The sequence below is a fragment of the Diceros bicornis genome, chromosome 1 (genome assembly GCF_020826845.1).
Source record: "Diceros bicornis minor isolate mBicDic1 chromosome 1, mDicBic1.mat.cur, whole genome shotgun sequence".
Classification (NCBI taxonomy): Eukaryota; Metazoa; Chordata; class Mammalia; order Perissodactyla; family Rhinocerotidae; genus Diceros; species Diceros bicornis.
The window spans coordinates 6,528,956-6,601,044 of record NC_080740.1 but is presented as its reverse complement, the minus strand read 5'-3'; the positions used below and the strand labels follow the sequence as shown (position 1 = coordinate 6,601,044).

Below are 72,089 nucleotides of genomic sequence, written 5' to 3'. Positions count from 1 at the left end.
CTAAGCATTGTTATTTTTATATATTTTTCTCATATATGTGTATATTAGTAAACAAATTTATATCATTAAAAAATCCATAAGGAACATTTTCCCCCTGAGTATCCTGTAACACTTTAAACACATTTAAACCAAACTTATCCTGGATTATCAGATCTGGAAGAGTCACATAGAGCATCTGTTTAATCTCATTTTTAAGAAGAGGACATGGGGCCCAGGCGGTTGTGTTTGCTCCAGGTTATGTGGCTGAGTGGTGGTACAGCTGGCAGAATGCGTATCCAGTCTGATGTCCTTATCACTGCACCATAGCTGCTCCTAGTATTCCTCTTGAAAACTGGTTCTCCCTCTTGGTTTCCTTGTGTCTGTCAGTATCATCATCACTGCTCTAGCTACCAGACTGGGGGTAGTCATCAGGGGAGTAATCATTCATTCCTATTCTCCTCTCTCCTTCTATCTTGTATCTCTAATAAGTCCTGTGGAATTTTTCTTTGTAACATTTATCACACCTCCCATTCTCTCACTTTTACTGATGCTGTAATTGATCAGTGGGTTCAAGTGGTAGCCTTACCTTCGTTGTTTAGTTCCCTATTAACTTTTTATCTAATGGTTTCATCCATGGATGAATATTGCTCTTATCCTACTTCAGAGCCTTATTCCTTCTTGCTTGTCCGGCTGAGCATTTTGGTTTTCTTTCCAAACAAAATGTGCACTACTGCTTGGTTTTCTTCTTAATATATCTTTCTGATCCTGCATCTGTCTTACTCAAAAACTTCTCTGTGGCCTAGCAGAAGTCTGTGCCTTGCAAACTTATTTTATGTGACTAGCAAACTGGTTTTGTAAAACTTTGAGAGCGTTTAGGCGAGGCCTGGCCTCCCTGCAGCTTGCAGAGCTTTCTGCTGCTTTTATCCAGCTCACTTCACTCGTTTGCACGTCCTCCTTCTTCCTGTAGCCATTTTGAGTTTGCCACCCTTCCCGATGTTTAGCATGATCTTCAATACTCTGAATAGTGTTGGCACTGTATCTTCCCAACTTTATTTCCTACTACTCCCTTATAGGAAACCTTTATCCATTTTCTTTTCCCATTGCTCCTTTTCTTCCTCTTACCCTTATCCAAACACCTTGAAAATCGGCTCATCTCACACATGACCAGTTTCTGGCACTGTGTGTAGAATTAATGGATGAATGAGTTTTTCTGGCACTGGTTGGGCTCATAAAATCTCTGTCTTTGAGGAACTCATAGACTGTGAGAAACTATGGAAGAGACTAGTATTTAAACAGCTAATTTTAATAATAAATTAAAAAGGGCAGTTGTCAAGAGTGATGAATTCTGCTTGGGAGGGCAGAAATGGTAAATTCTGCCTTGGGAAAGCCACATCTTCTAGCTTTCCCTGACCATTCCAAATTGTTGACTTCTTTCTTTGTCCTCTGACCATACCATTTCTTAATACATAATTTTTAGTTCTTTATGTCTCTAAAACTAGATTATAATCTCCTTGAGAACAGTGATCATATTGTGTTTTATACTTCTGTATCCTCTCCTGCTCATAATAGGTACTCAGATTTTTGTTGATAGTATATCAGCCAAGGTTTTTGATGACAAGAAACTGAAAATGATCTTGCCACTTTAAGCAAAAAAGGGTTTATTGGAAGGATAATGGAGACTCACAGAAATGACAGGAGGGCGGAGGAGCAGGCTTAGAAAATCAGCAGGAACCAAAAGGGCTCCAGAGGGTAGGCAGGCATAACAATGTTGCCAGCTAGCTGCTGTCATCTCTGGATACTGCCTTCCTCACTGCATTCCCCCATAAATCAGTCCTAACTGAACTTTTGACTTTGGGTCATTCTCCCAAACGTCAGAGTTCTAAGCAGCTCTGCCTTTCGGAGTAGAGAAAGGAAGGATCTGTCCCCTCAGAGCAAAGCATCTCACAAGACTATACACAAAACAGATTCCCCCAAATAGGGAAAGGAATTGATGCTGGACAACTCCCACCCACCCATGTCCCCACTCCCAGGGGGGAAAACAACAACAACAAATATCTATTACTGATGGATGAAGCATGTATGTAACCTTTGCCTTGGGAGATTTGGAGAGAGAGTGTGGCAGAGAAGTGAGTTATGGGAGAATCTTTGGGCATGTGAGGTAGGGAGAAGAGGGTCACTGGTGAAGGCTTTGAGAACGTAGGGTAGACGATGGTGAGGAGCAGAGGGAGTGTGTGCTAACACGGGGGAAGCAGAACGTTAGGTAGGATGAGGATCCCAAGGACAAGCTCCATCTTTTTATTTAGGACTGGTTCTAGTCAGTAGCATGTCTTTGGTGGCCCATTCAGGAAGTGAAAGTTGGCTCATCCAGTTGGAGAGGCTAGATTTTTTTTTTTTTTAGTTTAATTTTTTTTTAGCACTTGATACATCCAAATGGTTAAAGATTAAAACATAAAAGAGCCTATAGTAAAAAGCCTTCCTCCCACTGCTGCCCCCATACATCAAAATTCTCCTTAACAGGTAGTCATTAGTTTCCTATATATGCTAGAGATTTTTAAAATGCATTATAAACAAATGTGATTACGTATTATTTTCCTCTTTTTTATATGCAAATGGTAACTTCTGTTCCACCGTTCTGTACGTTGCTTTTTTCATATAATATATATTGGAAAGCTTTCTATATCAGTACAGTAAGAGCTTTCTCATTCTTTTTTACATAGTGTTTCATTGTATGGATGTAATATAAGTTATTTAGATCCCCTGTTGATGGACATTTAGGTTGTTTTTGTTCTTTCCCCATTACAATTAATGCTGTAGTGAATAATCTTGAACATTTATAATTTCATGTGTCTGAGTATGTCCTTTGGATAATTCCTGGAAGTAGAATTGCTAGGTCAAAGAGTTTTGCATTTTTTAATTTTATAGATAATGTCAAATTGTTCTCTACAAGAGTTTAACAACTTTCAGTTCCAATAACAATTTATGAGAATTCTGGTCTCCCCACAACTTAGGATGAATTGTAAAGATACAGCCTTGAGGTTTAAGGCTGAGGAGAAATTATTTTTACTTTATTTCCACACTAAGTCTCTGAGGGAGACATCAGAGGTTAGGAGAGATGAGCCGTTGGGCAGTGAACTTGAGATGTGGTCACGTTTAGAGAAATAGCTTCTTGTGGAGCAGCAAAGACTTTTCCTCCTGAATCCTTAAATACCAAACCCTTAGTCACATTGTATTAAAGCCTTTATACAGTGTGTCTTCAGTCTACTTTTTTCCACTTTCCTAAACTCTTTGCAACCTAAATGTTACATTTATGAAAAATTTAACATTAATTTAATATTACACACAGTTTCTCTTCTTTGTTGACATTCTTGCAACTCTTTCTGATGAAGATTTCAAGAAAATACTATAGCATTATACCATTTTTCCTCCTGGAAATCAGCAATCAACTGATTCTCAGCAGTTGGAAAATAAAATGATTTCCAACTTTCAGACCCACTTTAGTTTGGGGTTCATCTTAGGTGGTATGTCTTGGAAAAATTAAAATTCAATGAAGGGTCAAGTTTTTGCCCTAGAATTTTCCTTCTGATAATTTAAAAAAGTCTGTTGGCATGAATACCATTCGTACCCTGTTATCAGCTCCATGCCTCCGTTTGTCTTTCAGTTATATTCCTTTGGTTTTGAAGGGAACTTTTCCCCCACCACCCTTATGTACTTCCAGAACTCCATTGTTTGCGTTTTGCTTGAACTCCTCTTCTGACTATGTCCTTTTTGAATTTACCCTTGCCGTGGATGGTGACCAGATACACACTGTTTAAGGCCCCCTCTTTTGTTTTCATATGTAGTTAGATAATATACGGATAGAGAAAAATTTACATAGTAGAATTCACCCTTTTTAGATGTACAGTCCTGAGTTTTGACACACATATACTGTCATGTAACTACCACCACAATCAAAATATAGAATATTTACATTACCTCCAAAAGTCCCCTCATGCCCCTTTGTAGTAGTCAGTCCCCTCCCCCTCCTTTCAATCCCTGATCTATTTATTGTCCGTATAGGTTTTGTCTTTTACAGAACACCAAATAAATGAAATGGTGTAGTATGTAGCCTTGCATTTGGCTTCTTTCAGTTAGCATAGAGATTTTTAGATTCATCCATGTTGTGGCATGTATCAGTATTTTTGCTTTTTATTGCTTGGTAGTATTCAGTTGTATGGATGTACCAAGGGCCTTTATTTTTAGTGTGTTATTCTGAAGAGTGACTTGAGCAGATTGGTCAAGTTCGAGCCCATAGATCAGTGATTTCAGTTCATCCATGATCAAGCCCAGGTTACCCTATGAAAGTTCAGTAGTACATTCTGTCATAGGAATCTTAAATTTTCTTTAGGATTAGGCTCTGTAGAAGACATCACTTCAGTTATACCTGGAGGCATGAGGAAGAAGAATGCCATGAAAAAATCCTGAGATAATGTTATAAAGCACTAAGTGAGCATAACCACTGGACCCTGAGTTCCTTGAGGAATTGTCTTGCTCTTATTATATTACCTTTGAGGTGCCATTGTAGGCCCTCAACAGTTATTTGTTGGGTAAGTTGAATTCATTCCCAAATGCTGTCAGATTGTGATTTTAATATATTTTGTCCCTGAAGCATAGTGCCCTTAAAACCACTGTACACTTTATTGGATTTTGCCTCCTCCATCCCCCCTCCCAAGTGGCTGTAAAGAAAGAGGGCCAGCCTCTTCCATTTGCGTTTTCCATTCTTTTCATCACCAAGTGCCAAAGTCCTTTTTTATCCTTCACCGCTCCTCCCACTGTGGGATCCTGTGTTTTGGAAGATTTTATCTATCATATCATTTATTAAATAAATAATTTCCGCATTTGGAAAATCATCCAAGCGTATCTATCTAGATAGCTATGTATCTGACAGTAAAAGAGCTTCTAATTAGTAAGGGATAACCACTGTTAACTGCACAGAGTAGACATAATTCCTGCCAAGAACAAATAAATTTATGTTTCAGTTAACCTCATTAAGGGAACATATACAACTTGCTTTAGTCTTTTTAGAAATAGTAGTAATAGCTCGAGGTCGCTTATTACTACATTTATGTATCCCTAAAGGTCTAGAGACTCCAGGTTTGGAATTAGTATGATTTCCTTTTCAGGAATGCCTCATCTAAATATTAGCAAAATGCTTCAAGAACCTGGATTTGCGGCTTACTTAAGGCCATAGGAATTCCAAAGACCTAAGGACAGACTTTGGCATTATGCTTCAGCCCTTATCAGTGGCATTAGCAAGTCTAGGTTGGGCCTTATGGAAAAAAAAAATACTGTGCCAGACTGGACTCTTCCTATTAAGTCAGGAAACTTAACTCAAACTAACTTAGGAAAGAAGGAGATTTATTGACTCACGTAATTCCAAAGGCCAGGTTGGCAAAACCTACTGCTTCTTTCTGAACATCTCAGCTCTGACACTACTGTTTGGGTTACGTTCTCAGGCAGGTTCTTCCCAGTGGTTCTAGGCTGGCTGTAGCGGCTCCTGTCTGCATCTTTCCAGGTTCAGGTCCAGTGGAAAAGAGAGAGGTTCTTCCTCCGGGATTCCCAGCAGGAATTTAATTGAGTCCCATTGGCTCTGAAATGTGGTCATCACGTACAAGTGACCATGCTCAGGGAAACGATGCACTGATTATTTAGGCTCAGGCCAGTAAATCTAGGTCTGAAGCTCCATCTAAAAATATGGACTGAGAACTGGGGCTGGGAATTCTGCAGCTGCCGCTTGGGATATAGTTATCAAAGGAAGGAGGGATAAATGTATGGTAGCCCCATACCAAATGTATATATGCTAGCATGTAACGTGCTTGTCATTTCCTCTTTGCTAGGCGCTGAGCTAGATCCTTTCACAAATGTAGTTTCATTTAATTCCCTTCTTACAATGTCTCTGTAAGACAGTTATTTCTCTCTCTGCTTTACACTTAAGGACATAATCTCAGAGAGGTTAAGTCATTGCCCAGTTTCATATCAGTGGTAATTGCTGGAACCAGGGTTCTAGCCAAAGTCTTTCTGAATCCAACTGCAGTGCATTTCCCACCACTTCCTCTCTGGTGTTCAGAAAATACGCTGGGCAATAGCTGCAGCATCACTAGAAAATGATTGTAGTCTTTCTAAGTAATTATTTTGAAGATTGAAACACTCATCTGGATGTGTTTGTAGAATAATGAATGATATTATTTTTAGCTTATTCCTTGTGTAGGCTCATATGGGCTGCATTCATTCATCTAATAAATATTTGTTGAGTGTCTGTTATGAATTAGGTACTGTTCTAGGAACTGAGGATAAAGCAGTGAACAAAACAAGTACCCCATCTCAAGGAGCTTACATTCTGGTGTAGATAAAACACTTAAAGAGGTATATAATACCAGGTGATCACAGGGCTTCCCTTTTAATTTAGATTATTGAAGGGGCTTCAGCCCTCACAGGAATTTGCTGGGCAACCAGAGCCATTAAATTTCATTCATAGTTTGCCTAGTATTGATTCTGATAAAACTACTCATTGAGGCCAACCTCTGATCAGGGCCAGAAGCAAGGTAGAGAACTAAAGGAGGTAACTCTCAGATCAGGCAAGCTGTAAGGAAAGCCAAATGAATTAAACATTCAGTTATATTCAAAATGGCTTTTCCTCAATTTTCTGGATTGTTTTTAGAGTTTGTCCCTCTCCCCCCAGCCACTACCTTCCATCCATACACACAGACTTGTGGACTCTTTAGAGCAGTTATTCTTTCTTTTTTTGTGAGGCAGATTAGCCCTGAGCTAACATCTGTTGCCAACCCTCCTCTTTTTGCTGAGGAAGATTGTCCCTGGGCTAACACCTGTGCCCATCTTCCTCCACTTTATATGGGATGCCACCACAGCATGGCTTGACAAGCTGTGCGTCAGTGCGCGCCTGGGATCCGAACCTGCGAACCCCGGGCCGCCTCAGCAGAGCGCGTGCGCTTAACTGTTACGCCACCGGGCGGGCCCCTGGAGCAGTTATTCTTAAGAGGTAGTCTGCAGATATCTGGGGGTCCCCTTTTAAGAGGTCTGGGAGGGTAAAACCATTTTCATCATAAGACTAAGATGTGATTTACCTTTTTTACTGTGTTGACATTTGGTCTGATGCTGCAAAAGCAATGGTGGATGAAACCGTTTATGTTTTTAGAGTGAGTCAATACATTGACAGCAAACTGTACTAGTAGTCATTGTGTGGTTATAGTAAAAAAAAAAAAGAAGAAAGAAAAAGTTTCACTTAACATTTTTGATGAACATTTAAGAACATTTTGATCAATAAAAAATTAACTTTATTAAATCTCAACTCTTGAGTAAATATCGTCTGAATATTCTGGGTAATGAAATGGGCATCATGCATAAAGCTCTTTTGCCTGCGTCCCAAAATACCATGGTGCTGGAGGAAGACCACTTGTGTGATGGTTTGAGTTGTGAGCTGGCCTAGCTGCTTTCTTCATGGAATACTGTTTGTACTGGGGAGAACAGCTGACAAACTACGGCTACTCAGCGTTGGCTATTTGGCAGACATTTTCTCAAAAATGAACAAAGTGATATTTCAAGGAAAGTTCAAGAAAAACAACATATAGTATTTGTTGCCAATGATAAAATTTGACCTCTCAAGTGAAAACTAGAAATTTGGAAAACTTGTGTTAGCCACTGAGTGCTTGACAGTGTCCCAATATTTAAAGACTTTTCTGATGAGATTGGTGGTTAATTGAGGAAAATGACTTTTAAATACTACATAATGAAATGTGCCAACATTTGAAAGACATAAATCAGTGAACTAATATTTTCCAAATGACCAATAGTTGATGGTACAAAATCATGTAAGTTAGAAGATCCATGCAAAGTGCGAGATAAACCAATAAATTTTTAATGTAAGAAAGTATGAAAATTTCATTGATATGGTTTCAGATTCCATACTGCAACTAACTTTTAAGAAACTATGCCTTGACACATTTTGGTTTTTTATCAAAGCATAATATCTACAGTTATCCAAAACGATTGTTAAAATAACCTCTTTTCCAGCTACATATCTGTCTGAGGCCAGATAGTCTTTAAATACTTTGGTCAAAACAACATATCATGACAAATTGAAGGCAGGCTCATTTATGAGAATTGGGCTGTTTTCTATGAAGGTAGTCTTCTCACTGTTTTTTTTTTTTTGAGGGGGAATACATTTATTTTTAATAAACTATATTATTTATGTTAACATGTAATGGGTTTATTTTTGTATTAAAATGAATTAAATATTTAAAATTTTTTTCAGTTTTAATTTTTAATAGCAAAACTATTGATACAACCTATAAACAAAAGCACTTTGAGGTCCTCAATAATTTTTAGGGACCAAGAAAGTTTGAGAGCTCAAACATTGAGAACTGCTGCCTAAAAGGGCTGTTTTTTTCCTTCCAGGGATCAAAAGATGTGTCTCAGTTCCCTACTTTTTCTGCCTAGTGAACCTGACCAAATGGTTCCTCACAGAGGTGAAATTTTATCAGGGAACTCTTCAGTTAGGTGGTAGAATTTACAGTCCCTCTCTGATTACGAGAGTCTAACTTCTAATCATTGAAACCTTGGAATACAAATCCCTGGAGCTTTTTATTAAAGTTAGAGGATTTGGTTTCAGAATTAGTCTGAGGTCTGTCTGGATAGGGAGCAAGTGTTAGGCCAAGAGATATCCTTGGTATATCCTCCGACAAATGACTCCTGCTTCTAGAGCTCCCCCCGCTTTGCCGTGTGAAATCACCTTTTTACCACAGCTTCACCCCTTTAGGCCGCTTCCCCAAGCCATTGGTGCCAGAGTCAGTACCTTAAAGTAGGAGACTCCCCTCCTTTGCTTTACTCCTGGCAGGGGGCAGGAGGGTGGGAAACTACAGCTGAAAGACACGTGTTCTTGGTGTAAGCTGTGAATGCTCTTTCCCGTAGAAATCTGGTACCAGTTGTGTCTAGCTTCTATGACGAAGTTACCTGTGGATGGAATAGGCTTCTGTGGGCTTGCCTGGGACCCTTAGGTGCCCTAAGTTCCAAATAAAATGTTTAGGATTCAACTTTCTTCCTAAGTTGGGAACTGCTTCTATCGTTTAAAAAAATTCTACATTTTAAATCAGGATAAGTATTATATTATTATAAGGACAGGTAAAATTAAGGATGGTCTTAACAGTGGTAAAATGGAGTCGTTTTGCTTTTTGTGAGACTTAATGATGGAATTTGTCCCAGAGGCTATGAAATTAAGCCCACAGGCAGTACTTCAAAACACAGCAGAAGTAAATGATCAAGAAGTGCCTGAATTCCCAAATTTTATAAAACGGCATCATATTCCTCAGGGCCATTGGCATTCAAAGAAAAAAATAAACATTCCACAAAATTGTCTATTTTCTAGTTAAACTGATGTCCTATAACTGTATCTGAAAAGCTAAGTTGTAATTTTGAGGACACCATGGATGAAAGAGAAAAAAATTACTACCACTAGTAACAGATGTGAAATTACATTAGATAAATATAATCATTAGTTTCAGTCTCACCCTGGTTAATTTGTTTGTGGAAATGTGCAACCCATTATTCATTAGATAATTTTTCACACATTGATTAGAAAGCCATGTCGAATTGTGACCCTGCACATTTGGGCTTACCTATCTTGCAATGAAGTATACCACTTACAATAGTGGAAATGGGGGACAAAATGTTTATCTCGAGCTGATTTTGTGCCAATAAATAAAGTAAATCAATAGCCAGTGAAGTGTGAACAACATTTCTCTGCTGTATAATATGGTTTTGGGGGCAATTTGACATGCTACAAGGGGAAACAAGGGTCTTGAACAGAAAGGTAATAAAAGCAAATCATGCTGGTAACTGTTATTGAAGTCCTGTATTTTTCTATACTTGGGCAGCTTTAAGATGTGAAAAATAATGCACATAAAATTATAAAAATATTGAGGCAACTTTCCCCCATATTTATAAACATTCTTTCTTATAGCTGAACTTGATTTTATTGGTCATGCACTCTATACCTGTGACAAATCTTTTCTATTTTCTGTTTGATCTAATTTAGTACACAAATTCAAATAACTTGAATGTATTTATGGGAAGTACAACACAAAGACCTTAAATAGACTTTATTAACACTCAGACTCCATCTGAATTTCACTTTTCAGTATTTAGATAGCTACTTACAGTAATCAAAAATCTCTCAAAAAAATATTTTTTCTGCCCTGCAAAAAGCTTCAAGGAGAAACCCCCATTTTCTCATCTACCTTTCTTACCATTCCAAGCCCTGCAGAACCATAGCAAAATGAATCTCTTTTCTAATTCTTTGAAGGAGAATAATGATATAAATGCATTTGTAAAGTGTATCTTCTTGCCAGTTTGAATCTCAGATGTTGTCTTTTAAATTAAGATGAGAGTAACACGTTTTTTCCACATAATGCAAGCTGCATTCAAGTAATTAACGGTTAATTAAAAGCAGGTTTTTTTCTGTGGGTCGGACAGTGAAGGGCTATGGTATGTTACCATAGAAAGGAAGACATTAGGCTGTTTGGTTTCTAGAAGGAGCCTTCTGGCCCTCTTGGTCTAAAATAAAATCATAGCCAGGGAAACCTGCATATTCAAAGGAGGAATGGTTACTGGTGTCGCAGAAACAGTATTTTGCTGCCCAAGAATGTTATTTCGTTGACAAATTCTGTGTACCATTGTTAGAATTTCAAAAAATCATTGACCAGACATTTTAATAATGTATGCTGACATGTAGTGTATTTATTTATAGTCAATGACTTGATTCATATAAAGAGTCTCATTCCAATGCCAGACTAGCAGAAGCATAAGCACGTGTAAAAGCCAATAGAGCAGAGATGGGTGAGATAGAATAAGTGTTAGATTGAGAATCAGATCTATATTCTAGTCCTTGCTGTCAGTTAAGTCCTGTAACTTTTATAATTTGGGCAGACTAGGCGAGCTTTAAGACTTTGCCAGCTTTAATATTACATGCATATAATATTTTTATAAAATAGCATCATACTATACATAAATGAATAAACTTTATGACTTACATAAGTCTACTTTTATAACCTGCTTTGTTTACATTTAATTTAAATATTTTTCTATGTCTTTATGTATTTTACATCATTTATAATAGACATCATTTATAATGGCTGTATCATATTCCATTATATGGATTTACTGTAATTCATTTAACCATCTCCCTGTTACTGTACACAGTCAAAGCTATCATCATATCTTTCCTATAATGCTGCCATAGCTTATTAATTGGTCTTCGTGTTTCTGCTCTTACATCTTATAGTGTATAATCTCTAACCAGAAAAATCTTTTTCTTTTTTTTTTTGTGAGGAGGACTAGCCTTGGGCTAACATCTGATGCCAATCCTCTCCTTTTTACTTGAGGAAGATTGGCCCTGAGCTAACATCCATGCCCATCTTCCTCAACTTTATATGGGACGCCACCACAGCATGGCTTAACAAGCGGTGCGTCTGTGTGCGCCCGGGATCCGAACCTGCGAACCCCAGGCTGCCAAAGCGCAGCGCGTGAACGTAACCGCTTGCACCACCGAGCCGGCCCCAAATCTTTTTCTTTTTAATGGCAATCAGGTACAACACTGCCCTACTCAAAACTCTCCAATCATCCTTAGAATAAAATCCCAAATCATTATGTGCCATATAGGGCACCTTGTAATTTGGCACCTGCCTACCCCTGGAACTTGATGTCCTCACTTACTGCACTCCATCCACTGTTCTCCCATTCTCTAAGCACGTCCCAGCCTCTGGGCCTTTGCTCTTGGTGTTTCCTCTGCCTGGGATACTCTTCTTTCTGATACTGGTGTGGTTTGTTCTTTTACTTCCTCCAGATCTCTGCTTAAATGACACCTCCTCAGACAGTTCTTCCCTGAGCATCCTAACCAAAATAGCATTCCTCCACCGTTCTCTGTCCTCTTACTGTTTTTCTTCTTCATAGCACTCATTACTATCTGACATTGTCATGTATTTCTTTTTTTTTAATCTCTTTTATCAGTACATAAATTCCCTGAGAGTAGGACTGCATCTGTTTTCTTCATCGTTAAATCCCCTGCACCAAGAGTTCCTTGCTGTCAGCTGTTTTATCTGAAACAACCTACTCTCGGTTCCTCTCTGCACTTCCTCTTTCTCAGTCTTGACCTTGTTTCCTCATCTACTTTCATCCAGACCGTCCATTATCCATGTGAAAGCCCACCCTGATAGGCTTATAAGGTCTCAGCCAATTCCTTTCTCTGCTTTCGTTTTCTCCTTTTTCCTTCACCCCCATGTGCCAACTGTGTGGTCCTTCAAGGTGTGCTGTATTCTTCCTCCAGCGAGTTGTATGTCTTAATAAATCTGACTTGTTTCTTCTACATCCAGTCTGGATGTTATCTGCTCAGTCATCTGAACTGATTGAGAAAGGAGATGCCTGCCAGCCCACTGTGGGCATTGGTAAGGCAATCAAAACAAACATAGACATAAAAATCCAGAATAAAATATTAGCAAATCTAATTCAACTATGTATAAAACTGATAAGATATCACAATCGAGTTTATTCCAGGAATGCAAGATTAGTTCAACATTAAAAAAATCAATAGAATTCACATTAACATAATAAAGGGCAAAAAACTCCCATGTGATCATCTCAATAGATAAAGCAAAAGCATTTGATAAAAATCCAACAGTTGTTTATAAAGCTCTTAGCAAACTAGGAATAAGAGTCTACATCCTTAAACTCACACAGAATATTTATGCAAAATAGTACAGTAAAAATTAAAATATTGAAATATTGACAGCTGTCCTTCCTGAGATGGGGACACAAGGATGCCAGCTCTCACCGTTTCTATTCAGAATTATACTGAGGTCTTAGACACCGCTATACAACAAGATAAATAAAAGTTAGAAGAATTGGAAAGGAACAAATAAAACTGTCATAATTTGTAGATGACATGATTGTGTATATACAAAGTCAAAAAAGTACAAATAAACTGTTAGTAAGTGAATTAGATCAAGATCAAAATGCAAAAATCAATTATATTTCTATGTACTATCAACAATTATAAAATAAAATTTTTAAATGATAGCTTTTGCAATACCATTGAAAACATCAAATACTTAGGAATTAAACTTAAGAAATAATGTAAAAAGTCTCTACAGAGAAAACTACTAAACATTTCTGAGAGAAAGACATAAGTAAATAGATAGATATACATGTGTGGGGTTGGAAGACAATATAATTTCTCCCAAATTGATCTATGGATCTAATGCAAATAAAATGCCTAGCAGAGTTTTTTTTCCAATCTAATGCAATCTCAATCAAACAGCTGAAAGCTTTTTTTTTTTTTCATCTTGATAAGCTGCTTCTAAAATGAATACCTCTGACAGTCTTGAACAAAATTTAAGGATTTATGCTACTAGATATCAAATTATAGAGCTACAATAAATATAATAGAATGGCATTGGCGTGGTGGAATAGTGCTACTATGAATGTTCATATACAAGTATTTATTTGAGTACCTGTTTTCAGTTCTTTTGGATATATACCTAGGAGTGGAATTGCTGGGTCATATGGTAATTCTATGTTTGATTTTTTGAGGAGCTGCCAAATTGTTTTCCATAGTGGCTGAACCATTTTACATTCCCACCAGCAATGTACGAGGGTTCCACTTTCTCCACATCCTTGCCAACAATTGTTAATTTTCTTAAAAAAAAAAAATTCTTATAGCCTTCCTAGTGAGTGTGAAATGGTATCTCGTTTTTGATTTGCGTTTCTCTAATGATTCATTATGTTGAGCATCTTTTCATGTTCTTGTTTGCCATTTACATATTTTCTTTGGAGAAATGTTTTAAATCCTTTGCCCATTTCTTATTTGGGTTATTTGTCTTTTTGTTGCTGAGTTATAAGAGTTCTTTATATAGTCTTCACACTAGACACTTATCAGATATATGGTTTGCAAATATTTTCTCCCATTCTGTGGGTTGCTTTTCACTTTCAAAAATTTCACAAAATTTTTAAATTTTTTGTTACATTGTGGTACGTTCCTTCTATACCCAATATGTTGAGAGTTTTTTATCATGAAAGGATGTTGAATTTTGTCAAATGCTTTTTCTGTGTCTATTGAGATGATTAATGGTTTTTATCCCTCATTTTGTTAATGTGATGATCACACTGATTGATTTTCAGTTGTTCAACCATCCTTGCATCCTTGGAATAAATACTATTTGATCATGATGTATGATCTTTTTAATGTATTGTTGAACTTGGTTTGGTAATATTTTGTTGAGGATTTTTGCATTTAGTTCATCAGTGATATTGGCTTATAATTTTCTTTCCTTGTAGTATCCTTTTCTGGTTTTGGTATCAGTGTAATGCTGTCCTCGTAAAATGAGTTTGGAAGTATTCCCTCTTCTTCTGTTTTTTGGAAGAGTTTGAGAAGGATTGGTATTGGTTCTTCTTTAAATATTGGTAGAATTAACCAGTGAAGCCATCTGGCCCTGGACTTTTGTTTGCTGGGAGGTTTTGGATTACTGATTCAATCTTCTTACTAGTAATTGATCTTTTCCGATTTTCTGTTTCTTCATGATTCAATCTTGGTAGGTTGTATGTTTCTAGGAATTTATTCATCTCAGTCCAATTTTTTGGTGTATAATTGTTACAGTATCTCTTATGATCTTTTGTATCAGTTATAATGTCTCCTCTTTCATTTCTTTTTTTTTTTTAATTATTTATTTATTTATTTTTTCCCCCAAAGCCCCAGTAGATAGTTGCATGTCATAGTTGCACATCCTTCTAGTTGCTGTATGTGGGACGCGGCCTCAGCATGGCCAGAGAAGCGGTGCGTCGGTGCGCGCCCAGGATCCGAACCCGGGCCGCCAGCAGCGGAGCGCGCGCACTTAACCGCTAAGCCACGGAGCCGGCCCCTCCTCTTTCATTTCTAATTTTATTTATTTGAGTCTTCTCTCTTTTTTCCTTGGTGAGTCTAGCTAAAAATTTGTCCATTTCATTTATCTTTTCAAAAAAACAGCTCTCAGTTTCTTTGATCTTTTCTGTTGTCTTTTTAGTCTCTATTTCATTTATTTCTTCTCTGATTTTTGTTATTTCCTTCCTTCTACTAACTTTGGACTTTGTTATTCTTTTTCTAGTTCCTTGAGGTGTAAAGTTAGGTTGTTTGTTTGAGATCTTTCTTGTTTCTTAATGTAGATGTTTATTGCTATGAACTTCCCTCTTAGAACTGCTTTTGCTGCATCTCATAAGTTTTAGTATGTTATATTTCTGTTTTCGTTTGTCTAAAGATGTTTTTTGATTTCTGTTTTGATTTTTTTCTTTGACCCATTGGTTTTTCAGTAGGATGTTTTTTACTATCCACTTATTTGTGAATTTTCCAGTTTTCTTCTTGATTGATTTCTAGTTTCATACCATTGTGGTCAGAAGAGATACTTGATATGATTTCAGTCTTCTTAAATTTATTAAGACTTGTTTTGTGGCCTAAACAGTTTTTAATTTTGATGAAGTCAACTTTATCTATTTTTATGTTGTTCTTCATGCTTTTAGTGTCATAATTAAGACTCCTTTGCCAAATCCAAGGTCATAAAGATTTATCCCATGTTTTCTTCTAAGAGTTTTATAGTTCTGGATCTTATTTTCAGGGCTTTGATGCATTTTGAATTACTTTTTGTGTACGGTCTGAGGTAAGGGTCCAACTTTCATTCTTTTGCATGTGGTTATCCATTGTCCTGGCACTATTTATGAAAATATTATTCTTTCCTCATTGAAGCATCTTGGCATTCTTGTTGAAAATCAGTTGTCCAAAATGTATAGTTTTATTTCTGAACTGTCAGTTCTATTCCATCGATCTATATGTCTGTCCTTGTACCAGTACTGCACTGTCTTGATTACAGATGCTTTGTAGTAAGTTTTGAAATCGGAAAGCATGAATCCTCTTATTTTGTTCTCCTTTCTCAAAATTGTTTTGGCTAATCTGAGTCCCTTGCCATTCCATATGAATTTTAGAATCAGCTTGTCAGTTTCTACAAAGAACTCAGCTTGGATTCTGTTATGGATTACACTGAATCTGTAGATCATTTTGAGGACTATTGCCATCTTAACAATGTTATGTCTTCCAATCCTTGAACATGGGATGTTTTTCCATTTATTTAGATATTCTGTAATTTCTTTCAAAAATGTTTTGTATTTTTCAGTTTTTAAATCTTGTACTTCTTTGTTTAAATTTATTCCTAAATATTTTATTCTTTTAGGTACTAATATAAGTGGAATTGTTTACTAATTTCATTTTCAAGTTGTTTATTCTAAGTATATAGAGGTACAGTTGATTTTTGTATATTGATCTTGCAACCTTGTTCAACTCATTTATTAATTCTAATAGTTTTTTTTTTAGTGGATTCATTAGGATTTTCTCTATATATGATCATGCTATCTGCAAATAGAAATAGTTTTACTTCTTCCTTTCCAATCTGTATGCCTTTTATTTCTTTTACCTTCCTAATTTCTCCAACTGGTACCTCCAGTACAGTGTTGAATAGAAGTGGTGGAGGTATACATCCTCATTTTTTTCCTGATCTTAGGAGGAAAGCATTGTCTTCCTCATCAGGTATGATGTTGGCTATGTTTTTTCACAAATGCCTTTTATCAGATTGAGGAAGTTTCCCTCTATATATCTATCTATCTATCTAGTTTGTTGAGTGTTTTATCATGAAAGGGTTTTGGATTTTGTCAAATGATTTTTTTCTGTGTCCGTTGAGATGATCATGTGATTTTTGTTTTTTATTCTAATGGTATGATGTATTACATTGATTTTTGGATGTCAAACCAACCTTGCATTCCTGGGATAAATCTCACTTGGTCATGGTGTATAATTCTAATTATATGTTGCTGGATTTGGTTTGCTGGTATTTTGTTGAGGATTTTTGCATTCATATTTATGAGAGATATGTGTGGCCTATAGTTTTCTTTTCTTCTGATGCTTTTGTATGGTTTTTGTATCAGGATAATACTCTCCTCATAAAATGAGTTGAGAAGTATTCCTCTATTTTCTGTTTTTTGAAAGAGTTTTTGAAGAAATGGTATTCTTATTTTTTTAATTATTAACTAAAGTCTATACTTTATTCACATTTCCTTAGTTTTTTAAAAAAATTTTGTGAAACGATTCCTCCCATCTAGTTAATTAACACATTCATCACCTCACATAGTTATCTTTTTTTTTTCTTTTTTTGGTGAGAACATTAAAGTTCTACTCTCTTAGCAAATTCTAGTTATACAATACAGTGTTATCAAGTTTTACATTAGATCCTCAGACCTTATTCATCATATAGCTGAAAGTTTGTACCCTTTTACCAGGCTCTCCCTATTTCACTCACCCCCCACCCCCTGGCAACCACTTTTCTACTCTCTGTTTCTAGGAGTTCCACTTTTTTTAAAAAAAAATATTCCACATATAAGTGATGCCATGCAGTATTTGTCTTCTCTGTCTGGCTTATTTCACTTAGCATAATGCTTTCAAGGCCCATCCAAGTTGCAAATGGCAGAATTTCCTTCTTTTTCATAGCTGAATAGTATTCCCTATTGTGTGTTTGTATATATATACACACACACACACATCTTCTTTATCCATTCATCTGTTGATGGACGCTGTTGTTTACATATCTCATTGGTTAGTTAGGAGTGTGTTGTTTAATTTCCACATATTTGTGACTTTCCAAGTTTTTTTCCTGCTATTTATTTCTAATTTCATTCCATTGTGGCCAGAGAACATACTTTATATTATTTCTAACCTGTTAAGTTTATTGAAGTTTGTTTTATGGCCTAGTATATGGTCTATTCTGAAGAATGTTTCATATGCACTTGAGAAGAATGTATATTCTGTGTTGCTGGGTGGAGTATTCTCTAGATGTCTGTTAGGTCTAGTTGGTTTATAATGTTGCTCAAGTCTTCTGTTTCCTTGTTGGTTTTCTGTCTAGTTGTTTTATCCATTATTGAAAGTAGAGGGTTGGAGTCTCCAACTATAATTATTGTCTGTTTTCCTCTTCATTTCTGTCAGTTTTTGCTTCATGTATTTTGGTGCTCTATTATTAGAGGCATATTTTTTATAATTATTATGTTTTCTCAATGGATTGACCCTTTTATCATTATAAAATGTTGCTCTTTATCTAATACTTTTTTGTTTTAAAGTCTTTTTTTTTAGTATAGCCACTTCAGTTTTCAAGTGTTTTCCGTTTTCATAATATATCATTTTTATCCTTTTACTTTCAATCTATTTGTGTTTTTGAATCTAAAGTTTGTCTTCTTAGGTCATATTTTTTATCCACTTTGACAATCTCTGCCTTTTGTTGGATTGTTTAAGCCATTTATGTTTAATGTTATTATTGATATAGTTGGATTTACATCTGCCATTTTACTTTGTTTTCTATATGTCTTATGTATTTCATGTTCCTCTATTTCTTTTTTACTACTATCTTTTGCATTATGTGGATATTTTCTAAGGTAGTATTTTAATTTTTTCAATGCTTTTTTTCATTGTATTTACTTGTTATTTTTTAGTGGTTGCTCTAAGGTTTACCATATACATCTTTACTTATCAGAATCAACTTCAGATTTATAGTAGTTTAATTCCAGTGATATATAGAAATGTTACTCCTATATTGCTGTATCCCTTTCCCCCATTTTTGTCCTAGTATTGTTATACATATTATGTCTATTGATGTTATAAACATAACAATACATTGTTTTATTTATTTATTTTAAAGATTTTATTTTATTTATTTTTTTCCCCCCAAAGCCCCAGTAGATTGTTGTATGTCATAGCTGCACATCCTTCTAGTTGCTGTATGTGGGATGCGGCCTCAGCATGGCCGGAGAAGCGGTGCGTTGGTGCGCACCTGGGATCCGAACCCAGGCTGTCAGCAGCGGAGCGCACACACTTAACCACTAAGCCACAGGGCCGGCCCACAGTACATTGTTTTAATTATTACTTTAGTAATAGTAATTTCCTTAGCCCAATATAGCTTTGCTCCCACCCACCTCCATTTTGATATTATTGGCAAATATTTTACACATATATTACATTTTTATAAGTTATAGCTCAACAATATATTATATATGTATTATTTTATACAATTGCTTTTTAAATCAGTTAAGAGAATAAAGGAGAAAAGTGCTTTTATACTTCTTTTATAATTACATAATTACCTTTACTGTGTGTGTGTGTATTTGAATTCACCATCCAGGGTCACTTGTTTTCAGCCTGAAGAACTTTCTTTAGTATTTCTTGTAAGTTGGATCTGCTAGCAACAAATTCTATCAGTTTTTTTTTAATTTGAGTAAGTCTTTATTACACCTTTGTCTTTGAAATGTAGCTTTGCCGGACATAGGATTCTTGTTGGATAGGTTTTTTGGGAGCACTTTGAATATGTTATGTCACTGCCTTGTGGCCTCCATTGTTTCTACTGTGTAGTTGGCCGTTAATCTTACTGAAGTTCTCTGGTAAGTGATGAGTCATTATTCCTGTGCTGCTTTCAAAGTGTTCTCCTTGTCTTTGACTTTGAGTATTTTTAATATGATGTGTTTATTTGTAGATCTTTGCATTTATCCTGTTTGGTGTTCGTTGTGCTTCTTGGGTGTGTAGGTTCATGTTTTTCAGTAAAGTTTGGACGTTTTAAGCCATTATTTCTTGGAATAATTTTTCTTTTCCCTTCTCTCTCTCCTCTCCTGCTATTCCCATTAAATGCATGTCAGTGAGCTTGATCGTGCCCCATATTTCTCTGAGTCTCTGTTCATTTTTCTTCATTCTTTTTTCTCTCTGTTCTTTGGTTTGCGTGATCTCTATTGATTTATATTCAAGTTCACTAATTCTTTTTTTTTGCCAGTTCAGATCTACTGTTGAGCCCCTGTAGTGAATTTTTAAAGTTTCAGTTATTATACTTTTCAACTTCAGAATTTCCACTTGCTTCTTGTTTTATAGTTTCTCTCTTTATTTTTTTTATTTTTTTGTGAAGAAGATCAGCCCTGAGCTAACATGCGTGCCAATCCTCCTCTTTTTGCTGAGGAAGACTGGCCCTGGGCTAACATCTGTGCCTATCTTCCTCCACTTTATATGGGATGCCGCCACAGCATGGCCTGACGAGTGGTGTATCGGTGCGCGCCCTAGATCCGAACCCGGGCCACCAACACCGGAGTGTGCGCACTTAACCGCTACACCACGGGGCCAGCCCCAGTTTCTCTCTTTATTGGTATTCTCTATTGGATGAGACATTGTGATCATACCTTCCTTTATTTCTTCAATCATGCTTTGCTTTAGTTCTATGAACATATTTATAATGGCTACTTTAAAGTCTTTCTGTTAAATCCAAATCTGGTTGTTCTCACCAGCAGTTTCTGTTGCCTGCTTTCTTTCTGGTGTGTGGGTCATACTTTCCTGTTTCTTTGCAGGCCTTGTAATTTTTTGTTGGAAAGTGGACATTTTAGATAATATAGTGTAGTACTCTGGGTATTGAGCCCTCCATCCCCCTGGACCTTGTTATTGTTATTTGCTTGTTTGTTTGTTTAGTGACTAGCTGTATCATTTTAGTGAATTCTACCCATCCCCTACCTCCCTACAGTTTTAAGCCTCTGATGTTGCTCCTCAGGGAGGTGCATCTTTGGGTGTGCCCACAGTCATCCTGGGATGACAGTGGTATTGGTAGGCTCTCTTCTTCTCTTACCCTGACCACATCCAGCTGTTAAGCTCTACTAATTGCTGGTTGATTTCTTGGTTGTTTTCAACAATGCTCTGGGAGCATAAATTGCTCTAGACATGTATCTAACAAATTGTGGTTCCTTTGAAGAAATAGTTTCTGAGATCAGTGTTTGATATTTGTTCCGATACCAGGAGGGCTACTCCCAGCTCTTTTATTCCCCTATTTTCTCTTGCAAACTAGTCACCTGTAGTCTAGTCCGTATCTTCCTTAAATCCATTAGTCTCCTCCCAGTTGCATTTCACCACAACCCCTACTGTTCTTGAGAATACCCTAAGGTTTGAATTTCTCCATACTCTGTTGCAAACACAGTCAGTTTATTTGGGAAGAGATTAGGCCTGCTTCTTCCTGCAGGCAAAATCTCTGAGCCAGTGCTCTGGAACTGGGGGTAGGGACAATGGAAAACTTCTCTCTGAGTGACAACCTTGCTGTAGCAGCTGAGTACTCAGTGGAGAGGGGCCAGCAGTCTGAGATCTTCTTGGTTTGCCTCTCCTGACAAGGAACCACCACCTCATGAGCTGGGGCAAGGGCAGTCAGGTCCCCAGTATTCTCAGCACACTGCACCAGGATAGAGCCTCTATTCCACGAATGGGGGCTGGATAGGAGAAGGAAGCCCCCACCTCTTGACTACACTCCTCCAGTACTTAGCCTCAGCCATAGGTTGCTGTGGGCAGGATGAAAATGCAAAAGTTATTCTCTCTCGGGGGAATCAAGCCCTCCAGCTGGAAGCTGGGGACAGAGGGAACCCTGTGTTCTTAGCTGCGGCAGTCTTGGGTGGAGTCTCTGCCTCATTGATCTGGGGGTGGAAGGGAGGGAGCAGTCTTGGTTCAAATATCGTAGACTCAAATACCATAGACTCTGGCCTTTCTTAATTAATTTTAATAGATTTTCTTGAATAGATGTTTCTTCATTTGCTGTTTACCCTTAGGACCCTTTCCAGAGGCCCTAAATGGTTACTTTTTAATAATTTTCATTAGTTTCACTGGAGAGTGGGTCAGTGGAGCTCCTTATGCTGTCCTGCTAGAAATTGATCTCTCAAGACTCTTTTTCAACATTATCTTTTAAAGATTTATCCTTGTTGATACATATATTTCTAGTTAATTCATTTTCAGTACTGTATACTATTCTACCACTACTGTATACTACTCTATTCCATGAATAAAGTACAGTTTGTGTAGCTGTTTCCCTATGAGGGATAATTATGTTGCTTTCCCTCTTTCATTAGAAATAGTGCTGCAATGTATGTTCTTGTGTATATCTCCTTGTGCACATGTGCAAAGTTTCTCTAGGATAAACACCTAGAAGTAAAAGTTCTAGGTTATTGGGTAATTTTATGGCCAACTTTACTTGGTATTGTCAAAGTACCCTCTGAAATATTTAGATTAATTTATACTTTCTCTACCCTTAACAACGTTTAGTGTTATCAGACCTAATAATTTTTGCAATTCTGATTAACGTGAAATGATTCTCTTTGTTTTATTAATTTGCATCTCTTGATTACTACAGTGATTGAGCAACTTCTTATATTTTATTGATGATACTTGTTTCCTGCTTTGAAAATTGTCTGTTAATACCCTTTGCCCATTTTTCTTTCTTTCTTTCTTTTTTTTTTGGTGGGAGGTGTCGGGTGGAATGGAGATATTGATTTATAGGGAATATTTTTATATTGTGGTACCAATTCCTTGTTGGTTATGTGGGTTGCAAATTCTTCCAGTTTTGGGGCTATGGATGATTGACGTACAAATGATATGTGACCACTCTGGGCCAATACAGTTCTTTTTCTGGGACCATGAAAGAAACTTAGAACATAGAGAGGGCCTGGGAATTATGTTTATGACTAGGATCCAGAAAAAAATATCATCTCCTGAAGTCCTGGCTCCTTCACTTCCAATGTCAGCTCTTCCTTTGAGTCTGTGAAATATCCCAATATCCTTTACCCATCTTAGTTTAAAAAAATGTTATGCAGTCTAGGGTCAATTTCTTCTTGCTTTTAACCTCAAAAACAAATTTAAAAAATAACTTTAATACAACTCTCAAATTTCTGGCTTGGGTAATTGTTCTTATAGTGATGCCATTAACCAAAATAGGGATTATAGGAGAAGAGGTGGAGTAATGTTTGAGGAAAGGTAATTGGTGCTGCAGTTTTGGACATGTTGAGTTGTGCTACCTGTATAGTATCCAAGTAGAACTGCCCAGGAAGCACGTGAGGTGTGAGAAAGAAAAAGGACTAAGAAAAGAAATCTGGCTAACACTAACTCTTAAAGGATAGGAAGAGGAAGATGAGGCAGTCAAGAGATCTCAGTTGAGGTAGTCAGAGCTCTAGGAAGAGAACTCACAGAATCTAGGGGTGAGAAGAGATTCAAGAAGGAGAGAATAGTTAACAGAGTGAATAAGAGACCTGAGTTTCAAGGAAGGACTAGTTAACAACAGGTCAAGTAAGATTTGGCAGTGAGGGGTTATAAGTGACCTTGGCCTGGTCAGGAGCTGGAAACTAAACTGCAGAAAGTCAAGTAAATGGCATATTAGGATATTAAGAGTGAGAGTAGCGCGTTACTTTGAGGAAATTGATGTGAAAGGAAGCAGAGAGATGAGAAGATATCTAGAAGGGGATATGAGGTCGGGGAGGGGGTGATTAAAGATGTGGGAGATTGTACATGTTCATATGTGAAGGAAAGGGACCAGAAAGAGAAGCAAGAAAGACAGGCAAAAGAGAGCATGATTCCAGGAGACAGGAGGGAATGGGGCAAAACACAGATTAAGGGGTTCTTCTAAGAAGGAATTAAAATAAGGATGTGTTTTGTCACATGGCAAATAATTACACAGTTTAAGACATGCTATGAAGTATGTACAAAGTGATAAGAAGTTATAGAGGAGAGAGCTACTAAATCTCTGTCTGTGGTGTCAGGAAGACTTCATCCACTTGATGAAGTTCATTTTGATCTGATACGACTGACTGACCACCTGTCTGTGTAGCCTGAATACCCAGGGAACCACAGACATGAGCTTTGTCACTTCATGGTCCTTGGGATTAAGGATTTTGTAGACTGGATGCATTTTTTTAGGCTCTTCTTCCTCAACTATATTAAAATATGATGGATGATACAGAAAATAAATCTTGCTAACCTTACAGTTTTTCCATATTTCTATACACAAATTCCATGAGGAAAGTCTGTGTTCTTCAGCAGGGTCGCCCTGTGAATTGAGAAGGTTCTCTTGCAATGCCTCCTAATCTTTTTCTACATCATGACATAGAGGAAAAAAATGATAATATTTATCCTGCACACTGAGGTGAACAGACTTATCACAACTAGTACCAGGGGCTCCTGCTTGACTGCCCTAAGGGCTTCAGTATCTTAAGCACACCCGAACACACCTGTAACGCATTTGGTGTGCCGTGGGATACCGATTGAGATTTCTGCCTAAGGTGCATTCTCCTACATTTTAATTTTTTTTTAGTTTCTGCTATATTATAAAGGACTTTTTCCTCCTACCATTAAAATCCTTACCCAAAGTATTCAACATGTAATTTGGAAGGATGCTAAAATGCTAATAGCAGATGGATTGCTGTTGTCTTACATATCTCCTTCAGAAATGGGTATGTTATCTTCAAGAACCATCTACATTCAATTATATTTTATAGGTCTCTAAATTATCTCATGGTGAAGTTGTTTCCTGTTTATCACTATATCAAATCTGGTGTAGGTGTCATAGCTTAGTCTTTGACTCTTTTTCTTTCAGAAACTATAGATATTTCTTTCACAAGTTAAAGTGGTATAAAGCTGGGAGAAAGTATGTTCATTACATCAGGCATTACATTGCAGTATATACTTAATACATTGATAAATAAGGTTCAGTATAATAAAACCATTCATATATCCCAGTAGGAAATAAGTTATCTTTGTTTTTTAGTTTCCTAAATGCATTTTAGGCCATTCTCCCACGGACAGAGGCTTTTATGAAATGTGATTTTTGTAATTAGAAAATAAATCTTTAGGGGGGCTGGCCTGCTGGCATAGTGGTTAAGTTCATGCACTCTGCTTTGGTGGCCTGGGGTTCGCAGCTTCAGACCCCAGGCACGGACCTATGCACCACTTATCAAGCCGTGCTGTGGCAGCATCCCACATATAAAGGAAAGGAAGATGGGCACAGATGTTAGCGCAGGGCCAATCTTCCTTAGCAAAAAGAGGAGGATTGGCAGTGGATGTTAGCTCAGGGCTAATCTTCCTCACCAAAAAAACAAAAAAAAATTAAATTAAAAAAAATCTTTATTTCCAGTTGTGCATAATTTTATGTTTGGTCTCTGGAGATTAAGAAGTATCATTAACTGTATATGCCCTTTGTGTTTTGAAAAGTTGTAGGAAGGTAAGAACTTGGCCTTTCTCATTTAAATTGTAACAAGAAGAAAAATATAGGAATGTATTATGCAAGGAAGTGTTGAGTTGTATGGGAAATTGTGTTTTAAGACCTACTGTAGATCTATGTCGGTGTCTGTGAAAGAGAGGATAATTAGTGCCTGCACTCTCAGTCATAGCAGACTAAAGGTAATGGGGTGTAAGAAATGGTTCATTAGGCTCTCTCAAGTACTTTTACTGTGTCCATACTATTTGTACCAGCAGAAAAAATTCAGTCTTTAAAATCAAGTCAAAGAATTAGCCCTAGATTCTTCAATATGAGAAATAACATTGAGTAATGATCCCTTAAAGTCAAATAAAAAAATGTACATAAAAAACCTACACAGTGTGTATTGGCTTATACGTCACCCACACTGAGTACTTACGATATCTGACCTCCTCCCTTCTTGACTGCTGGCTTCACACCTGATGTGTCTCCAGGAGTGTGGGGTGGAGGAAGAGGTGAAGTCAGAAACCAGTTTGCTAAACACAGTCATTGTCCACATTGGGATTTTAATTGAAAAGGAACTTTATTGCAAAATGTCTCCTTACCTGGGGTGGGATGGGGAGTAGATGGGGGAATCGAGCAGTAATGAGGCCTTGGTTCTCGCTCCTAGAAAAATTGCCAGTGGTGGTATATATGAAAACTGGGTCAATTAACAGAGGTTATAGTGTCTTCCCCCAACCTTGTTCAAATGTTGCTCAGAGAGGTGAGGCAGAGGTATTTGAAAGAGGAGGGGCAGTGTGTTTGATGTTGCCTGGACCACATCTAGTTCTGATGAAAATTTCTGAAGTCAGTCTCTTTTAATCCTTCCCCCGCTCCCATTCCTCCCTCTTCCTGTAAACCTGCTGAGATGCACTTCTGAGCTTTGGAGTCAAAGCTGGGCAGGTATTAGTAGCTATCACTGGAAATTCCGTGCCTGCATGCAGAACAATAACCCAGCCTGTGGAAAGAAGGAGGAGGAACTGTGCAGGGTTGGTAGGGGGAAGATCTACCACAGTTAGCAACTTGAGATAAGTTGCATATTTGACTCTTCTGTGAGTCCTTCTGCAAGGTTAGAGAATAGGGATAAAGTTGATTAACCTGTAATTTCTGTATTGAGTGGAGTCTATGAGTGTTCTGGTAATGTTCTTTTTTTTTTTTTTTTTTTTGTTGTTATTTATTGCAGTAACATTGGTTTATAACATTGTATAAATTTCAGGTGTACATCATTATACTTCTATTTCTGCATAGATTACATCATGTTCACCACCCAAATACTAATTACAACCCATCACCACACACATGTGCCGAATTATCCCTTTCGCCTTCCTCCCTCCCCGCTTCCCCTCTGGTAACCACCAGTCCAATCTCTGTCTCTATGTGTTTGTTTGTTGTTGTTATTATCTACTACTTAATGAAGGAAATCATACGGTATTTGACCTTCTCCCTCTGACTTATTTCACTTTGCATAATACCCTCAATGTCCATCCATGTTGTCACAAATGGCTGGATTTCATCGTTTCTTATGGCTGAGGAGTATTCCATTGTGTATATATACCACATCTTCTTTATCCATTCGTCCCTTGATGGGCACTTAGGTTGCTTCCAAGTCTTGGCTATTGTGAATAACGCTGCAATGAACACGGGGGTGCATGTATCTTTACGCACTGGTGTTTTCAAGTTCTTTGGATAAATACCCAACAGTGGAATAGCTGGATCATATGGTAGTTCTATCCTTGCTTTTTTGAGGAATCTCCATACTGTTTTCCATAGTGGCTGCACCAGTTTGCACTGCCACCAGCAGTGTATGAGAGTTCCCTTCTCTCCACATCCTCTCCAACACATGTTGTTTCCTGTCTTGTTAATTATAGCCATTCTGACGGGCGTGAGGTGATATCTCATTGTAGTTTTGATTTGCATTTCCCTGATAGTTAGTGATTTTGAACATCTTTTCATGTGTCTGTTGGCCATCTGTATATCTTCTTTGGAGAAATGTCTGTTCAGGTCTTTTGCCCATTTTTTAATTGGGTTGTTAGTTTTTTTGTTGTTGAGATGCATGAGTTCTTTATATATTTTGGAGATTAAGCCCTTATCAGATGTGTGGTTTGCAAATATCTTCTCCCAATTGTTAGGTTGTCTTTTCGTTTTGTTGATGGTTTCCTTTGCTGTGCAGAAGGTTTTTAGTTTGATGTAGTCCCATTTGTTTATTTTTTCTGTTGTTTCTTTTGCCCGGTCAGATGTGGTGTTTGAAAAGATGTTGCTAAGACCGATGTCGAAGAGCGTACTGCCTATGTTTTCTTCTAGAAGTTTCATAGTTTCAGGTCTTACATTCAAGTCTTTAATCCATTCGGAGTTAATTTTTGTGTATGGTGTAAGGTAAGGGTCTACTTTCATTTTTTTGCATATGGCTATCCAGTTTTCCCAACACCATTTGTTGAAGAGACTTTCTTTTCTCCATTGTATGTTCTTGGCTCCTTTGTCAAATATTAGCTGTCCATAGATGTGTGGGTTTATTTCTGGGCTTTCAATTCTATTCCATTGATCTGTGTGTCTGTTTTTGTGCCACTACCATGCTGTTTTGGTTACTATAGCTTTGTAGTATATGTTGAAATCAGGGAGTGTGATACCTCCAGCTTTGTTCTTTTTTTCTCAGGATTCCTTTAGCTATTCGGGGTCTTTTGTTGTTCCAAATAAATTTTAGGATTCTTTGTTCTATTTCTGTGAAAAATGTTGTTGGAACTTTGATAGGAATTGCATTGAATCTATAGATTGCTTTAGGAAGTATGGACATCTTAACTATGTTAATTCTTCCAATCCAAGAGCACGGAATATCTTTCCATTTCTTTGTGTCTTCTTCAATTTCTTTCAGCAATGTTTTATAGTTTTCAGTGTACAGATCTTTCATCTCTTTGGTTAAGTTTATTCCTAGATATTTTATTCTTTTTGTTGCAATTGTAAATGGGATTGTATTCTTAATTTCTCTTTCTGCTACTTCGTTATTAGTGTATAGAAATGCAACAGATTTTTGTATCCTGCAACTTTACCATATTCGTTTATCACTTCTAAAAGTTTTCTGGTGGATTCTTTAGGGTTTTCTATATATAAAATCATGTCATCTGCAAATAGTGACAGTTTCACTTCTTCCTTTCCAATTTGGATCCCTTTTATTTCTTTCTCTTGCCTGATTGCTCTGGCTAGGACTTCCAGTACTATGTTAAATAGGAGTGGTGACAGTGGGCATCCTTGTCTGGTTCCTGTTCTTAGAGGGATAGCTTTCAATTTTTCACCATTGAGGATGATATTAGCTGTGGGTTTGTCATATATGGCCTTTATTATGTTGAGGTACTTTCCTTCTATACCCATTTTATTCAGAGTTTTTATCATAAATGGATGCTGTATCTTGTCAAATGCTTTCTCTGCATCTATTGAGATGATCATGTGATTTTTATTCTTCATTTTATTAATGTGGTGTATTAACATTGATTGATTTGCGAATGTTGAACCATCCCTGCATACCTGGAATAAATCCCACTTGATCATGGTGTATAATCTTTTTAACATATTGTTGTATGCGATTTGCTAGTATTTTGTTGAGGATTTTTGCATCAATGTTCATCAGTGATATTGGCCTGTAATTTTCTTTTTTTGTGTGTTGTCCTTGTCTGGTTTTGGTATCAGGGTAATGTCGGCTTCATAGAATGAGTTAGGGAGCTTCCCCCCCTCCTCAATTTTTTAGAAGAGTTTGAGAAGGATAGGTATTAAGTCTTCTTTGAATGTTTGGTAGAATTCATCTGGTAATGTTCTGACCAACTCATCAGATTAGGAGAATCTTGCCGGAGACAAGGACAGGTCCAGTACTTGACTTGTGCCTGGTTTAGTCTCTTAAGATCCCATTAGTTTCTGGACTTGCGATGCCTTGCAGGTAGCTGGGCAAAAGTAGTGGAAACAGCTCTATCCTGGATAAGAAGGGACCTTTGATTTTACGTTCTTTGAAGTCAGTGACATCCTGAAGAGTGGCTCTGTGGCACCACATGCAGTTGTGAGTAAATGCTGTTTTGGTTTGATTGGTATGATAGGAGAGGAAGGTTAGTAGAGAGGAAGAAAAAGCATAGGAAATACATAGGAACTGCTCACTCCTTTGCGCACACAGAGAGCCTATTTTATACGTCACTTTTGGGGCTGGATTGATCTAATGAAAGAGATAATGCAGTGAATATCAAATACTTATGGTTACTTAAAAACTCAATTGACAGCAGATATTTTGGTCAAATAAATGCCAAGCAACTAGCTTGAGGAGTTTTTAAATGAAATTGGCTACTTTGGGAAACTTTGCCTTGCTTCAGATAAATGCTTCTGAAATGGTAAAAATTTCAGAATAGTGGGGAAGATGTTTCTTGATAGGCAAAATCTTTAGTACTTTTGATGACTGACTACCTTTTACTTTACTTTCCTTAACACTGGCTTTGTCTTCATTTATTGTCAAATTATGTCAGGAAATTAGGAAATGGTTAGGTAAAAATTGTCATTGGGAAAACTCTATAATTAGGAATTCCAAATTGGATTAAAAGTCCACAACATGAAAGAAGAAAATAAAACCCCCTTGAACTAACAGTCTTAATGTTATAGTTCTTGTAGAGCAGCAACAACTACAGAATACTCTTTTTTTATATAAATTTTTCCTCAGCTTTATTGAGATATAATTGACTTATAACATTGTGTAAGTTCAAGGTGTACACTGTATTGATCTGATGCATGTATATACAGAGAAATGATTACCATAAATAGGTTAGTTAACACATCCATCACCTCACATAATTCCCTTTTTTGTGTGTGTGGTAAGAAATTTTAAGATTTACTCTCTTAGCAACTGTTAAGTGTACAACACAGTGTTGTTAACTATAGTCACCGTGCTGCTCATCAGATCCTCGGAACTTATTCATCTTATAACTGGAAGTTGGTACCCTTTGACCACCTTCACCCATATCTCCTATCTCCCTGCCCCTTGTAACTACCAATCTACTTCGTGTTGATGAGTTTGACTTTTTTAGATTCCACATGTAAGTGAGATCATACAGCATTTGTCTTTCTCTGTCTGACTTATTTCACTTAGCATAATGCCCTCGAGTTTCATCTGTGTTGTCACAAATGGCAGGATTTCCTTCTTTTTTATGGCTGAATACTCTCTTATTGTAAATATATGTATACACACACCACGTTTTCTTTGTCCATTCATCTGTTGACAGACACTTAGGTTGTTTCCATGTGTTGGCTGTTATGAATAATGCTGCAATGAACATGGGGGTTTAGATATCTCTTTGAGATACTGATTTCATTTCCTTCGGATATGTTCCCAGAAGTGGAATTGCTGGGACCATATGGTAGTTCCATTTTTTATTTTTTGAGGACCCTCCATACTGTTTTCCATAGTGGCTGCACCAATTTACATTCCCACCAGCAGTGCACCAGGGTTCCCCTTTCTTCACATCCTTGCCAACACTTATTTCTTGTCGTTTTGATAATAGCCATTCTACCAGGTGTGAGGTGATAGCTCATCGTAGTTTTGACTTGCATTTCCCTCATGATTAGTGATGTTGAGCACGTTTTCATATGCCTCTTGGCCATTTAATTACTGAATGCTTTTGAGAGTGTTTTAAGTTGCTGTTAATTCACATAGCTAGAGCAGATACGTGTAAAAAAATTTGAACACAATCAAAAGATCTATTCATGTTTCAGCCTTGCAGCTTCCTAGCTATGTCTCTTAATTTCTGAGTACTTCACTCATCTGTGAAATGGGTAGAATAACATTAAAAAATAGCATGTCTTGTTGTCAGCCCAGTGGTGTAGTGGTTAAAGTTCACACGCTCCACTTCGGCGGCCCGGGGGTTCGCAGGTTCAGATCCAGGGCGTGGACCTATGCACCGCTTATCAAGCCATGCTGTGGCGGCGTCCCATATAAAGTAGAGGAAGATGGGCACGGGGGTTAGCCCAGGGCCAGTCTTCCTCAGGAAAAACAGGAGGATTGGCATCGGATGTTAGCTCAGGGCTAATCCTCCTCACCCCCCAAAAAAAAAAATAGCATGTCTCACAATGGAAGTACATTGTTAGTTCTAAAGTGCTGTACAAATAGTAACAGGCCCAGTGGTTGCTATTATTATTAAGATAGCTTTATAAAGTGAGCCTTCTCATCCCCTTTTTAGCCTGTCTCCCTTGACAGTTTTCTGTATACTTTGCAGTTTCAAGATCCATTTCATTCCAAACACACTAACCCAGTAAGCCTAGAGAAACTTGGTTTTTAGGCCTTCCGTGGTTGCTTGCAGAACTGTGTGGCCCAGAAGCCTAGCATTTTTCTTGCTTATTCAGGCACTAAGAATGCAAATATTAACCCAGTTTTTTCCATTGGAAAAAACACTTTTCCCCCTTTCACTGAGAATTGCGATTTAAACACATTAACAGCAATTAGTACTTGAGCCAAGAATTTAGGTTTTGATAAAAACTACGGTTGACATTTGCTCCTGGAAGAGAGAGTGAAAAATGGTCCATAAAGTTTCTATTGACTTCAAAAGCAGCAACATCTGCTCCAATCCACAAAGCCTCAGGGTCTACTGTGGAGGAAGAGTGCCCTCGGCAAGCTAAGAATCCAGCCAGCAGTCGAGTCCACAGTCTTTCTAGTTTGGCATTAAAACATTGAAGGAGGAGAGCATCATTTCCAGCAAACATTTGAAGTCTTATAAAGGAAGAGGCGAACTCAGTGTTATGCTTTAGACTGACTGAGGAGACTTGGCAGTGTAGCCGCCTGAGCCAAGTGCTGCCAGATGTGTTTATTTCACAAATGTTATTCCTGTTTCTCCTCTTCCTCCTTTTTGTTTTTTTTGGTCTCCCATCACAAATATTTGCATAATTCAATGTAGGAGTTTGTATCCTATAACTCTTTAGGGCTGTTTGCTGATAGAGTGACTATAAAAAAAACAAAACCTTTTCCAAACAATGCTGTGGTTTTCTTAGTTACGTAAGTTTTCCTCCCCAAATTCAGGGGAATTCCAGACCATTTTGCAATTAGTTAAGGATTATATTTCCTTATTTTTATTAATTTTATGTAAAGTGGGATTTATCAGTGGAGCATTCATTGACACTGACTTCAATTTATTCTGATGAAACTGACTGACGTCTGTGTGTGCTGTTCATCAGTCATAATTTAAACCATTCTTAATTGCATTAAATGTAAATTAAGACATTCAATTTCAGCCATTATTTTTCATAAAACACTGTGAACTGAGTTTTAGTGGGTCATGAGATCTTACATTCAAGATAAATAGGGTAAATTCAAAACTTACCATTGATGTTCATATTTCACCCTTTGTCAACTATTTCTTTTGTTGCTTACTAGATTGGAACAATTAATTTGCTCTCTGAAGAGATGGATGGCTAAGGAAGATGTAGCTGAAGTTTGTAACGAATGATTTTATCATTTTTAGAGCTTGCTTATGTTTTAAATATGTCATTTTTAAAAATGCTTAACTATTTATCTAAACCAAATGATAATTTGAATTGAAAGTGCCAAACTAAGTTCTCTGATTTGGAACTTATACCTTTAAATCCTTGGATTTTAAGAATCTGAGGTTACATTTTCTTTAAAAAATGGCTTAGCTATGCTTATATAAAATTTCAGCACTATGGATTAGACATAGTAATGTAAAATTAGCAACATCTGCAATATATTACGTACTGTATAACATAATACAGTAAAGTATAACCTCCCCCCTGCCCCCTTCTTGATAAGTGTTGCTTTTTCCAAGTAATTTATTCTGGTTTCATTTGTAAGCAACTGTCCCCAATGCCTGCAATTCTCCCCATTGGATGAGAACAATCATCTTTTAGTCACATAATGATTAGAGTGACAATGATAATCATTAATAGTAAATAATAATAGGCATTTGTATGATATCTTTTCATGAGAAGATACATAAATCCATGGTTAATATGCACCCCTAAAGAAACATTCAAATAGTATAGGCTGTGATGGAGAGCCTTAGAGAAATTAGGCCTAAGTGAAAATCACGCTGTTAGCAAGTATTAATTTTCAACAGAATAAAGTATCAAATAGTTGTGACTGAGAGATTGGATTTGGCTAGGTTCCTATTACTTATTTTTATCTAGGGAGATACAGGAACACTTTCGTGGGTGGAGTTTTTGTTTCATTTGTTTTGTTTGTTTTTTTATATCTTTGTCTCTACCTGCGTGACTGCACACTGGATTATTCTGAGAGAGAAAAGAAGTTCCCACGATCTTCTGGATCTGCCCATATGCTGAGGCTCTATTGTACTATGCAATCCCTCTAGAATATGTAGATTTATTTAAGAGAACATTCTGCCTCTTACCCTAGTCAATGGTGAAAGGTTTCCTTCATAACAAACTAGCTAGAACTTTGCCATGTCATTATACCCCTTTGATTTCCAAATAAAAGTTGGTCAACAAAGAGAAGGAGACTGTCACACTTGCCTTAGTCACTCATGTAGTAAAATTTTATATGACTATTATATACGACATTTACATTCCCATGTCAGTTCAACTGATGGAGAATGAAGTGTTGCAATAAGTCTGGAGATGGGTAGTGATGCAATCATCCTACCAGTTTCTTGCTATTAATATATGTCTCTTATTCATTTTTAAAGATAGCATAAATGAGAGTACTGAATATAAATGGCTTTTGTAAGTCATTCAGGTCAGTGAAGCATGTCATTGTTTGCAACCTGAGTTCCATGAGAGCCCTGGCTGGTTGATAGGCACACCATATATTTTTCTCATAAATGAAAAACACAAACAATATTCACAGTGTTTAATGAATATTATAAAATAATACAATATGAGTTTCCATAGAAAAAACTAGTTGCATGTACTTAATAGTGTGACCTTAGTGTGTCATCTTTAGAATATATAAAGCCCATACAGAAAGGCATTGTATAATTTATTTCTCCAGATGTAATGTTAACAAACATTTTATTATGATTTATTTTTTGGCTCTTTGAAAGATGAAGTAAGTTCTTTAGTATTAGCATTGCTAATGATTTTAATGAGGCATTAAAATGTTGCAGTATTGTAGGAACATTTTTCTTTTTTTTAGCATTATTTCATTAATATTTCACAGGAATTTTAATGTTAAATTGATGAAAGAACCTGAGAGTGTAATCCACAACATGTCAAAGTGCTGGAATAGTGGGAGAGACCCAGAGAAAGGCAGGGCACAGCAGGACTGTGGGGAGGTCTGATGAGATGCTCCTGCACTGGGAACACTCCATGACATTACAGTCTTGTTGTCGCTGAAATGAAGACAAAACAATTTTATTTACTTGCTCAGGGTTTTTCTGCACAGTCTACAGAAATCTAGCACACATAACACACTGTTTGTATTCTCAGATTAGGCACGGGGAAGCCAAACACACGAAAAGGAGCTTTTCTAGGAGAGGACCCTCTGTTGATTGACATCTGTGTTAGAGTAACCTTCCTTGTTGAATGTTTACAGTTTAAATCTTTTCTGCCTCATACTATTTAATCTTTTCTAGCATTTTCATGGCAACTGAGAGTATGCAGAGTGCTTTCACGGGGATTGTATTGTTTAATCCTCACAAAGACCCTTGTGAACTATGGGAACATCAGGGGAATTCATCTTCTCCCCCAAATCATAGTACCCGTGCAAGGACTTGCTATTTGGATAACTCACACTTACCACAAAGTAACCACTTTGCAAAGTACGTGGACCAGAGGAAACAGGGATAAGAGGTTTTGTTTGCAGCTTGCAGAGTTCTCGTGTAAGTCCATAATTCCGGGAAGAAAGACTAGCTTTATTTCAGGCATTTGAGAAGGTTTAAACAGCGGGTGAACCAAGGACTAAGCAACCTTTGCAGCTGTACAGTGGAAATCCTGGCACAAGGGGAACTGTTCTTGAATAAATTCTCCAATGTCACAGGCAAAAATAGACCTTGTCATGGTTGGGCCTCAGCAGCTACTTGTTCTGCTTGGATCAGAGCACGGCAGAATCTATTCCGGCTGGATGGTGTCACTGTCTTGTACATTTCATTATCTATAAGCCTGATCCTGCCCTTAAGCAGGCCTCAAGGCTACACCTTAAACCCCCATATACCCAGTAAGCCAACACTTCTATCACCTCTGGCATTAGAGGAAGTATGTATTGGATCTTCAACATGGTCTCTAAGTCAGCATAGCTGATCTAGACTCAACTCACCTGGGGGTTGTGGGACCAGAGGGAAAACAAAGCTTGCTTATGGAACCAACTGCAAGGATATCCAACTCTTTTTTCGTGCCCTAGGCAGTGATTTTCAAAGTGTAGTCCACGGGCCCTCCCTACCTGAATCACTGAGGTGGGGGTAGGGGTGAGGAGGGTGGGGTAGGAGGTGAATAAAGGGAGAGGGAGGGGTACTTATTAAAATGCAGATTTTTGAGCCCAAACCTATTGAGTCAAACTCTCCAGAGGGAAATTTTGGAAATCCTTTTTTAAAACAAGATTCTTAGGTGATTCAGAAGAGCAGTAGTTCCTAATCTTGAATTTTCTTTTTTTTGTGAGGAAGATCAGCCCTGAGCTAACATCCGATGCCAATCCTCCTCTTTTTTTTTTTTTGACTTGCTGAGGAAGGTTGGTGCTGAGCTAACATCCATGCCCATCTTCCTCCACTTTATATGGGATGCCGCCACAGCATGGCTTTGACAAGGGGTGCGTTGGTGTACGCCCGGGATCCGAACCTGCGAACCCCAGGTGTTGAAGCGGAGCACGCACACTTAACTGCTTGCGCCACCAGGCCAGCCCCATCTAATCTTGAATTTTTGATAGCTGGTTTAGAGAACCTGTATCACATTTACTTCAGTACGTAATTAGTCTATAAAGATGCCACTTATAAGTGATTAAAAATAGTTCCACTCACGAAACATTTGTACTACTGCTTGGAATGAGGGGTTTGCACTGACTCTATCGTCACCATGTGTATGGGTCAAGGAGCGCTGTGAGAAGGAAAAGTAATGGTCCTGTTTCCACCCCAGCATCAGCCAGCCATCTTGCAAATGCGTGGATGGTAGTTGGTCATAGAGGACAAGAAGGAGGCATGAATCTCTTTCTTTCTGGTTGCTCAATAACACCTACCCAAGAACCCTAGAAGGTGTACAGAAATAACTAAAAGCTGAAATGCAAGCCAGTCAGGTATGCTGTTTGTTAGCTAATACAAAAGCTTCACTGAGGAGGAGGTGGCTTAATATCTTGACTAAAATTAAATTTTGGTGTTATCTGTGGATTTCAATTATTCATGCTATTCTAAAACTTTAAAGCATGAAAAATCTAGAGCTGCTTATTACCTGTTCTAGTAGAGCCACCAATAAGTATGTGGAAGCCAGTATTGGTGCAAATAGAGCAGTGGACTCTGTCTCTCTACCTCATTTGTTTTAAGCATTTTAATAGGGCTCAAATTTTCAAAGTGTCTGGCCCAAGATATGAAATCTGGTTCATGTACTACCATATTGGACTCTCCTCTGAATGTTGGAATTTGTTTTTTTCCCATTGACATGAGCTGAGAGAAGTGTCTTATTCCATCACATCAAGTGCCATTTAACTCTGGTGACTTCTGGTGCCCCTCAGATCATGCTGACTGTCAGGAAAACCAGACCCCCAGGCCTAAACATGTGCACAGACTTTGATTGCAGTCAATTCACGCACCCTGAGGTATAGCAGGTCTGTGTGTCAGAAGAAGTATACAACATATAAACAGGATAGAAAACAAGTCACTTATTACTCTGACATAAACAAATTTTGATGTCTGCTCTACTTTCAAAAACATATTCTTTTAGTCCCTATGTCCTTCCCCCGGCCACTGCCAACTAAACACACACACGCTCACACACACAACCCCAATTCACTGAATTAACAAATCCCTTCCTTAAAAAACATGGCAGCAAAGGCCCAGAAATACTGAAAAGGAAACCCTCTAATGAAATATGTGTCTTGGCCTGCTTTAATGCCCTTCAATATGAACCGTTTGGTTCAGGGGGAATTTGTATTTGCATCTTGTTTGTCATAGTATTTTGTTAGGTACTCATCACTGCAGCTAATTATATACATTTAGAGTCATCTAAAGAGTTATGTAGTATCAACATAGAGATCCAAGGAGACCTAAAGAACATACAGGAAAGTGACTAGAGAACAGGTGCCTTTAAATAAACAAATACATAAAGATTAATAAATAGAAAAATATCTTCTTAATACCAGGTGAATGAGCTAGACAGCCACTAAAGCGCCTTCTGGTGCTAATGTTCTATGATTCTGCGGTGCTTTGGTTAAGAGCATAAGCTTTGGAAAGACTGCCAAGGTTTGAGTGCCAACTCTTCCGCTTGTGAACTGTGTAAACCTGGTAAGTTATTTAACCTCTCTGTGTTTATTTCCTCATGTAAAACTGAGTTTTATGTCAAAACCCTCATGGGGTTGTTGTGAGAATTTAATGAGTTAATACATATGTCTATTAGGTAGTAAGTATTCAATGAAGTTTTATTAATTACAATAATCTATTGAGCATCTATTATGTGCCTTGAGATATTTGAAGAGAAACATGAAAAAAATGTTTGACATAGTTCTTTTCTTCATGACATTTACAATCTATCCTTGGAGAGATTTATAAAAATATAATTCAAGAAAAATTATAAAACAGCGTGGTACTGATATAAATCACAACAGGAGACAGAGGAAGGAGAAAGTATAGAGGAGTGCTATGACCAGAGGATACTTGATGAGGAGGTCAGATGGAGTTCATCTTTGAAGGATGGGTAGGGTTTAGGTTGGTGGGAGAATGGGGAAGGAATGGTTTTAAGTAATGAACCAAGGAATTGAGATGGAGATAAGATTGAGGAGACTGTAGTTGTCAGACTAAGAATTCTGTCAAAAAGTTGGGTGGGGCTAGATTATGGAGCCTTGGAAATTGGCGGTGGAATTTCAGCTTAATGTGTCTGCCAGTAGAAAACCATTAGAAAATTCTTAAACACGCATGTGCCATGATGAAACTGATATTCAAATACACCTTGTCTATTGAAATTGGAGAGACTAGAGGCATGGACTCAATTGTAATAGTGGTTCCAAATCTAGTTGTGCATGAGAATCAACTGGAGAGCTCTAGCCTCCAAAGATTCTGATTCAGTGAGCCTGGGGGTGGCCTGAGAATCTCTCTTTGCAAGGTTCCTTCAGAGTATTGTAACCTGCATCCAAAATTTGAGAAGCACTGAGCTAGGAGGTTATTGCATCACTCTAGGCATGAGGCCCTGGACTGGAGTCATGGCAGTGAGACTGGAAAGGACAATTCAGATTTGAATGATGTCTTAAAAAAAAAAAAGAAATTGGTGATAGATTGAATATAGAGGATTAAAAAAGAGAAAAAAGTTCAAAATGGCCTCCAAGTTTCCACTCTGACGGAAGAAAGGTAGTTTGAAGGAAGGCATGCTGAGATAAGTTGTGATCCAGTTGAGTTTGAGTCGATGGCAGTTCATTGAAGGGGGCATATCCTGGAGGCAGGTGGAACTTGAGGACTGGAGCACAAATCAAAGGTCGGGACTGGAGACACAGATTTTTGTCACTGGCATAGAGTTGGTGGTTGAAGCCATTAGAGTGAACATGCTCATCGGGGGCGTGTGTGTAGAGAGAGGAGAGATGAGTGCTAAGAGGAGAACCTTGGTGTGATACCTATCCACTGGAGGATACAGCAGTAAGAGGATTTCAGCCAGCAAAGGAGACAAGTTAGGTCACTTACAAGTGAGATGACTGAACTAGAGGCTTTCGAAAGTAGTAAAAGTGGTGACAAAACTATGTAGATCATCTGAATGGTGTCCATGAAGTCTTTTTTTTTTTTGTGAGGAACATCAGCCCTGAGCTAACATCCGTGCTAATCCTCCTCTTTTTGCTGAGGAAGACCGGCTCTGAGCTAACATCTATTGCCAATCCTCCTCCTTTTTTTTCCCCAAAGCCCAGTAGATAGTTGTATGTCATAGTTGCACATCCTTCTAGTTGCTGTATGTGGGACATGGCCTCAGCATGGCCGGAGAAGCAGTGCGTCGGTGCGCGCCTGGGATCCGAACACTGGGCCGCCAGTAGCGGAGCGCACGCACTCAACCGCTAAGCCACCGGGCGGCCCCTCCATGAAATCTTAATAGGCTATTCTACATGTGGAATGTGAATTTATTGTGAAAGATTGCAATTTGATGATTAAACTATTATATCAGTTGTCCAGTGGTTCAAATGCAAAGATCTGAAGTGGCAGACTTGTGAAAGGACATTAGGATCTGGTAGGTCTCTTTTAGGAGATGAATAAAGTTCCCAAAGGGAGAAAGTGGGAAGGAGAAAAGATCACTTACTCTGTAGTAGGTGCTGTCTTTGCACTTTACATGTACTAACTTATTTATCTTTACAGTTGCCCTAAAAGATAGGTGTTATTATGCATATTTTATAGATGAGAACAGATAGGCACACACTGCTTAAGTAACTCACCCAATGAAACATAATTAGAAAGAGTAATTGGAATTCTAATCAAGATTTCCTTATTCCAAAATATGTGTTCTTTCATATAGTTTATCAAAAAGTTTCAACTGCATTGTCTTGAATGGCAGAAGAGAATGAATTCACATTCAGGGGGATCAGAAGCAGTCTACCGAAAGTGGGAATTTTTTGAATTCTTATGTTTTAAAAATTCATGTAAATTTTGTGTTCCATTCCTTACTTTATTTGTGTTTATTTTAATGTAAAAATAATGTTTTAAATTACTTAATCTTCCCGTCCTCCAATAGGATGTACCATGTTTTTCTAGTGGCTTCAGGTATTTCTTGGCACACTGCCTGGAACCTCCTGTGGTTGCAGAGCACTATATCCTAATTAGCTTTTAGTACCTGGTGCATAGTAGGCACTCAATAAAGAGCTGGTGAATTAATGTACCAAAGTGTCTTGAAAGGTAGCTGAATGTATTGAGAAAGCAGTTTCTCATGGGATGGTTTCAAAGACTTGTCAGACATTGATGAAGTTTATATCCTGTGAATTACTATGTGGTCAGGTGAGGGAATCTAAGGCTATTATACTTAGAAAGGATCTGAATATTATGTGTAGGGGAGCATTGGTTTGGTGAGCTGGGCTTATAGAGCTGTCTTAGAATAAGGTCTAGCATGTGGTTTTGCTGATGGGAGGCAGAGTCAGAGAGAAATCAAACACTCCAAAGTGAGATTTCTGAATGTTAGAGGGGCCATTCACCTGTATGTGGTGATTGAAAGAAGTGGAGATTTAGGAAATCAGCCAGGCATTAATGTTAATGATAAAATCTGATAGCTTTAAAGTTTCATCAAACTGGAGACCGCTACGGTGTTGTAGTCATATATTTATCATTCATTTGGCAAACATGTATTGAGCACTTACAATGTGTCAAGCACAGGGCCACCTTAGGTAAGGTGATGGTTATAAAGATAAAACAGATGTGGTACTTGCCCTTAAGGAGCTTATAGTCTATTGCAGGAAATGAGTGAATATCTGTCATAAAGGTAAAGAACAATGATAACAGCAAGAAATGCACAGGTCAAATCTCAGGAAGAAGTTCAAGGAAGGAGAGATTACTTCTTGGGAGAATCGGGAATTGCTCCTGGAGGAGATAGCATTTGAGCTGAGTCTTGAAGGATGAATAGGATTTGGTCCCCTATAGATGTACTACTAATATGTTTACTAGCCTCTTGGCATGAATTTCTCTTGCCTAAGCCAGAGCAAGTAACATATCTCTTTAGAAGGCAAAATTCACCTGTGTTGTTTTTTTTTACTGTACATCTGGAACACCCTTCAGTGGTCAGGACGCCTTGGAAATGATACATAGGCCAAGATGTTATATTTTGTTTCTAAATTTACCTCTTTCTATAACATTTATCATACATTTTGTGTTTTCTTAGAAGGAAAAAATTTGGACATATGCAATTTTCTGTTGAAGACATCATTAAGTAGCAGAATTTATTAACAACTGTAGTTGAACCAAAGGACGCATCAACTGACTGTTAGTTCCTTGCCACCAAATGAAGATATATTATCAGTATTTGTGTTAAATATTCCATTTTAACAGTGCAGATACATATTCATTAGCAAGCAGAATAACCTTAGAGTTGGCACTTTGCAAATGCTTGCTATTTTCATGAAGTCTGAGCAGGTTTTAAAACTTTGCATTACCTCCTGCATGTAATCTCAGAGTCTGTCATTCACATGTAGAAAACTCAGCTCTCTATTTAGCCCGTGGTTGGTGAGAGATAGACATTTACAGGGCCCCTCTGCCCTTGAGCTGTTCCATTAGTGCATGGAAAGCACCTTGCAGCCTGTGACAAGCGCAGCAGATCGGCACTAAATCAAAAATCAGTGCCAGCCAGGGATCTAAGCCACCATGAAGGTCACAGCCATCAACAGCATGCCATCTCAATCCAAACAAAACACATTGGATACAGGGGGATTTTCACAACTCACAATAGGTGACAAACACTTCATGTTAGAGTAATCCATAGCAGGGAAGCTGGGAACTGACCTTTTAAGTACTTTTGAGTATTTAATCAAACTTTGAAAAAGCTGGAGGTAATTTTTGGTAATTTACATTTAAAAACAAAACCTAACAAAATAAAACCTCCACAGCATGGTGTTACTGTAATCAGGATTTTGATGAAAAGATTCTTTTTTGTTTTTGGTATTCATGTGTGCTTTTAAGAAACAAAATCGTCAGAAACCTTATATAAAAATAGTTTTTATTTGCTTTTTTGAAGTATGTGCCATTGATCCATTATGAAATGAACAATTTGTGCTTTAAACTACCTAGTTTTGCATATTCTGAGGGTTTATAATTAGCATTTAAGTTAAATAGGAAATATTGGGACTCGTCTGACAGTAGTGCAGCTTTACCTTGAGCAGCCAGTTCAAGTGAATTTGGTGAGTTTGAGTCTATGTATTAATAGAATTTCTGTACTGTCCAGTGAAGGTTTTGAATAATGTAAATGTTATTTAAATGTTATGGGCCAAATTCCTTTTTCTCTTCTAACTCAAAAAAAGAAAAATCCAGGAGGAAAAATTGTATCAAAATTAAATTATAAATTCTCTACCTACTTGATGAGTTTTCTTTTATGGAGAGAATTAATTGCCTAGGTTAATAAGAAGAATTGGATAGCTAAGCAAAGTACGCCAGATTTTGCTAAATTAACTTGGAAAATGCCTGTGCTTTACAAAATGAAAAGCTTATATGCAAAAATTATTTTCGTAATGCAACTAGCATAGTAATATGATCTGATTGAATTATATCCCACTGCTATGGGGGTGGGGTGAGGCAAAAGCTTAGTTCTACCTTTGATGAAATAACTGACAAGGGGCTAACATAAGAGATATATACATTATTCTCATCAAAATTAGCTTTTGTGAACAATTTTCAACAAAGCAATGGATACAAAGAGCAGAGAAAAAATGAAATACTCTTTACAGGCTAATCAGGTTACAGACCAAGACTATTTTGAGAATATGCCATTTCAGAAACAAATGCTTGGACCCAACTTTGTCTGTCATTGAGTGAATTCATGGTTAATTTACACTAGCTGGTGAAGTTTCATGAAACTGAAATCAAAGCAGTCCAGCGGGAGTGTATGTAATGGAAGAATGCCATCTGCTGGTGAACCCCAGCAAAACCGTATTTAATTAGGAAAACCTGAGGACACAAGCTCTGCAGACAAAGAAGATTCAAAGTTCGTGAAAGCATTTTCTTTCTTCAGAAAAATCTGCTCTCATTAAGCTGATGTATACCTTTGATATACATTATTCATTTTAAATTAACTTGATTACTAATTTCATGGAATCACTAGTCAGGAAAGCCTTGAAAGGAAATGGGCGCAGAGGGCTTTTTTTTTTCCTTTTTGCCAATTTACAAAGTTTTGTATGCATCGTTCATCAGTAGTCAGCCAGTGAGTCTGTTCTATTTAAAAGCTCTGGCTTTTCACTTAATGCATCCCATCTGTTTCTGAAATAAATTGCAATAATCCGTGTTTAATTTTAATCAATGTATTACTAAATATGCAAATTACATTAAAAGCCATGGTTTGAAAAAGCTTTCATTTGTAAATATGGTAGCTTAAAACAGGAAGCATATCTAAAAGCCATTTAGCTACAGTAGCCTAACTCTAACACTGTAGCTGATTTATAAAGCAGATCACAAGTTGATCTTTCTCCCACAAGGGGATATGTAAAACTGTTGCATATCAGATTTTGTTAACATCTGATGGGCTAGTGCTAACAGTGTAAGAGACTCATACTTCAGCAACCATGTCTTTTACATTTAAATTAAGGTAATCTTATTCCATTCTACATCTTTCTAATTTTTTTTATACAACCTAACATATGAATTTGCGTGATTGGTTTATGAATCACAGTTAAAGCAATTTGAGCAAGCCTTTCAATCAATCTTAAATTTTTAGTGTCTAATTTACTTGTGATTTGCATAATTAATTGTGGAAGGGGTCCTTTGGGAGTCTCTCTCTTTCTCCCCTTTTCCTTTCCTACTAGTGTCTCATTCACTGACTAGACAGAAGGGGAATGATACTGGAGTTCTTTCAGGCCTGCTGGATGACTGTTAGGAATCCAGAAATTATGTGTTACATTGCTCTGTCCGATCTGGGTGGACTAAGGGCTAAATTCTGAAAATTAAGTCCGTTTTCTTCAAAACAGTCCATTAACATGACTGTCACTGAATTGTGTATGTAATTTACCAAGCAATTACCTTAAAGGAGAATTTTGGAATTCTTTCCTGTATACAGGTCATGAGTGTATGGGAATATATATAATCATGTTCATATACTGAATTCTGTCATTTACTAATTGTACCAGTTTGGTAACATTACCTAGAGTGTAGTCCAATCAGTGGTAGGCTGGAGCAAAGTTTCAGGAATTTTCCCAGCCTATTGTTAAACACAGTCATTATTAAAAAAAAAAAAAATTTACATAAATTTACATTAAAATAAATTATCCTAAAAACAAAAGTAATAAATGCTCAAACATCACTTCCTAATTATTGTGCTACATTTTATTGTTATCTGTGCTTTTGAGGTTATTTGCATCTCTCTATCATAGCTGTATGGTGAAAATACTAGATAATGATGTGCGTTTCTTCCCAACTCCACTTTTATCGACATGGAATTGGTAGCTTGAAATTAGCCATGGTGCGAGTATGCATACCACAGAAATTGGCAAATGCTACAAATCAAGACTTTTCCTTCTGTATAGCTGCTTGTTAACCATTTACCAGCACACCACTATCTTGAATTATAGCACATACACAGCAACTCAATACATGTTCTCTTTTATTTATTCTTGGGCTCTTCTAGGAGAGTAACAATAGTTCTCATAGACCCTTTTACAAAAGGCAAAATATATATTTGACTCCCTATAGAACCGTAGCCCTAATTTCTCGTTAAACTTTAAAAATTAAGTTTTGCTTCTTAGTGTAGTAGATAATTTGGAAAATACAGATAAATATTTTTTCAGTGACTTCATTAGTTTGAAAGGAGGAAAGTCATCACATATTCATAACGTACTAAGCAGTTTGTGTCTTGCATATTAGTTTACCAGGCAATTTATTGCTGAGTTTAAGGGGCTGCCATGCAAACCTGAGATTAGAATGTGTTAGAAAACTAGTTTGTGGAATAAACTCACTGCAATAGTATGAACAGTAGAATCATGCCAAGGACCATCTTCGTTAGAAACAAACTTATTTCTCTATGAGGAAGATTTATTAATCATACCTCAGGATGCTTAAAAATCAGTGTAAACAAATTAAAAACCTCAGCTTGTGATCCAAGGTTATTTTCAAATTGGAAGTGACCTCAGTCCATCCGAAGAGGGCTAGTCATGTAAAAATAAGTAGGGCGCAGTCCTCTGGGGAGCACAGCGCAGTTCAGCGAGGCTCTTGTGGTGAATGGGCCAATCTGTTCTGCTTCCATAGGCCCTTTGTGTAGCCAGACTCCTTGGGAAAGGTGGGCTGTCTGCTGTTGCCTAGCACTTATGTACGAATTTTCTAGTTTCAATTTCCTTATTTCTTTTCTGTTTTTCTTAGTTTGATGCTCACTGATAAGAAATAACTCATAATCCACTAAAAATGTAACCAGGTAAATTTTCCTCTCCTCAACAAAAAGAATTCAAGATCTATGATTTTCTCTTCATAAAAAGTTTAAGTTAAATATTAATTAAAAATATGTTAAAGTTTGAAGAATAATACTCTTCAGAATATAGAATAATATTCCTACTCCTATTTTTTTTTTTTTTTTTGGTGAGGAAGATCAGCCCTGAGCTAACATCTGCCAATCCTCCTCTTTTTGCTGAGGAAGACTGGGTCTGGGCTAACATCCTTGCCCATCTTCCTCCACGTTATATGGGGTGCTGCCACAGCATGGCTTGACAAGCTGTGCGTTGGTGCGTGCCCCGGATCTGAACCTGCGAACCCCAGGCCGCTGCAGCTGAGCGTGCCACTTAACCGCTTGCGCTACCGGGCCGGTGCCCCCTATTTTTTTTTTTTAAAGAATATTTGAAGCGCCCTGTGTGCCCATCCTTTCCTCCTCTCCTTAGAGGTAGCCATTATTCTGACTTGGAATTTTTATTTGCTTGCTTTTACTCTAGGTTTTAATATATTTTTTCTTCTAAACAGTAAGTTGATTAATTCTGCATGCTTTTGGTCTTTATATAGAGAATTATACTGTTTATATTCTTTTGTGACTTGATTGCTTCTACCATAGGTCATTACTTTTCACTGTCATGTAGTACTCCGTTGTACAAATACGCCACAATTTATTCCTTCTACTGTTGGTAAACATTTGGGCTATTTTTTCTATTATGAGTGGTGCCATTATACTATGAATATTCTTATACTTATATATGTGTTTTGGTGCATATGTGGAGGAGTTTCTTTAGGTATATGCCTAGGAGTAGAATTCCATGCCTCCAACTCTACTGGGTAATGCCAAACTGTTGTCCAAAGTGGTTATGCTAATTTATACCACCACCAGCAGTACATGTGTTCTAGTATTAACACTGAATATTGTCTGAATTTTAAATTTGTGCAAACTTGACAAATGTGAAATGTTCTCTTATTGTGAGCATGTTTCATCTTTTTATACTTTTGGTTACTTGTGCTTCTTTGTGAAATGCTTGTTCAAGTTTTCTGTCTTTTTCTATTGGGATGTATGTCTTTTTCTTATTGATTTATATAGTTCTTTATATATTTTGGATACAACTTTTTTGGCCACTTAGAGGATATTACAAATAACTTCTCCCAGTGTGTGGTTTATCTATTTACTCTTTTTATAATACCTTTTGATAAACAGAAGTTCTTAACTCTTCCCTACTGTGCGCAATGTCACTTCTGTCAAAAATCAAGTCTGTTTCTAAGCTATTTTATTCTGATTATTTTTTCTATTTGTGTGCCCATACCACTGTCTTAATTGGTCTAGCTTTATAATATACCATCTGATATCTGGTAAGAAAAATCTCATTTTGTTTTTCTTCCTTAAAAGTATTTAGGCCATTCTTAGTCCTTTTAATATAAATTTTAAATCTCAAGTATTAATAACCTCAACAGCTTTTTCATGGTCTGCATCCTGAATTCATACTACAAAGGTGGTCTGAAAAACCTCAAGCCAAGAATTCAAAGTGGTCCCAGACATACAAAAGAAGCAAATATAAATCCTCTCTGGAGTAACGTACCTTCAAGGCAGGCTTCCAAGAATTCCCACTATTCTAATAAATATCAACTCACGGTCATCAAAATTCACAAAACACACTAGAAAACAAGGCACTATGAGTAAGAACTGGTAGAAATAACAGACAACAGAATTGAATGTATGAAAACTTTAGATATTAGAATATCAATCACGAATATAAAATAAATATTTTAACATCTTTAGTAAAATAGAAATATGAGTAAAAAACAAGAGAAAATAAATTATGACTAAACATTTGAAGAAGAACCAAATATATAATAATTGAAATTTAAAACTGCTTCCACCAAGAAATCTTGTTAGGATTTTGATTGGAATAGCATTGAATCTTTACATGTTTATGAACTTAAAATCTTCCAATCCATAAGTATAAGACATATCTCTATTTAGTAGTTCTTTAATCTCAACAAAATTTTATAATTTCTCCATGAGGATCTTACACATTGTTAGAGTTATTTCTAGGCACGTTATGTTTTTTGATGCTGTTGTAATTAATGTCTTTTTTTTAAATTGATGTTTTAATGGTTTCTAACATTGTGAAATTTTGGGTTGTACATTTTTGTTTGTCCATCACCATATATATGACTCCCTTCACCCCTTGTGCTCCCCCCACCCCCACTGCCCCTGGTAACCACAGTCCAGTTTTCTCTGTCCATGTGTTGGTTTATATTCCACATATGAGTGAGATCATACAGTGTTTGTCTTTCTCTTTCTGGCTTATTTCACTTAACATAATACGCTCCAGGCCCATCCATGTTGTTGCAAATGGGACGATTTTGTCTTTTTTTATGGCTGAGTAGTATTCCATTGTATATATATACCACAATTTCTTAATCCAATCGTCAGTTGAGGGACACTTAGGTTGCTTCCACTTCTTGGCTATGGTGAATAATGCTGCAATGAACATAGGGGTGCATAAGCCTCTTTGGATTGTTGATTTCAGGTGCATTGGATAGATTCCCAGTAGTGGGATGGCTGGATCATAGGGCATCTCTATTTTTAATTCTTTGAGGAATCTCCATACCGTTTTCCATAGAGGCTGCACCAATGTGCATTCCCACCAGCTGTGTATGAGGGTTCCTGTTTCTCCACATCCTCTCCAACATTTGTTGTTTTTTGTCTTGGTGATTATAGCCATTCTAACGGGCGTGAGGTGGTATCTTAGTGTTGTTTTGATTTGCATTTCCCTGATGATTAGTGATGTTGAGCATCTTTTCATGTGCCTATTGGCCATCTGGATATCTTCCTTGGAAAAGTGTCTGTTCATTTCCTCTGCCCATTTTTTGATTGGGTTGTTTGTTTTTTTGTTGTTCAGTTCTGTGAGTTCTTTATATATTATGGAGATCAACCCCTTGTCAGATGTATGTTTTGCAAATATTCTCTCCCAGCTGGTTGGTTGTCTGTTCATCTTGATTCTGGTTTCATTTGTCTTATAAAAGCTCTTTAATCTGATAAAGTCCCAATTGTTTATCTTTTCTTTAGTTTCCCTAGTCTGGGTAGGCATGTCATCCGAAAAGATTCCTTTAAAACCAATGTCAAATAGTGTGTTGCCTATATTTTCTTCTATGAGTTTTATAGTTTCAGGTCTCACCTTCAGGTCTTTGATCCATTTTGAGTTAATTTTTGTGAATGGCGATAGCACACTGGTCCACTTTCATTCTTTTGCATGTGGCTGTCCAGTTTTCCCAACACCATTTATTGAAGAGACTTTCCTTTCTCCATTGCATGTTCTTAGCACCTTTGTCAAAAATTAGCTGTCCGTATATGTGTGGTTTTATTTCTGGGCTTTCAATTCTGTTCCATTGATCTGTGTGTCTGTTTTTGTACCAGTACCATGCTGTTTTGATTACTATTGCTTTGTAGTATGTTTTGAAGTCAGGGATTGTGATGCCTCCTGCTTTGTTCTTTTTTTTTAGGATTTCTTTAGCTAGTCGGGGTCTTTTGTTGCCCCATATAAATTTTAGTATTCTTTTTTCTATTTCTGTGAAGCATGTCATTGGGATTCTGATTGGGATTGCATTGAATCTGTAGATTGCTTTAGGTAATATAGACATTTTAACTATGTTTATTCTTCCAATCCACGTGCATGGGATATCTTTCCATTTCTTTATGTCATCATGGATTTCTTTCAATAATGTCTTATAGTTCTCATTGTACAGGTCCTTCACCTCCTTGGTAAGATTTATTCCTAGGTATTTTATTCTTTTTGATGCAATTGTAAATGGTATTATCTTTTTGAGCTCTCTTTCTGTTAATTATTAGCATATAGAAATGCAACTGATTTTTGTAGATTGATTTTGTACCCTGCAACTTTGCTGTAGTTGTTGATTGTTTCTAATAGTTTTCCAACAGATTCTTTAGGGTTTTCTATATATACAATCATGTCATCTGCAAATAGTGAGAGTTTCACTTCTTCGTTACCTATTTGGATTCCTTTTATTCCTTTTTCTTGCCTAATTGCTCTGGCCAAAACCTCCAGTACTATGTTGAACAGGAGTGGTGAGAGTGGGCAGCCCTGCCTCGTTCCTGTTCTCAGAGGAATGGCTTTCAGTCTTTCCCCGTTGAGTATGATGTTGGCTGTGGGTTTGTCATATATGGCCTTTATTATGTTGAGGTACTTTCCTTCTATTCCCATTTTACAGAGAGTTTTTATCATAAATGGATGTTGTATCCTGTCAAATGCCTTCTCTGCGTCTATTGAGATGATCATGTGGTTTTTATTCTTTGTTTTGTTGATGTGATGTATCACGTTGATTGATTTGCGGATGTTGAACCATCCCTGCATCCCTGGTATAAATCACACTTGATCATGGTGTATGATCTTTTTAATGTATTGTTGTATTCGGCTTGCCAATATTGTGTTGAGGATTTTTGCATCAATGTTCATCAGTGATATTGGCCTGTAATTTTCTTTCTTTGTATTGTCTTTGTCTGGTTTTGGTATCAGGGTGACGTTGGCCTCGTAGAATGATTTAGGAAGTGTTCCATCTTCCTCTATTTTTTGGAATAGTTTGAGAAGGATGGGTATTAAATCTTCTTTGAATCTTTGGTAAAATTCACTGGACAAGCCATCTGGTCCTGGACTTTTATTTTTTGGGAGGTTTTTGATTACTATTTCAATCTCTTTACTTGTTATTGGTCTATTCAGATTCTCCATTTCTTCTTGGTTCAATTTTGGGAGGTTGTATAAGTCTAAGAATTTATCCATTTCTTCTAGATTGTCCAATTTGTTGGCATATAATTTCTCATAGTATTCTCTTATAATCCTCTGTATTTCCGTGGTATCCATTGTAATTTCTCCTCTTTCATTTCTAATTTTATTTACTTGAGCCTTTTCTCTTTTTTTCTTAGTAAGCCTGGCTAAGGGTTTGTCGATTTTGTTTATCTTCTCGAAGAACCAACTCTTTGTTTCATTAATCCTTTCTACTGTTTTTTTGGTCTCAATTTCATTTATTTCTGCTCTGATTTTTATTATTTCTCTCCTTCTGCTGGCTTTGGGCTTTGTTTGTTCTTCTTTTTCTAGTTCTGTTAGGTGTAATTTAAGGTTGCCTATTAGGGCTTTTTCTTGTTTGTTAAGGTGGGCTTGTATCGCTATGAGTTTCCCTCTCAGGACCGCTTTTGCTGCGTCCCATATGGTTTGATATGGCATATTATCATTTTCGTTTGTTTCCAGATAGTTTTTGATTTCTCCTTTAATTTCATCAATGATCCATTGGTTGTTCAGTAGCATGTTGTTTAATCTCCACATTTTTGTCACTTTCCCAGTTTTTTTTTCATGGTTCATTTCCAGTTTCATAGCCTTATGGTCTGAAAAGATGCTTGTTATGATTTCAATCTTCTTAAATTTATTGAGGCTTGCTTTGTTTCCCAACATATGGTCTATCCTAGAGAATGTTCCATGCGCACTTGAGAAGAATGTGTAGTCAGCTGTTTTTGGATGGAGTGCTCTGTATATGTCTACTAGGTCCATCTTGTCCAGTTTTTCATTTAAGTCTACTATTTCTTTATTGACTTTTTGTCTGGATGATCTATCCATTGCTGTAAGTGGGGTGTTAAGATCCCCTACTATTATTGTGTTGTTGTTGATTTCTCCTTTTAGGTTTGTTAATAGTTGCTTTATGTACATTGGTGCCCCTATGTTGGGTGCATATATATTTATAAGTGATATGTCTTCTTGATAGAGTGTCCCTTTTATCATTATATATGTCCCTTCTTTGTCTTTCTTAACCTGTTTTATCTTGAAGTCTACTTTGTCTGATATGAGTATGGCAACACCTGCTTTCTTTTCTTTGCCATTAGCTTGGAGTATTGTCTTCCATCCTTTCACTCTGAGCCTGTGCTTGTCTTTAGTGCTAAGATGTGTTTCCTGAAGGCAGCATATTTTTGGGTCTTGCTTTTTAATCCATCCTGCCACTCTGTATCTTTTGATTGGAGAGTTCAATCCATTTGCCTTTAGGGTAATTATTGATATATGAGGGCTTAATGTTGCTGTTTTGTCACTTATTTTCTGATTCTTTTGCATTTCCTTTGTTTCTTGTCCCATTTGTTTTGGACTGCCAATTCAGATTGGTTGTTCTGTCTTATGACTCTTCTAGTTTTCTCTTTGTTTATCATATGTGGATTTGTTTTGGTTATTTGTCTAGTGGTTACCTTGAGGTTTGGGCAAAAAATCTTGTGTATGAGATAGTCCATTATCTGATGGCCTCCTATTTCCTTATACTAAATCAATTCAGTCGCTTTCCTCTTCCCCTTCTAAGTTTTTCTTGTTATACCTTATTCTATCTTGTGTTGTGGCTGTGTGTTTACAGTGATGAGGTTAAATTTATTTTTGGTGAATTTCTTCCTTTGATCTTTGAATTTAGTATTTAAGTGGTTACTAACCTATTCCGGTAAAGATCTACTATTTTTCTGAGTTTGTCTACCTACTTTTCTCCTTACTCCAAGCTTTGTGTTCCCTTTCTCTTCTTGTTTTCAGGCCTGAGGGCCTTCTTGAGTATTTCTTGTAGTGGGGGTCTCGTGGCCATGAACTCCCTTAGCTTTTGTTTATCTGGGAGAGTTACTATTTCTCCATCATATTTGAAGGATATTTTTGCTGGATAGAGTATTCTTGGCTGAAAGTTTTTGTCTTTCAGTATTTTGAATATATCATTCCAGTCTCTTCTAGCCTGTAAAGTTTCTGTTGAGAAATCCGCTGAAAGCCTGATGGGAGTTCCTTTGTACGTTATTTTTTGTTTTTGTCTAGCCGCCCTTAATATGGTTTCTTTGTCATTGACCCTGGCTAGCCTTACCACTAGGTGTCGTGGTGAAGGCCTTTGTCTGTTAATATATATAGGTGTCCTGTTGGCTTCGCTTACTGGTATTTCCTGCTCCTTCCCCAGATTTGGGAAATTCTCAGCTATTATTTCCTTGAATAGGCTCTCTGTTCCTCTTTCCCTCTCCTCTCCCTCAGGAATACCTATAATTCTTATGTTACATTTTCTAATAGAGTCAGATATTTCTCGGAGTCTTCATTTCTTTTTAGTCTTAGTTCTCTCTCCTCTTCCATCTGGAGTATATCTGTATTCCTATCCTCTAAGGTGCTAATTCTTTCCTCCATATTGTCAGCTCTGTTCTTTAGATATTCCAGATTCTCCTTTATCTCCTCCATTGTGTTCTTCATCTCCATCAGCACTGATTGGTTTTTCTTTATGATTTCAATCTCTTTTGTGAAGAAACTCCTAATCTCATTGAATTGTTTGTGTTGTCTCATATTTCGTTGAGTGTTTTTATGATAGCTATTTTGAAATCTCTGTCATTTAGTTTATGGATTTCTGTGTCTTCAGGGTTGATTTCTGGGTGCTTTTCATTTTGTTTCTGGTCTGGTGATTTCATATATTTTTGCATTGTGGTTGCTGTGTTGGTTTTGTTTTTCCTCATCCTAGAAATCTCTGGTTGCAATTTCCACCTGCCCACTGTCTGGTGGTAAAGGGCTGTATAGTCTAAGCCCCCTGCGCTCTGCCCCGGTTTTTCTGCTGAGATCCGCAGTTTTGTTTTTTTTTCCCCACTGCGATCCACGGGGCCAGTCGTTTGATCGGTCTGCCGCGGATCGCTTGGTCTGGTCTGTCGCGGATCACTTGGTCTGGTCTGCCGCAGATCGCTAGGTCTGGTCTGGTTGGTTGAGCTGCAGAGTCCGGTTTGCGGGGAGGGGGGAGCTCTCTCTTTTGCCCTCTGGGTCCCTGACGTGGGAGGCTTCTCGTTTGCCCCTCTTTATCTGCTCTCTGGGGTGCTCACATGTTGATGGTAGCCCTGTGGCTCCTCTGAGTCCTCTGTGCCGGAGTTTCCCACTGGCTGAGAGAGTCTGAAGAGCCACGGTTTCCCCGCCGAGGGCCGCCCCTCCCCCCTCTCTGGGGGCTGCCAGGACCGCGATCGCTGATCTGATGGGGAGGGAGAGGAGTTCTCCTTACCTCTCCCCACTTCCTCTGGGGGCCCAGCACGGTCCGCTCTCAGATGTGCGGCAGTGTGGATCCCTCCGCTCTAGCTTTTCACTGTCTGGGATTCCGTTGTTGGTCTGTGACTGTTCCTTTTGTTGTATCTTATCGGGGGAAGAGTTCACGGGAAAGCTCACTCCGCCATGATGCTGACGTCACTCCCCTCTTTTTTTTTTTTTTAAAGATAATTATAGGTTCACATGCAGTTGTAAGAAGTAATACAGAAAGATCCCTTGAACACTTCACCCAGTTTCCACCAATGGAAACCTTTTGTAAAACTGTAGTATAATATTACAACCAAGAAATTAATGTGAGCCACTGATTTTATTCAGATTTCCCCAGTTTTAATTGTACTCATATGTGTGTGTGTTAAGTTTGATACAGTTTTATCACCTGTGTAGGATCCCTCCTGTTGCCGTTTGTAACTACACCACCTTCCTTCCTCCCCTCCCCTTCTATCATCTAGTAATCACTAGTCTCTCCTCTATTTCTAAAGTTTTGTCATTTCAAAATTTTTAAGTAAATAGAGTCATACAGTTTGTAATCTTTTGGGGATTGTTTTTTTTCACTCAGCATAATTCCCTAGAGACTCATCCAAGCTGTGTGTATCAACAGTCTGTTCATTTTGATTGCTTAGTAGTATTCCATGGTATGCGTATACCACAATTTCTTTAACTATTCACCTGTTGATTCCAGTTTTTTAGCAATTACAAATAAAGCTGCTATAAACATTCATGTTCAGGTTTTGTGTGAAAATAATGTTCATTTCTCTGGCATAAATGCCCAGGAGTGCAGTTGGTGGGTTGTATGATAGTTGCATGTTTAGTTTTTTAAAAAACTGTCAAACTGTTTTCTAGAATGGTTGTACCATTTCACATTCCACTAGTAATGCATGAGTCAGCCAGTTTCTCTGCATCCTTGCAGCATTTGGTGTTATTTTTTTATGTTAGTATTCTTTTATTTTAGTATTATTTAGTATTATTTTGGTATTTTGATCTTTTAGTATTATTTAGTATTATTTTGGTATTTTGATATTTTAGTATTATTTAGTTTTACTTTGGTATTTTTTATTTTAGTCATTTTACTATGTATGTAGTAATATCTCATTTTGGTTTTAATTTAAATTTCCCTAATGATTAATGATGCTGAACATCTTTCATGTGCTCATTTTTCATCTGTATATCCTCTTCAGTAAAATGTCTTTTTGTCTTTTGCTTATTTTTTAATTGGATTACTTTGTTTTTTGCTATTGAGTTTTGAGATTGCTTTATGTATTCTAGATACTAGTCTTTTGTTAGATATGTGGTTTGCAAATATTTTCTCCTAGTCTGTAGTTTGGCTTTTCATCCTCTTTACATGGGCTTTCACAGAGCTAGAGTTTTTAATTTTGATGAGGTTCAGTTTATCAGTTTTTCCTTTTATGAACTGTGTATTTGGTGTCAAGTCTGAGAACTATTGGCTCAGCCCCAGATCCTGATAAATTTCTCCCTGTGTTTTTCTGAAATTTTTACAGATTTACATTTTATGTGTAAGTCTGTGATCTATTTTGAGCTGATTTTTATATAAAGTGTGAAGTTTAGGTTTAGGTCCCTTTTCTCTCTCCCCCCATTTTTTTTTTTTTTTTTGGCCTATGGATGTGCAATTGTTCTGGCATAATTTATTGAAAAGGCTATCCTTCCTCCACTGAATTGGTTTTGCACCTTTGTCAAAAGTCAGGATAGCATATTTGTGGGTCTATTTCTGGGTCTTCTGTTCTGTTCCATTGCTTTATGTGTCTGTCCCTCTGCCCACACCACACTGTCTTGATTACTATAGCTATATAGTAAGACTTAGTATAGACTAATTTTTCCCACTTCTTCATTGCTCTTCTTTGACAAGATTCTTTTAGCTATTCTAGGGCCTGTGCCTTTCCATATAGATTTTAGAATAATCTTGTCTATGAAAAAAATCTTGCTAGTATTTTGATAGGAATTGCATTCAACTATAGACCAATTTAAGGGGGATTGACATCTTTAGTATAATAAGTCTTCCACTTGATTAACACAATATATCTCTCCATTTATTTAAGTTTTCTTTGACTTTTTAAAATCAGCATTTTGTAAATTTTAGCATATAGATCCTGTACATGTTAAGTGTATACATAAGTATTTCATTTTCCTTGGAGTGATTATAAATTGTATTTTTTTTTTTAATAATTTTATTTATTTATTTTTCCCCCAAAGCCCCAGTAGATAGTTGTATGTCATAGCTGCACATCCTTCTAGTTGCTATATGTGGGACGCGGCCTCAGCATGGCCAGAGAAGTGGTGTGTCAGTGCGCGGCCAGGATCCAAACCCGCGCCGCCAGCAGCGGAGCATGAGCACTTAACGGCTAAGCCACAGAGCCAGCCCCTGTATTGTGTTTTTAATTTCAGTTTTGGCATGTTCATTGTTAGGATAATTGACTCTTGTGTGTCCTTTTATATTTATTTAAATTACTGATATATTTAGATTTACTTTAACAATTTTATTTAGTGATTTCTATTTGTCCTACCTTTTCTGTGTTTCTTGTCCTCCTCTGAATCAATTGCATATTTTTTTCTCTTTCAACTTCTCCCCTATTAGGAAATTTTATGCTCTATTATTTTTATTTTGGTAGCCATTCTAGAATTAGCTTTTGAATTCTAACTTATCAAAATCTAATATGAATTAATATTTTTACCCCCCTTCTTAAACATATAAAATCTTTAGAACATTTTCACTGTTATCACACCACTCCTAGCTTACATGCTTTGACTTATATGCTATTGTTGTCATGTATTATAATTTTATCTTTTTTGTTTAGCTCCACAAAACATTACTGCTATTTTATATGAATCAGTGTTTGTTTAAATTTAATTACATATCTACCATTTTCTTTGCATGCAAGATCTTTCACTTGAGATTACTTTCCTTCTCTCTAAAGTATATACTTTTGAATGTAACTTGATCTTCTGTCATTCTGATTATATGCATGTTAGACTTTTTCACTCTGTGCTCCATGTCTCTTGACTTTTCTTTTTATATTTTCTATTTCCTTGTCTAGATATGTAGATATGTGATTCTGCTGCATTCTAGATGAATTACTGAAATCTAACTTTCAGTTCACTAATTCTCTCTTTAGCTCTTCTTAATCTGTTGTAGAACTTATTCATTGAGTTTTAAATTTCAATTATTATATATTTGGTTCTTCTTCAAATGTTTAGTCATAATTTATTTTCTCTTGCTTTTTACTCATATTTCTATTTTACTAAAGACGTCAAAATATTTATTTTATATTCGTGATTGATATTCTAATATCTAAAGTTTTCATACATTCAATTCTGTTGTCTGTTATTTCTACCAGTTCTTACTCATAGTGCCTTGTTTTCTAGTGTGTTTTGTGAATTTTGATGACCGTGAGTTGATATTTATTAGAATAGTGGGAATTCTTGGAAGCCTGCCTTGAAGGTACGTTACTCCAGAGAGGATTTATATTTGCTTCTTTTGTATGTCTGGGACCACTTTGAATTCTTGGCTTGAGGTTTTTCAGATCACCTTTGTAATATGAATTCAGGATGCAGACCATGAAAAAGCTGTTGAGGTTATTAATACTTGAGTTTTTTTTTTTTTTTTTTTGCACTCTCCATGTATTCTACACTAAGGTCAGACAACTTTCCCTGCGTTTCTCTTTGTGGGCTTGAGGAAAGGGGACTAGGGTTATTTTTAGTATACCTTTACACAGAATGTGTAGCAATTATGGTCTCATCTTTATTGGAGGAATCCCTTATTATGCTTTATAACTAGAGCACGCCTTGGTCTTTTTCTCCTGTCTCTTAACTCCTGGGAGGCTGTGGAAATCTAAGCTCAAGGTCACTTACTTAGGTATATACTCTCAAGAGAAGGGTAGATTTCAGTGCTACATTTACTTCTCTGGATTCCCATGTTCACTTAGTTTTTGACTTCTGAATATTCTTTAATATCTTGCCATGCCATTGATGCCTTTAAAAAAGAAATTTTAATACTTTATCTAGCATTTTAATATTTTCATTAGCAGGTCATGCAGGTAGCCCACTTTACTTCTAGAAATGGAAGTTTAGTTTTCTTTTGAAGGTAGTTAAAGTGAATGTTATAGTCATCCTTAATAGTATTCTCAATGACTTAAAATCATTTCTGTACATAAGATACTGTACATAAGATAGATACTTTGGTTCACAATTAACAAAGGATATATAACTAAATAAATAATCTATCTCATATAGATATTGAGTGCAGGAGGAATCTCCTCTAATGATATATTCACAAAAGTAAATGTTAAACCAAATGGGAACATTTGTACTGTTATAGCTTCTTTTCCATTTTGCACAACTTTTTGTCATGATCTATGAGATATTCCTTGCAACAATCCTGTGGAGTTGCTATTTTTATTATATTATCAGGGTACTGTAAGTTAAAGCTGGTCATGACTGAGGGTAGTGATAGCTGCATTCTATTCCATTGACTTGATATATTATTTTTCTTCACTTTTCGCTTGTTAGCATTAAGGTTGTTTCCTTGTTTTGTTTTTTTTTTGTATAAATACTATGGTCATAAACTTTGTTGATAAGAGTTTTTGCTCACTTTTTTTCTTATAAGAACATTGTTATAAATAAGATTTTTGGGTAATAGAGTATTACCTTTATACTCTATATACTCTATATACCTTTATACTCTTAATAACTTTAGTTATTAAAAGTCTCATTTAGGTGTGTAGGCCTGAGATACTGCATTCTGAAGTTTACTGTCATTAGAGTTAGAGAGTCCCCAGAAGCTTTGTGAAGACTGTGGTCGTGTGGTGACCTCAGGGTCTTTGCTCAGGGAGGTGGGGGAAGGTTCCAGGGCTTTGGGTCCTCTTGCACCTGCCAATTTGCAACAAGAGTTTTTCCTTTTCCTTGTCAAACTGTTTCCTTCATTAGTTGAAGCTCATAGGTCTTAAATGTGAAACAGGTTTATACAACTTGATTGTAGTGTAGTAGTTTGAATTTAGATACAAAACCGTGTTTGAAATGTGAGAATGTCGTGAGCTCTTAGCCGTATGCTTATGAAGGACCGTTGGATTGCTTGGGCTGGGCAGCATGGCCTCTAAATGTCTGGCCACTCTTGAAAAGTTGCAAGAGTTGAGATTTAAAAATTGAAATTCTTTGACTGTCTCCCAGAGGCAGCTTGAGGCAATAAGACCAGTTGGGGATCTTGCTGCTGCTGCTACTGCCCCTGCTGAGATATGTCCACGGAATTATCAAAGCAAGACTCATTCCCTGGGGTCCCGCCAGCTGCTAGAGCGACACCCACCCCATGCCACCCCTTTTACAGTGTATGGAGGAGTCTGTCAGGAGTGATGAGACACCATGACCATCTCCCTCTGAGCAGGGTATCTTCCTTTTCCTCCTCACTGGGTTGAGGGAGGCTAGGAGAGAGTCTTAAAGATTGCTTCTGTTTTACCTCTGTTTTATCTTGTGAATCTGAGTTCTCTGTGTGAAGGCCTAGTTATGTAGAGGTAAAAGAACCTACTCTTGTTTGCCCTCCTGGGAGGAGAAAATTAATCTTAATCAGACTATCATAAATTTTCTTTTGGGGGATGGGGGAGGATTAGGTACCATTTTAAAGTCCTGACGGCCAAGCTATCAGGAAATCTCATTGGATTCAAACTGCGTTTATGAGGACATCCTTCTATCCTGAACATTATCATTGTTATTACTGCTGCTATTATTACATTGGTGGGGTTTTTTTTGTTTTTGTTTTTTGGCTGTTACTATGTACAAAGAACTATGCTAATTTTAGACCAACTCTTTGAAGTAAGTACTTCATTTTACAGGAAACTGAGGTTTAGAGAGATTAAGTGATTTACCTGATGCAGCAGAGCCAGGGTTCAAACCCATGTTTACTCTTCACCAGTTCTGTGTACTATATTGCCTCTCTACCAATATTAGAAAATAATCCATCTAAAACCTTGCTATTCAAAGTGCAGCCCACAAACCAGCAGCAGAGGCATCACCTGGTTGCTTACTAGAAAGGCAAAACCAGCTGCCCCCACCCCCCGACCTATTGAGTCATAATCTGCATTTTAACAAGATGCTCAGTAGATTCTTAGGCACATTACAGTTTGGGAAGCACTACTCTAAAACAGATCATTAACGAGGCAGATTAGCTTGATCAGGTAAGACATTCCAGAGGTCCGACATGAACTGATGTTTGTTAAAGGGTAATTCCAACTGTTGTCTGCAGATGGTGTGTGGTAATACTGAAAAACACTTCTGAGAAAAAGTAAGCAAACAGAAACCTCCCCAGTTTTCCAGTCATTACCTGATTGGCCAATGTAATTATCCTGATCTCATTACGGGACACATAGTAGATGTTCAATATAAATACTTTAAAATTTTTTTAAAACTCAATTTCTTAGCATGGCATACAAGCCTTCCCATCTGACTTCAATATACATTTTTAGTCCTAATCCCACTACATATTTCCATCTTTCTATTCTCCAGTCACATTTAAATAATCCCTCATTCACTTATTCATCCATATAACAAATATTTGTTGAGCCTCTACACTTACCAGGCATTGTGGGAGAAGTGTGTATTGACTATATTTTCTCGTTCTCTATATTCTTGATGGTCTGGCATTTGGGACCTTGAAGAGTCCTGAAACTCTTGAAAACTTTTGAGGAGTTTATGCCTCCCAGTGCTAGCTAAATCTTAGAGATAGCAAGCAGCATCCCTGTGAGCATGCTTTTGATATACAAAACCACCAATCCAGAGCCCACTATCAGCATCTGCTTTGTCAAACTCACGCACACCAAGTGTATATATCCCCTTGCTCTAAATCATCCCAGGACCAGGTACTAGACAACTAAGGATCATCCTTCTAGCCAGAGCCCACTGAAATTATTCAGACTCTCCAATCCTAAACTTAGCGTCTGTACCCTGTCTCACCCTTTCCTTCTCAGGAAAACTCCAATTAAGGCTCTGGGCCATGCTCTTCCCCCTTCCCCTCTGCCTCCTGACCCCAGCTTTGGTGCTTTCCTATGTGGCCCTGTGCCATGCTGTGCCTCCTGTTTCTAGGGATCTGTGAGTATAAATTTCTTCCTCAATGACAATCATGTCTTTGTCTTCGTGTCTTACCATACCTGATTCAAGCAAGTCCCTGGTACATTTTCAGAACACAGTGGTTAACTGTGGTTGCTCTCATGGAACCTACATTCTAGAGGGGGAAGACAGAAAAAAACAGATGTAGGTAAGGCTAGTTGCTATTCACTTCGTCTGCACCAAAATATCTGTACTGATTATTACAATCAGCATTCGTTTTGATTGGTCAATGTCCATATCATACCAGGTGTTAAAGATTTTGAATAGTACCTCTATTAGGCAAACCCTAATCCCATTTTTCTTAAGAACATCTAAGTTTCTGTAGAGAGTAAGAGATGAAGCAGGAACTAAAACCTTAGTCTTGAGGCTTAAAGTCCAATGTTTTTTCTCTTTTAAAATATAATTCTGAACTACTTAACTCTTAAGCCCTTTGGACTTTGTTCATTATGCACTTTTTCTTCCCTTCTCTGACTTAAGAAGTCTTATTTCTAGCTTAAGTGCCACGTCTTCCACTGAGACTTCGCTGGTATCCCTAGGTAAATTTCATTACTTTTTCTTTTACACTGTATATGCATCTCTTAGAGTCTTTATTTCATTTTGCTTCATTTATATATGTGTCTCTTTTATTTCGAGGTCAAGGAAGATATTTATATTGTTATCCTCAGTACCTAGCACAGTACTGCACACACACAGTAAGATCTCAGTTAATGCTGAAATGAAATGACTGATTAATCATCAGGAGACACGTGGAAGGGTTTGCTCCTTGGAACCTAAGTCCTAAATATAATTTTCCTTATAGACCAGCATAAATTTGTACGCATACATAGTAAATGAGGATATTTGCATTGGGCCAACAAAATAGAGCAGCATTCTTTAGTATATTCCAAGGAATGGGAAACTGATTAGACCAATCACCTTCAGCTTTCTCTGGCTCAGACTTTGATGTTCCAGCTTCACTGTGATAGTCAAATCCTTGGATAAAATTTTAGATTGTGGAGTTATTCATCCTTATAAGGGTAGATAAAAGAAAAGAAATTTACTGGCCCATTTCTCAGTAGACCTAAGCTGGTCTTATGTGAGGTGGGCAGGCAAATCCTAGCAAGTGGGCTTCATTTATTCTCATTTTCATGATTTAAACTTCTGCTGTTGAGCCCATAACATAATACCCTAATCCATGAGCAGAGACAATGTGGTCTTGTCATCTGGCGGCTACTCATTGATATTGGTGACTGGTAAAGAATAGACAAATGAGTAAAGACAGTTCTTGTGAGTCCAGGATAAACGCTTGGCCAGCTGTTCCTTTTCCTTATGGAGTTGAACACTCTAGTATTTTTGTGGTTCAGGTAACCACTGGGGGAACTACTTAACTGGTGGGATGAAGCAGAAAATAAAGTCTTTGTTATTAGCCTTCCCAGCTAGTCATCCCTACCTCTCTCTGCCTACATGGAGGTGTTTGTGCACAATACAGACATAACTGAGATCAAAGCAAGCATGATGCAATAGCTTTCCAGGAGAGAGCTTTGTTGTTACCTTGGGGTCTGACATTAGTTTTGACATTCTAAATCTCAGTGTTTATGGGAAACATCAATAATAATAACCACCCTTTGCATGGGTACAGCACCCTTATCCCCAGGCGCTGAGTGTTTCACAAGCACGAACAGTGCTGGGCAGAAGGGTAAGATGGAGTGGGAGAATCTGGCCCCAGACAATTAAGAGCTAAAATTCTTCTCTACAGCGAGCATGGAACATAAGGGGGACAATTTAGGATAGGAAGTGAAGGACATTGGGTCCAGCTGAGACTGTAAGGGGAATTTAGCAAGACAGTAATGACCTGACTCAGAGTTTGTCCAGCTAAAATTAACCATGACTCTTAAAAACCCACAAAACTCAGAAATCACTGGATTCATGAATATCTCTGGTATTTGCCCATAACAGTTAAAGTGCTAGATAAAGTTTAATCATAACTACTGGCTTCACAAACTCATCTACTATAATTTCAAAACTATTTTGTCTTAATTTGTGCATATTTTATAAACACAGTTAAACATTCCTTTTTGTCTGGGGAGTAAAGACATTAAAAACACCACCATCACCATCACCACCAACACACATCATTTACTGTTTTTAGACTTTGGACCCTGAGGGTAGGACCTATGCCTTACTTCATGTCGGTGGTATCCCTGACTCCTAGACTATGCCTTTCTTAAATGCTTAATAAATGTTTGCTTTAATTGAAATTTTGTAAGTGCTTTATTAAAAGCTTTTTCATAGTCTCTGCTCAGTTACCTTTGGTTTTCAATTTTTTTTTGCCCATGTAAAACCTTTTTCTACATATAATGGTATAGATACAAATTTGTTCTAGAATGTTTCTGGAATTTTATGTTTTAAACATAATTTTTATACAAGACCTATGTAAATTTAAAGATTCTGATCCACAAAGAATATTCTACTAGTTTATGAGATGATTTTTAAAAAGCAAGGAATACTATATTTAATTTTAAAAGAGATAATGAGTTTTTAAAGATTTTATTTCAATTTGTATTCTGGGAATAGAATCTTTAGATTCGTCTGGAATGGTTGAAATTTTCTCCAGAAATGTAACACTGTATTTTGCATGTTAATATTCATATAATAGCTGTAACAGTAGTATGCTTTTCAAAATCACACATGGATGATCTTTGTAGAGCTTATTTCTTTGATGCAGTTTAACAGCTCCACAAAATGCTTCTGTAGGTTTTGCAAAGGAAGATGTGGTGCTGGTGAGAACAGCTCTTTAATATTTTGGAAAGCACAAGCAGAATATAAGGAAGTAGCTACTGCAAAGGAAACCATAAGAAATAAACCTGGTAGGATTTAAAGACGTGGAAGGGGCCCCCACACTGACCTGAAGGTTCTGTAGACTAGTAACAATAACAATATTCATACATTGCCCAATTCTTGTTTCTTCTTTGGACCTTAGGAATAGAGGGTTGAGTTAATTATATTCTTCTGTTCATAGCATGCTACTGTTATCATCCATTCAAGGCTCCTCTTATTTTATTTTATCCTTTTTATCTCTCCATCCTCTCACTCCATTCCCATTTCCTTAATGTATTTGATATATGTATGTATGTAGGTACATAGGTATATATGAATGTACTTGAATAAGTATGAATCTTTAAAAAAGTTATGTTGTATATATGTGTTTTACATTTACATAAAGGGCATAGATATAATTTTGTTACTTTTTTCCACTCAACACTATTTAAAAAAAATCAATCCAAGTGACTCCGTGCTCCTTTTAGTTCATTGCTTCTGACTGCTGCCTAACTTTCCTTCATATGAATCCATCAGATTTGACTTACTAATTCCTCTTCTGAACTCCTAGGCTGCCTCCAGCTGCACACTACCAAAAAAATGTTGCAAAGAACAACCTTGTGCCTGTGAGTGAATTTCTCTGGGGTAGATAGCCAGAAGTGAGATTGCTGGGTGATAGGGAGTAACCTACTGAAGTTCATTGGCAATACTTAGCTCTTCAGAATGATTACAGTGGTTTATACTCTTACCAGCAGTGCATGAGGGATCCCATTTCCTGATATCCTTGCCATCATGTATGCACTTTATTTTTTTAACTTTTTAGAATTGTGAAATATGTAGTACATACAGAAAAGTGCATAACATAAGTGTACACCTTAATCAATTATTAAAACTTAAAAATTTAGACATCCAGGTAAAGAAATAGAACATTGCTAGCATCCCCCAATCCCCTGAATGCCCCTTTCCAATCATAATCTCCTCCTTTCTCCCAAGCATCATCACTGTCCTCATTTTTATGGAATCACTTCCTTTATTTTTTTTTACCTTTACCACCCAAGTATTCATTCTTTTTTTTTTTTTTTTTGTGAAGAAGATCAGCCCTGAGCTAACATCCATGCCAATGCCAATCCTCCTCTTTTTGCTGAGGAAGACTGGCCCTGGGCTAACATCTGTGCCCATCTTCCTCCACTTTATATGGGACGCCGCCACAGCATGGCTTGACAAGCAGCGCCTCTGTGCGTGCCCGGGATCTGAACCCCAGGCCACCAGCAGCGGAGCGCATGCACTTAACTGCTACGCCACAGGGCCGGCCCCCCAAGTATTCATTCTTATTCTCTATACAGTCATGCATCATGTAATGACAGGGATAAGTTCTGAGAAATGCGTTGCTAGGTGATTTCGTCATTGTGCGAACGTTGTAGCATGTACTTACGCAAACCTAGACGGTCGAGCCTACTACACACCTAGGCTGTATGGTACTAATCTTATGGGACCACCATCGTATATGCGGTCTATCATTGACTGAAACATTGTTATGCGGCACATGACTGTAATTTAGTTTTGCCTGTTTTTTGAATTACGTATGTATGCTTTTGAGTCTGGCTTCTTTCACTTGATATTATGTTTAGGAGATTCAGCCATGTTGTTGTGTATTGCTGTAGTTAATTCATTTTTACTGTTGTATAATACTCCACTATATGATGATATACCACAATTTATACATTCTACTGCTGATGGACATTTGGGTTTCCAAAATTTTTTGGATATTATAAATAAAGCTGTTATGGACCCTCTTATATGTGACTCTTGGTGCTCATGTGTACTGATTTCTGCTGGATAGATACCTATGAGGAAAATTGCTGAAATGTAAGATATCAGTATATTCAACTTCAAAATGCCTAACAATTTTCCAAAGTGGTTGTGTTGATTTACATTTCCATCAGCAGCATTTGAGAGTTCCTCTTGTTTAAACAGTTCCTGTTGCGTTATACTTGTTATTGTTAGTCTGTTCTTTCCTTCTGATCTTTTATGAAAAATTTAAAACATACAGCAAATCTGAAAGAATTTTCAGTGAACACCTGTTTGTTCACCTAATTCTCCTGTTAATCTTTTCTTTTCTTTCTTTTTCTTTTTCTTTTAGCATTCAGAACCTTCTAAGCGTTCTCTCCCTTAATCCTGTACCTCCCTCTCCCCACCCCCTGGCAACTACCAATCTGCGTTATGTTTCTATGGATTGACCTATTCTGGATATTTCATGAGAATGGAAGCGTACAGTACATGACCTTCTGTGTCTGACTTCTTTCACTTAGCATAATGTTTTCGAGATTCATCCACATTATAGCATGTATCAGTACTTGATTCATTTTTGTGAGTGAACAATATTCCTTTGTATATGTATACCACAATTTGTTTATCCATTCATCTGTTGATAGGCATTTGAGTTGTTTCCACATTTTGACTCTTGTGAATAATGCTGCTATGAACATTTCTGTACCAGTGTTTGTATGAGTACCTGTCTTCAATTCTTTTGGGTATATACCAAGGAGTGCCGTTGCTGGGACTTATGGTAATTCTATGTTCAACTTTTTAAGGAACCACCAAACTGTTTTCACAGCAGCTGAGCCATTTTTCATTCTCACCAGCAATGTACAAGGGTTCCTGTTTCTCCACATTCTCACCAACACTTGTTATTGTCCATCTTTCTTGATTCTAGGCATTATAGTGAGTGTAAAATAACATCTCATTCTTGTTTTGATTTACATTTCCCTAATGACTAATGATGTTGAATATCTTTTCGTGTGCTTATTGGCCATTTATATACCTTATTTGGAGAAATATTTATTCAAGTCCTTTCCCATTTCTAAATTGGACTGTTTGTTGAGTTGTGAGAATTCTTTATATATTCTAGATATTATACCCTTATCAGATATTTAATTTGCAATCTGTGGTGTATCTAAGAATCCATTGCCTAATCTAAGGTCATGAACACTTAGGTTTCCACGTCTTGGCTGTTGTAAACAATACTGCAGATATCTCTTCGAGATGGTGATTTCATTTCCTTCAGAAATATACCCAGAAATGGAGTTGCTGAATTATGGTAATTCTGTTTTTAACTTTTTAAGGAATCTCCATACCCTTTTCCATAGTGGCTGCACCAATTTACATTCCCATCAACAGTGCACAGGAGTTCCTGTTTTCTTCTAAGAGTTTCATATTTTTAGCTCTTATATTTAGGTCACTGATACATTTTGATTTAATTTTTGCATAAGGTGTGAGGTAGGGGGTCCAACTTCATTTTTTTGCATGTGAATATCCAGTTGTCTCAGCACCATTTGTATCATTAACATTTGACTGTATTTATTTGATCACATTTCCATCCATCCATCAATCCATCTTACTTTTTTGATGCATTAAAAAATAGACTTCAGGCATCAGTCACTTTCCTCTAAATATTTCAGTATACACATCATTAACTCTTTCAATCATATACATATTCAATACCTATCATTGAATTCTTTCAATATTTGTGTACAGTTTGTTCTTTTGATGTAAAATTTATATACAGTGAAATGCACAAATCTTAATTATATATTTTCTAGGTTTTGACAGCTGATTACAACCATGTGTCCCAAACTCCTACAAAGATATAGACCATTATCTCACCCAAGGAAGTTGGGTGCCTTTTGCCAGTCAATCCTCACCCTCAAACTCCCAAAAGCAGAGGGATTTTTCCCACTATTCATTGGTTTTGCCTGTTCTAGAACTTCATACAAATAAAATTGTTCAGTATATTCCTTTTTGTACAAGGCTTCTTTTACTCAGCATGCTTTTGAGATTGTCCATCTTGTTGATTGTATCAGTAATTTGATTTTTCTTAGTGGTGATTGTTATTTCATTTTGTGTATATGTTTGTTTATATACAGTCATAGACAACACATATTCAACAGTGGTCCCATAAGATTAGTACCATATAGCCTAGGTGTGTAGTAGGCAATACCATCTAGGTTTGTGTAAGTGCACTCTGTGATGTTCGCACAACGACAAAATCATGTAACAGTGCGTTTCTCAGAACATATTCCTGTTAAGCGACACATGACAGTATTCTTAGATTGATAGGAGCCTGGGTTCTTTTCAGTTTGGGGCTTGTACGAATAAAGCTGCAATCAATATTGTTGTCCAAGTCTTTTTGTGGACGTATGTTTTCATTTCTTTTAGATGAACACCTAGTAGAAGAATTGCTGGGTGGTAGCGTAGTTTTACTATTTTTCTTTCCCACCAACAATGAATAAGTGCTTTGATTGCTCCACGTAATTGCCAATTTTGATGTTGGCTGTCTTTTTAACATCATTCTGGTGGATGTGTAGTGGTTTCTCATTGTGGTTTTAACTGCATTGCTGGCTAATGATGTCGAGCACCTTTTCATATCTCTTTCTCATTTTATATGTGGCTCTTTGTCTTTTTCGTATTGATTTATTTCTTTCTATATTTTTGTGTGAGCCCTTATGATACATATATCAGATGTATCAATCTTTTATGGTTAGTTCTTGCCAAAGTCATGTAATACTTATCCCATGTTGTCATCTAAAAGATGTGTTTTGCTTTTTACACTTAGATCTACAACCTACTTGAAGCTGATTTTGGTACATGGTATGAGGAAGCAGCAAAGATTCCTTTTTCCATGTGGATACCCAGTTGTCCCAGCACCATTTATTAAAAAGACTACCCCTTTCCCACCATTCTACATGCCACTTTTGTCATAAACCAAGTATCCATTTATGCATAGATTTGTTTCTTTGCTCTCTATTATCTCTCATTGGTCTGTTGGTTTATCTTCATACCAATACCATATTGTCTTACTTCATGTAGCTTTATAATAAATCTTGATATCTGATAAAACAAGTCTTCTTACTTTATTTTTCTTTTCCAAGATTATTTTGGTTAATATTGGCTCTTTGCATTTTCATAAAAATTTTAGAATCGACCTGTAAAGTTCTAAGAAAATTTTGGGTTTTGATTGTGATTTAATGCATCTCTAAATCAATCTGGGGGAGAATTGATAGCTTTATAATATTGACTCTTTTAATCCATGAACATGGGATATCTCTCTATTTATTTAGATCTTTTAAATTTTCTTTTCCTTATAATTTTAAATTTTCTTTTCTTTATAATTTTTATGTCTAGAAGTTTTGCAAATCTTTTGTTAGAAATTCCTATTTGATTTTTTTTGTGTGGTGCTCTTTATAAATGGCATTAAAAATGTCTATCTGTCTATTTGTTGTCGGTATATAGAAATAAATTAATTTTAGTTTATTGACTTTATACTCAGCAACTTTACTAAAATTGTTTATTGTTTCTAAGAGTTTATCTGTAGTTTTTTAAAAAATTTTTTATGTATACAAATATATATACCAGCTGTGAATATGACAGTTCTATTTTTTTCCTTCCAATCCTTATACCCTTTAAGTTTTTTTCTTACCTTATTGTCCTGGTATGCTGTCCAGTACAAAATTGAATACATAGGAGTAGTGACAATGAGCATTCTTATCTCATTCTATGTTTCAAGGGAAAACTATTAATATTTCATTAAGATGTTGCTTTTGGTTTTTTATGCATAATCCTTATCAGATTAAGGAAATTCACTTCTATTCCTAATTTGCTGAAAGTTCTTTTTTAAAAAAATAACGATGGGGCATCAAATTTTATCAAGTAATTTTTCCGTATTTATTGAGATTATCATGTGATTTTTCCTTTATTCTCTAAATATTCTGAATTTTACTGATTGGTTTCAGAATGTTAGTCCAACCTTGCATTTCCATAACAAACATGTCTTGGTCATGATGTATTATCCTTTCTCTACATAGTTGCATTTTGTTTGCTAATGTTTTTTGTTTTGGATTTGTGAATCATGTTCATCAATGAGATTGGCTGGTAATTTTCCTTTCTCAAAATGTCATTGTTAGGCTTTACTAAATTATTTTAGTCTCAAAAAAAAAGTTGGGAAATGTCCCTGTTTTTCTATTTTCTGGAAGGATTATGTAAGCTCGGCATTATTTCTTCCTTAACTGTTTGCTGGAATTGGCCTGTGAAGCCATCTGGGTCTGAAGCTTCCTTTGTGGATTAAATTTCCTTTTAATTAATGAGCTATTTAGATTTTCTACTTCTTGCGTCATTTTGGTAAATTGTATTTTCCAAAAAGTTGTCCATTTTATCTAAAATTTCAAATTTATTGTCATGACTTGTTCATAATAGCCTCTTAATATCTTTTTAATGGTTGGTACCTGTAGTTATTTCTTCTTTTCCACTCCTATGTTGAAATCTATGCCTTCTCCCCCTCTCTCTCCCTGTCTCTCCCTCTCTCTGCATTGATCAATCTTGCCAGAGGATTATCAATTTTAATAGTGTCTTCAATGAATCAGTTTTTGCTTTGTTGAACCTCTGTTGTGAAATCTTTACTGTTTTGTTAATTTTGATATAATCTTTAATATTTCCATCTTTTTGTTTGCTGAGGAAGATTGGCCCCAAGCTAACATCTATTGCCAAACTTTCTCTTTTTGCTTGAGGAAGATTGTCCCTGAGCTAACATCCATGCCAGTCTTCCTCTATTTTGTATATGGGGTGCCGCCACAACATGGCTTGATGAATGACATGTAGGTCCACACCGGGGATCCAAACCCGTGAACCCTGGGCCACGGAAGCGGAGCACGAACTTAACCCTAGGGCACCCAGTCAGCCCCTATTTCCTCCTTCTTTTGATTTTAATTTGCTATTCTTTCCCTAACTTCTTGTGAATAATGCTTTACTTCCTTAATTCTCAGCCTTACTTCTTTTCTAGCATGCATTTAATGCTATAAATTTCTCTTGAAGCACTTCTTTAAATTGCATTTCACAAGTTTCGATATTGCATATTTTCAGTTCAAAATATTTTCTATAACTTCTTCTTTGGTCCTTGCATCATTTAGAGGTAGATTTCTTTTTTATGTCAAATTTCTCATTTATTCTTAAATATAATGTAATTCAAATAAAATTCTTAATAGCATTTTACATGGAATCAGACAAACTGAATCTGAAATCTATATGAGGGAATCATGGTCCAAAACAATTCTATAAAAGTAGAACAAAGAGAGGGGCTCCTAGCATATCTTAAGACAATATAAAGCTCTAATAATTGAAACAATATGGTATAGACCTAATGCCAAGCATCTATGAGAACTTAGGACATGACAGAGGAATCATTAGAATTCAGTTGGAAAAAGGTATTAGTAAATAAATGATATTAGGAAAACTGGTCTTTTACATAGAAAAAATATTGACTTTTATATGAATTCATTAATCAGTTTTCATTTATATTTAGTAATGTTTCATAGATAGCTTCTAAACTATTTTCCCCCTAAGCATTGTCTTTTCTAAAGCAGAAATTTACCTACACTCAAATCTTGTTTAACCGAAGTGCTTTTTATCAGAATTGAGGAAGAGCTACATGCTACTGTGGTAACTGCCTTAATGAAAGGGAGTAACTGAAGTTCTGGCAGAATTAGACCAAACCAACCATATTCAAATTTTCCATATTATTTTATTACAAATTCAGATTTCAATGTTGACCTCTCTTTTGATGTTTTATATATTTTCCTCAGGCCATAACATATTTTAATAGTTGAAAACAGAAGGGAAATATTTAAAAATAACATGGTATTTATTTCAAAAGCCAAGTCATAAGCAGATCTATTTCTGGTAAATTAACTATAGGAGATGGAAAAATGCAAAGAGTGATTTTCTGTGAGTCATAATGATTTAAACACAGACCAATGTATTAGGGCTTTATAAACAAATTATGTGGTATTGAAAGTGCTGTTAATCAAATAACTTTAACACTGGGACCTTAAACTAATACGTAAGGCAGTCCTTCCAGGGAGTAGGCAGTGGTCCTTATGCACTAGTGTGCAGACTAACCACTTAAGAAGGCTGTTAAAAATGAATGTCCCCATTTGTCACCTGAGAGATCCCAGGCACAGGTTGTGCAGGCAAGCCTAGGGCTCTTCATTGGTAACAAGTGCCCATGTGACTCTTATGCAAGGGCCCTTTCACCAAATTTTGGGAAAGGTGGGGAAGGAGAATCAGGGGAAATCTCCTTTCTGGTTCCTCTTTTTCGTTTTCTGCTCCAAAAATTGAAAGAGGTAGGTAGTTGAAATGGACATTGGCCATTGGGTGAATATGGAGAGAAATATCAACTCCATATATACTCTTAATCCTGAGGTCCTTTAAGATGTATTTGGCTCTTTATTTGAGGTTCTCTGTTATTTTATGCAGTGACTTGATCCAAAAGATCTGGGTGCTTGCTTTAACTTTTCAGACATTATCTATCCTCTGAATCTTGAATACTAAAACTGTAAGCTGGCCTAATTTACAGGGGTGCAGTGATGCTGAAATGAAGTAGCTTAGGTAAAATAAGTGTGATGTAATTGTAAAATCATATCTTCATTACTAGATTTTACTTATTAAATATAACTAAAATATTCTAAAGATAAATGTCTATACTTTTTTGACTATGAGTTTTTTAAAAATTTTATTGAAAAAGGGAACCAGATTACTATAAGCTCCAAATAAGAATTTGAATTTGAATCCTCTACCTGAACAATGTATTCATAAATCTTTGATTGCTTAATGAATTCGATGTAACCACAAAGACCCACTTCTTCAACCCGAACTACAAATATGATATCTTTTCTATTGCTTTAGTTAATTACTTGTCCCCTTCTTTATGTCCATTAGCCATATAAGGCAGAAGTCTGGAATCT

General features: G+C 36.8%; 1 long non-coding RNA gene across 1 annotated transcript; it reads right to left on the bottom strand.

Moving 5' to 3' along the window:
- Nucleotides 1-34,002: 34,002 nt before the first annotated feature.
- On the bottom strand, nt 34,003-63,434 carry LOC131420818 (uncharacterized). The gene is made up of 4 exons (XR_009223692.1): nt 63,386-63,434; nt 60,543-60,616; nt 44,049-44,105; nt 34,003-34,450 (listed from the first exon to the last, which is right to left on the bottom strand). It is a non-coding gene; the product is annotated as an uncharacterized LOC131420818 (long non-coding RNA).
- Between the last annotated feature and the right edge of the window lie 8,655 nt (nt 63,435-72,089).